Source organism: Oryx dammah, unplaced genomic scaffold, assembly GCF_014754425.2.
Source record: "Oryx dammah isolate SB20612 unplaced genomic scaffold, SCBI_Odam_1.1 HiC_scaffold_4, whole genome shotgun sequence".
Lineage (NCBI taxonomy): Eukaryota > Metazoa > Chordata > Mammalia > Artiodactyla > Bovidae > Oryx > Oryx dammah.
The window spans coordinates 60,339,796-60,411,884 of NW_024070188.1; the positions used below are offsets into that span (position 1 = coordinate 60,339,796).

General features: G+C 39.7%; 1 protein-coding gene and 1 non-coding gene across 6 annotated transcripts; one reads left to right on the plus strand and one right to left on the minus strand.

Moving 5' to 3' along the window:
* The first annotated feature begins 14,483 nt into the window (after nt 1-14,483).
* Nucleotides 14,484-48,857, plus strand: MYB (MYB proto-oncogene, transcription factor). 5 transcript variants are annotated; one of them, XM_040239278.1, is made up of 16 exons: nt 14,484-14,719; nt 19,086-19,203; nt 20,903-20,974; nt 22,372-22,464; nt 22,706-22,926; nt 24,712-24,946; nt 26,173-26,253; nt 26,694-26,798; nt 28,106-28,360; nt 29,275-29,637; nt 31,106-31,248; nt 32,272-32,386; nt 32,478-32,603; nt 33,285-33,395; nt 36,342-36,449; nt 47,517-48,857. In XM_040239278.1, exons 1-16 carry the CDS (start codon nt 14,697-14,699, stop codon nt 47,631-47,633), a joined length of 2,286 nt encoding a protein of 761 aa, XP_040095212.1. In that variant the 5' UTR covers nt 14,484-14,696; the 3' UTR covers nt 47,634-48,857. The 5 variants fall into 5 exon arrangements, with proteins under 5 accessions (XP_040095212.1, XP_040095214.1, XP_040095215.1 ...); XM_040239279.1 differs by lacking the exon at nt 14,484-14,719 and adding an exon at nt 16,320-16,480; XM_040239280.1 differs by lacking the exon at nt 36,342-36,449.
* A 6,955-nt stretch (nt 48,858-55,812) lies between these two features.
* TRNAE-CUC lies at nt 55,813-55,885 on the minus strand. The gene has a single exon. It is a non-coding gene; the product is annotated as a tRNA-Glu (tRNA).
* Between the last annotated feature and the right edge of the window lie 16,204 nt (nt 55,886-72,089).

Below are 72,089 nucleotides of genomic sequence, written 5' to 3' on the forward strand. Positions count from 1 at the left end.
TAGGTTGGTCATAGCTTTTCTTCTAAGGAGTAACCGTCTTTTAATTTCATGGTTCCAGTCACCATCTGCAGTGATTTTGGAGCCCCTCAGAATGAAGTCTGCCACTGTTACCACTGTTTCCCCATCTATTTGCCATAAAGAGATGGAACCAGATGCCATGATCTTAGTTTTCTGCATGTTAGTTTTAAGCCAACTTTTTCACTCTCTCTTTCACTTTCATCAAGAGGCTATTCAGTTCTTCTTCACTTTCTGCCATAAGGGTGTTATCATCTGAATATCTGAGGTTATTGATATTTCTCCCAGAAATCTTGATTCCAGCTTGTGCTTCCTCCGGTCCAGCATTTCTCATGATGTACTCTGCGTTAAGTTAAATAAGCAGGGTGACAATATACAGCCTTGACATACTCCTTTTCCTATTTGGAACCAGTCTGTTGTTCCATGTCCAGTTCTAACTGTTGCTTCCTGACCTGCATACAGGTTTCTGAAGAGGCAGGTCAGGTGGTCTGGTATTCCCATCTCTTTCAGAATTTTCCACAGTTTATTGTGATCCACACAGTCAAAGGCTTTGGCATAGTCAATAAAGCAGAAATATATGTTTTTCGAAAACTCTCTTGCTGTTTCGATGATCCAACGGATGTTGGCAACTTGATCTCTGTCTGGTTCCTCTGCCTTTTCTAAAACCAGCTTGAACGTCTGGAAGTTCATGGTTCACATATTGTTGAAGCCTGGCTTGGAGAATTTTGAGCATTCCTTTTCTAGCATGTGAGATGAGTGCAATTGTGCGGTAGTTTGAGCATTCTTTGGCATTGCCTTTCTTTGGGATTGGAATGAAAACTGACCTTTTCCAGTCCTGTGGCCACTGCTGCCACATTTTACATTTTAAAACATTTTACAACATGCTAAATAGAATGCGCCCATTGGGGTACTATATTAATTACAGGCAGAGGAAGAACTAGACCAAACTGAAAAAAAACAGGTTAATTCTAGGCTTCTTCTCAAGTCCACCAAATAGAGTACTCTCACTAGGCTTTTTCTCCTACTGAATAAGATTTTTTACTCCACTATCTATTCTGGGCCTGTTCTCAACCAAACCCCCACTCAAAAAGGAATGCACCTCAGAGGTAATAATTATAAATGGATCCATGTGGTCATTTAATTCGAAGCAATCCGTCTAGTCAAGACTATGGTTTTTCCAGTGGTCATGTATGGATGTGAGAGTTGGACTGTGAAGAAAGTTGAGTGCCGAAGAATTGAGGCTTTTGAACTTGGACTGCAAGGAGATCCAACCAGTCCATTCTAAAGGAGATCAGTCCTGGGTGTTCTTTGGAAGGAATGATGCTAAAGCTGAAACTCTAGTACTTTGGCCACCTCATGCAAAGAGTTGACTCATTGGAAAAGACTCTGATGCTGGGGGAGATTGGGGGCAGGAGGAGAAGGGGACGACAGAGGATGAGATGGCTGGATGGCATCACGGACTCGATGGACGTGAGTCTGAGTGAACTCCTGGAGTTGGTGATGGACAGGGAGGCCTGGCGTGCTGCAATTCATGGGGTCGCAAAGAGTCGGACACGACTGAGTGACTGAACTGAACTGAACTGAATCCTTTGAACAAGAATCTGATATTATCCCAGGGTGACTAAGTGTCAGGTAGATAAGTGACAGTATCTATGGACAGAACAGTCTATTGAGAGCACATTAGAATAGGTGACACAGGCCAAGGCCTCACCAACATCTTCTCTGGTGGAAGGATAATTATGGATAACCTCAGCTCTTTCCCACAGAACTTTATGCACCTGGAGCTTCCCCCGTGGCTCAGTGGTAAAGAATCTGCCTGCCAAAGCAGGAGATGAGAGTTCAATCTCTGGGTTGGGAAGATCCCTTGGAAAAGAGAATGGCAACCCACTCCAGTATTCTTGCCTAGAGAATTCCATGGCTAGGGGAATCTGGCGGGCTACACTCCATGGGGTCGCACAAGAGTCAGACACGACTTAGTGACTGAAAAGCAATGGTTAATTTACCAGTTGTAAATTATATTTGTGTTCTTATATTATTCACAGTTTGTAAAACACATTGACATATTATCCACTCAATCCTCACCTAGATTCTGTATAATAGGTACCATCTCTATCAGATAAATTGAGATCCAGGCTTAAGTGTTAAGCATTTTGCCCAGTTACACAGTCCATTTGGGAGTGCTAGGACAACTCAGGGTCTCTGATTCTAAATCAGATGTGTATTTCTGCTGTCATGCTACCCTACCTTCTGTCTTGACCCAGTCAGCCTGTGCATTCATTTAATAAAGTAAATGTTAATTATTTTGGTAAAATTCTAATATTAGATAATCTAAAAGGAACCTACTGGGAAATTTTTCCTTATTTTCAGCATTCAGAATTCTGCAAATCTGATCCTTTAAACAATGATGAGGGTGAGCATGAAAGGCTTGAAGACAGTTTATTAATAAGTATCTGATCTTGAAAAATTTCATGTTTTATAGCTATACTGTCTAATACAGTAGCTACTAGTTACATATGACCACTGATTAATTGAACTGTGGTTTGTGTGCCTGAAGAAATCAATTTTAAATTTTAGTTATTTTTTTAAATTTTATTTTTACTTTATTTTACTTTACAATACTATATTGGTTTTGCCATACATTGACATGAATCTGCCACAGGTGTATACGAGCTCCCAATCCTGAATCCCCTTCCCACCTCCCACCCAATATCATCCCTTTAAAAAATAAATAAATAAATAAATAAATTTTAGTTATTTTAAAATTAAACATTACATTTAAAACCTGCCACTTGCTTCAGTTATGGAAAACTTTTAAGTATGTTTGAAACAATTTGGTTATGTAAATTTACCTTTTCAATTGTTCATTTTGTGAATTCTCATAACGGATCAAATACTTCTGATAAAAATTCAACATGTGAATTGAGATGTTATACCAAAAACTAATGTAAATATCTTCATAATAATTGTTAATATTGATTTTACACTGAAATTATAATATTTAGCTATATTAGGTTAAGTAAAGATATTGTTGCAATTAGGTTGTCAGTTTCTTTTTACTTTTTAAAAATATGGCCATGAAAAATTTTGAGTAGACACATGTGGCTGGCATTAAATTTTGTCAGCACTTTCTGAAGGAAGTCAGCCCTAGGATTTCTTTGGAAGGAATGATGCTAAAGCTGAAACTCCAGTACTTTGGCCACCTCATGCGAAGAGTTGACTCATTGGAAAAGACTCTGATGCTGGGAGGGATTGGGGGCAGGAGGAGAAGGGGACAACAGAGAATGAGATGGCTGAATGGCATCACTGACTCGATGGACGTGAGTCTGAGTGAACTCCGGGAGTTGGTGATGGACAGAGAGGCCTGGCGTGCTGCAATTCATGGGGTCTCAAAGAGTCAGACACGACTGAGCAACTGAACTGAACTGAATCTATAGAAAATTCAATTATCTTTGTCTGGGAAAAGTTATAGATATACAGAAAATATTTCTCTTCATTTTACTGATAAATTTTAATTTTGACTGGACTGAATCTCAGATCATTCATTACTAAGATCTTTCAGGGATGCTGCTTTCTCTGAAAGATGCTACTCTCTGAGACAGCCAGACACAGGGCAAGAATGTGGTTTTTTATTTGTTTGCATTGTGTGTGTGTATGAGACAGAGAGAGAGAGAGAGAAAGAGAGGTGGGAATGGAAAGACAGGCCTAAAATCCTGAAATTGACATAACTCTTGAATTACAGGCTATGTTCAGTCTTATTCAGTGCTCAAATATTTATGAAATATCTACAAAGTGAAAGTGACTTGTTACATGCAGTTTCTTAGAAACCAAAATGCTGGTCTCTGAAATGCTTATCATAAACCATCGAATCAGCATCATCAGATTCTGCCTATTAAAAATGCAGATTCCTGGATTCCAGTGAGGCCTACTGAATTAGAATCTATTAAAACTCTGGATATGTACTTAGGAATATACATGTTGAATGGCAATCCTTAAGTCACTAAACATGAGACCCACTGTTCCAGAGGACCGGACAGAATGAAACAAAGGTTAAACATAAAGTAAACACTCTGATGGCTTTGCAGGTGGCTCAGTAGGTAAAGATTGATTCACCATGTGCCATGGAAGGTTTTCTTGAATAGAAGTCTTCTAATCTGAGGCTGGAATGACAAGCAGAAGTTAGTCACCAAAGAGGGATGAGAGGAGAGTCATAAGCAGAGGATCAGAATGAACAAGGTACCTAGGTATAGATCCTCCCTACACATGTGGTGACATATGAGCAGTGGACTGTTAGGAGGGCACAGGAAGATATGAGGCTATAAAGAGTCTTACATAAAATGCTAAGGATTTCTATCTCTACCCTGTAGGTAGGTTCCTTTTTAGGGTGTAGAGCACATTGGTGAATGTGGTAGGAGAGGCATGTGTAGGGGGAAAGTTTCCAGATGGCACTGATATTCTGGCCCAGAGACACTGCTATAAGCAGGATTTTAAGCAAATGTGAATGAATGAGACTGAAGCCATCCTAACTCTAACTCAGCACAGGAAGCTGACAAGTGTCTAAACTGAAGTGGTGGTAGAAGGGATAAAAAGATGGGAAACTATTGAACAAAGGTTAAAGATGTGCATTTATCAGGAATTTGTGTTTGATTGAATGCCAGGGCAGAGAGAGCCTAGGATGACTTCCAAGTGCCTGGTTTGTCTAACTGAAATGGAGATGATGCCTTTCACTGAGAGAGTATACCAACAATTTAGCCTATTCTGATTTCAAAACTTTGCTTGGCATGTTCTTTGGAATGAGTCATTCTATGTGAAACCTGTTGACAGTCTTCAAAAGAAACCAATAAATCCATAACATGGCACAAAATTGTATATCACTAGGCCAGAAATGCATCAGGTTTTGCATTAATAAATTGTTCCCACATTACGTTTTCAGAGGAACCTATCTACTGTGAAATGCTTTTAGGATATGAATCAACATTATCATCATGAAAATTCTGATATTTACATACTGAAAAGTATCTTTGAATACATAGCAGTGAGTTTTTTAAAAACTTTTTAAACATTAGTAACACCTACTTCGGAGAAGGCAATGGCAACCCACTCCAGTACTCTTGCCTGGAAAATCCCATGGACAGAGGACCCTGGTAGGCTGCAGTCCATGGGGTCACTAAGAGTCGGACACGACCGAAGCGACTTAGCAGCTGCAGCAACACCTACTTCATATATTGATATATAGAAAACTATGAATTTTAAAAAACAATAGTCTGAAGATATGAAGAAGATTCTTTCTAAAAGTATTTGCATGAATATTGTTCTTTAATTACCCTATGAGGATGCCATTTCTTTTACTTATTTAAAAGAAAGAAAAAGCATCAATAGGGCTTTCAGAAAAGAAACTACATGTAATCTAAACTAAAACATAAATTAGAATTTTTATACACTAACTTTTGTGTACCTAACATTTTTCAAACAGAATATTGCCTTTCAGTTGCAAAAGTGTTCTGCATCAGGCTCTAAACTAAAATAGAATCAGATGAGCCTTCCAAAGCTCCAAGCAAAAGCTAGCACTTTGGAACTTCCTCATAATTGTAGTACAAAAGATTATAGATTATTTGACATAGTTTCCTTAGAAGTTATTTTCTTTATAAAAAGTAAAATATTTGCTTGACACAACTATTTAAACCAAATTAAGATAATTCTGGGAACTGATATTTTTCAAAAGCCAACTGACTATCTTTACCTATTTCTTTAGAACCATTACTAACACCGAAAAGTAAATTAGAATAAATCATCTCTATAGATGTCATGACTTTTGTAATATTAGTTTTATACTTCCAAAAATTTTTATATTAATATTTATAGCAATAAATTTAAATGGAAAGTGTAGAGTGATGGTATACTTTATCCCAACAGGGTTCACATTTTAAATTATGTAGCCCACTTGATTTAAAGGACCAAAGAAAATAACAACTCCCTTAAAGCTATTACCTTGTCTTTGTTCTGGTGAAGGAAAGAACTTCATTTTCTCAGACTATGTGTTCAGATAGAAAGAAGGAAGGAAGGGAATGAGGGAGGGAAGAAGTAAGAGAGGAGAAAGGAAAGGAGAGGAAAGACATAATAGTGATTAGAAAAGATGCCAGTTCTTACCAAATGGTTTTCACAAAGACTAAGAAGGCTTTTCAAATTTGCAGGAATTAAGCATTTACTCACTCACTGAGTTCATGAATAATTTCAAAATGAACAACTCCTTGAGGTAAAAGAGTAGAATTCAATATTGCATAAAGATATATTAAAGTAGTACCTGATAAGAAACTCTGGGCTGGATGAAGCACAAGCTGGAATCAAGATTGCTGGGAGAAATATCAATAATCTCAGATATGCAGATGACACCACCCTTATGGCAGAAAGTGAAGAACTAAAGAGCCTCTTGATGAAAGTGAAAGAGGAGAGTGAAAAAGTTGGCTTAAAGCTCAACATTCAGAAAACTAAGATCATGGTATCTGGTCCCATCATTTCATGGCAAATAGATGGAGAAACAGTGGAAAACAGTGACAGACTTTATTTTTGGAGGCTCCAAAATCACTGCAGATGGTTACTGCAGCTATGAAATTAAAAGATGCTTGCTCCTTGGAAGAAAAGTTATGACCAATCTAGACAGTATATTAAAAAGCAGAGATATTACTTTGCCAACAAAGGTCCATCTAGTCAAGGCTATGGTTTTTCCAGTGGTCATGTATGGATGTGAGAGTTGGACTACCAAGAAAGCCAAGAGCCAAAGAACTGATGCTTTTGAACTGTGGATTTGGAGAAGATTCTTGAGAGTCCCTTGGGCTGTAAGAAGATCCAACCAGTCCATCTTAAAGGAAATCAGTCCTGAATGTTCATTGGAAGGACTGATGCTGAAGCTGAAACTCCAATACTTTGGCCACCTGATGGGAAGAACTGACTTATATGAAAAGACCCTGATGCTGGGAAAGACTGAAGGTGGGAGGAGAAGGGGATGACAGAGGATGAGATGTTTGGATGGCATCACCAACTTAATGGACATGAGTTTGAGTAAACTCCGGGAGTTGGGGATGGACAGGGGAGCCTGGGGTGCTGCAGTCCATGGGCTCGCAAAGAGTCAGACACATCTGAGTGACTGAACTGAACTGAACTGATATTAGAGTAAATAAATAAAGATAAATATAGAATGGTAGAGTAGAAATGGAAGAAATAAAATTTAGAGACACAATATGTGAACAAAAACAGCTTGAAAGAGCTCCAGAATCAAGTTACCCAAAGGACAACAAACTATACAAACACTAGAATAAAGCACCACTACTAAGATTAGAACGATGGTATCAATACAGTTTGTGAGGTTATCAGCCTTTACTTGAGCACAGAATTTAATCCATGTGATGGAATCCAATTTGAGAAGAATTGCAGGAATGTAAAGAGGAGGGGTGGGAATTAAAAGTTGGAGGCTATCATACAGTAGTAGAAAGAACTCAGAATTTGGAATAAAGAATCTGGGTTTAATTAATCCCAGCTCTTCAGTTCATTATCTGTGTGCCCTTGAAAAAATCACTTCACATCTCTCAACCTCAGTTGCCCCCCACCTGAAAATGGGGAAAATAATATTTAGGAGGGGGAAAACACAGGCAGAAAGATAAGAACTGCTATTCAAAGTGATAATATATGGCAAAGCCTTTTGTAAACTCTAAAACCCAAATACAAGGCATAAATATATATATATATATATATATTTTAAAGCAACACACACACACTCAACAGCTCCAGCTAATTCCTCATCAATTGTCAACATTTATGTGCCTCCTTATGCTCAAGATCCTGCTTCATTAATTGAGTATATAGAAAGGCAGAGGATACACGCCTCTCCTCTAGTTTATAATCAAAAGTCAAGATGAGATAAGGCACATTATAAAAAATAAAGACAGAGAAAAAAGATAAATAAATAAATAGCAGAGGGAAGACAATGCAGGCCATGTGTTCCATAAAAGGCATGAACACAAGTCACAGGTGGGCAGGATGACTGTGGATTAGGGAAGTCTAAGAGGACTTCAGAAGAAAGGCTGGGCTTCAGTGGGGCTTGAGGGATAGAGGCGGGCCCTTATGTAAGGAGAAAGGAGGAAGGAAAGCATTGCAGGCAGGAGGCATGGTGTAAGCAAAGGCCCTGAGATTGCCAATGGTTTTATGAGGAGGAAGTGGAGTGAACATAACACCAGGAGATAAGGTTGGAAAGATGGTGTGTTGTAAAGCATGACACTCAGCCAGTGCACCCCACTGGAGCTACATAGGTTGGGCTTAGCCAGGCCCGGTCTGATTGGTTGGTACACGAGCCATCCTCATTATTAAATACCATCACCCTGGGGGTAGGCTGTGTAGGCACAGAGGCCAGAGCAAGCTCAAGGCAGGGAATGCCAAGTGAAGGAGTTCAGATCTTATCTTCTCAACATTAGGGAGCCAGTGATGGGATCATAACATATGACTAGTTAGAGTGAGGCTGACCCAGCGGTGAGGTGAGAATGGATGGGGGAGAGAGATCATAGAGAGAGAAATTAGTCGGGGGCCAGTATGGTAGATCATGGTGAAGGCATGATGCTCTAGGAGAAGGTGGGGGCTGAAAATGAGCAATAATCATCTAGCAAAAGGGCCTGTCCTTTCTGCAAACTCATGGCCTTGCAGAGTGCGATAAAAACAAACGGTGGAAACATTGTCAGGCGTATAAAGGTAAAATGGGAGACCTAAGCATTTGGGGGAAAAACAATATTAAAGACTGGAAGCATCTTTCAAGCTCTCTCTTGCAATCTCTGCCTTTTGAAGCTTTAGAATTTGGGGCTCAGAAAAGTTGCCAACTGCTGTACATTTGATGAACCTGCCTTGCCCACTTTGTCATTTCATTACTCCAAGAAGCCCCTAAGTGTTATTGTTGTTGTTTTGGTTACAATTTCTGTTAATAAAAGCTTGCTATTTTGTTGAATGACTCTGAAAGCTGCTATTTTACATGTGTTACACATGTAGGGGAAGTATGGAAAACAAGCAAGAACTGGCCAAGAATAGACGTGAGAAGAGATGGGAGAAAAATTACTTCTGTAAACTGGTTTGGGGGACTTTTCCCCAAAAGCTTTGAAAACGTAGGACTGTCACTTGGGGAAAAGTTAGTGATTCCATAGAGCAGATTTTTCTGAAGCAGAAAGAGGTGAGGCCTTTGTCTTTTCAACAGTGATTTTCAATCATGTCATTCAGTACCTAGGAGCAAGGCAGAAAAACAACATAGCGTCCCTAACCAGGATGTGTTTAGAATAGAATGGAATAGAATAAATGGAATAATTCATTGATCCAAAATGTTTGAAAGTCACTTCCTAATAATTTTTTTTTCTCAAAGTAAAGGAAAACCTTTCAAAATCAGTTGACAAAACACAGAATTCTATCATAAAAGAAGAAAACACAAAACATATATATATATATATATAAATAAATATAAACTTTCTTTACTTCCCAACAGGTCTTTCCCCCTAGCCTCCTACACTGAGTCTCACCTCATCTTCCAACCTCTTAAATATTCTCTAAAGACTTTTCATTCCTCTCTATACAATCACCTATTAGTAAAGCCAGGCTATAGCACAGTTATTGTCTTCATGCAAATAGCTCTTAAATATGGCATTCATTCAGTGTTGCCCTGGTAAACATTTAACAACCAGTTTTCCAAGGTAGGGGGAAATCCCTTATTTGTATTTGCCACTTTTTGTGGGGCAAATACGCCAACCAGAGCCAATTTCAAGCTCTTTACATGACTTAACTGAACACAAAATTGGAAAGAGATGTACATTCACATACATTACATAGTATTTCCTTGATGCAGATATAATAAAGATAAATAACCTCAAGAGCATACCTAACAGTGAAAGGAGGTAAAACAATTAGGAAATGATGGGTTTTGACTATGTGATACCTTTAAAAATCTGTTTGATGGTAGGCTTATATAATCCAGAGTTTGGTAATGTCTCTGTCTAACAGCACGCTCCCAGTTTCCTCCCAGCACACCACTGTTCCAGCTCAACCTCTCTCCTTCAGGCACAGATACCACACACCTGCTCAACAGCCCTACCCGGATCTCTTCCATAAGAACCACAAACTTAACATACTGAAATCTAAACTCACTTTCCTCTTTGAATCTCCTTAGTGCACACTTCTCTTCCCCTCTTGACTTCCCTATTTCTATTAATGGTGCCTCCAATAGCCATCCAATCAGTTGCTAAGTCTCTAAGGTTCTGCCTCTCAATGTTCTTCAAATCCACCCCCTCCTTTCCATTCCAAATAGGTTACTGTCCTAATCCAGCCCAATTAACTGGCCTCTCCCTCTACTCTTTCTTCTCTCTCCAATCTGTCTGTGATACTGTTAGGTTAATCTTCCAAAATGTACCTCTCCAATAACGTAGATCTTCCATTGAGAACACATACATTCTGATCTGGCCTTCAGAGCTCTCCTTGCTCCAGGAAATCTGGCCAACTCCTTATTCCCTGTGTTTGGAATACATCTTGTGGTTCACAATCATGTGCTTTTGCTCACACCTTTACATTCCTCTGGAATATCCTTATTTAATCACACACAAAAACCCCTCACACCTTTTATTCAGTCCTCAGTTCAAATGACAACGAAAATATGCAGGTTGGTTGTCATGGGAATACATATATAAGTTTATGAGAATCTGGATGCTGAAAACAAACAGAAAATGCCAAACCCAGGAATCATTTAACAGCAAAAATTTTCTGGTGGCCATCCTATACGGAGGCTCTATGAAACATATTACATTAAGCACTTGCCCCATTGTTATTACTAAAAGGTTTGTTGTGAACCAACATGAGATTTATCTCAAACCTATGGATTTCAATTATACATGCTACAGCTGTCATTCATTAGCTGAAACGATCAAGAATTGTCTGTACTTTACCATTTGGTGTTTACTGTAATTATTTCCCTCTTAATGCTCTGAACCAAATTGGGTTGAGGGGGTGGGAGAAGGTGGGTGGTTAGAGACATTGGGCCCCTGGGGCCTGGTCTGTCACCACCCTTGATAATCCTCATTCATCTTTGGGACACTGTTCACAAGTACTAAAGGTCTACCATGTGCCCAGAGTTTCTCAGCAGTCAGAGGAAAAATGCTAGAACATACATCTTTCTTCTGTCAGCCCTTTCCCAATGTTTAGAGTAAAATAAAATGCTTTAAGGGTTGGCTTTCTGGAGGTAGAGAATCATAATGATGATCAGTAAGCAATCAAGAGATTCCTTTTCTTTCAAGTTGCAAATATGAGACTGAAGTTTTAATAGCAAAGAAAGAAAGAATAGGATGCCACAGCCCAGCAGTCACTGGCACCAACATTCCCATGAACCTAAGTCATCTTAGGTTTTCGAGAGTCTGATTTCTTAGCCCAGGAGAGGTGAAAGAGAATGAGATAGAGGAAGGCCATGAGAGGCAATGGGCTGGGGGGAAAGTGTTTCAAACCAGCCTGCCTTCACTCTAATACTGACATTGTCAATGACTGATGCAGAGACAGCTTCCATGAAAACAAAAAACAAACAAAAAAACCCTTTGGATGCTTGTTTAAAATGCAGCTTCCTGGGCCCTGTCTCAAACTCACTGAATCATGGGACAGTGTGTTTTTCATGGGTACACACAGTGATTCAGATGCTAAAGACAGGATCACTGGATTAGTATTGGCCAACTATAGTCTGTAGACTGGATATGGCCTTCAAGCTAAAAATGGTTTTTACATTTTTAAAGAGTTGTTTAAAAAAAAAAAAAGGAAAGTAGAAGAATAAGCAACACAACCAACAAAGTCTAAAACATTTATTATCTGGCCCTTTACAGAAAAGTTTGCTGACCCCTGTCTTCTTTTGTTTAGTCACTAAGTTCTATCTGACTCTGCAACCCCATGGACTGTAGCCCACCACTCTCCTCTGTCCATAGGATTCTCCAGGCAAGAATACTGGAGGGGGTGGCCATGCCCTCCTCCAGGGGATCTTCCCTACTCAGGGATTGAACACGCTCCTGCTACATGGGCAGGTGAATTCTTAAGCTGCCAAGGAAGCTCAACCCTTCTTTAGTACATTGCAAAAAAAGTCTGCATCTGAATTTTTAGCTCTAACCCAGGCCTGCCACACTAAAACCACTGATGCAGCACAACTTAAGAAAAATGAAGACTCTGATACTAATGAAATATATAATGCTCTCATCTAAAAATGCATTTGTAATAATTATAAGTGAAGGAAGGAAATGTACAAATATAATTATAGTAAAAATTCTGCAATGTCTTTGAAAATATATTTTTATCCATACAAGAACTTATAACTCCATTTGAGTCCATTCTTTTATGTACTTATCAGGTGGCAATATATCCCAAATTAGCCTAGTAAAATCATTGTGTGTATACTTTTTGTCAGACTATACTTGTCCCCATACATACTTTTTGTCACACATATGAGGGAAAAAATGTAAACTTCAAAATGTCTGAGAAATGAAAATGTTATAAATTCTCAAAACAACATTTAAGAAAATGATGCACAAAGGGAATAAAGGGAATAAAACTGAATTTGGTGTTTTCCTACTTAAGAGGAGTTAAAGAATCATAGAGCACTTCCATCTCCTAAGAATCTTGGAAAAGAGACTATGAACTGACTTCCAGAAGGGTTCAGACACTCTTACTGTGCCAAAGAGCATTTGGGAATCATGCCAGTTAAATTCATAAAGTAATCCCAAAGACAGATGCAATTACTTTAAGGGTGGTATCTAGATGTCTGTTCTAGATTTTTAAAAAATTGTTTATTTTTGATATGGAGAAAGAAATTTTATTATAGAATCTAGAAATGAATATTGTCTTCAAAAATAAATTAACTTGTCTTTCAAGATTGTGACCTGAAATATCTCACAATAATGTTTCAATGTTTGGTTTTTTTTTTCTTCATGGAGAAAGGAATGCTAAAATCTAACTAGAAACTAAGACTTTTTGATAAGGTTTTAAACTATATTACAATGTTAAGAAACAATGTGTAAATCACCAGATAAAGTCATGAAACCAAGCATGTTCACCATTTAATAAAATTATGACTCATATCAGTAAGAAAATGCTTTTTTAGTGAAAAAAATGCTTTCTGAGCTAAGTGTGAACTGCCAGGGCACATGGGACACCCACAGAACCCAGTCAGCAGAAGTCTCAAACTCCTATAAGATTAAAGGAAAAATAAATTAGTGTGTATAGAGAATGAGAAAAAAAAAAAAAAGTCCCCAATGGTACAAGTGTATAAACGGAAGTAAAACTAAAACTCCCCTAAAATCCCCCAATCATCGATCCTTATAAATTCAGCATTTATCTTCTCCCTTTAATTGTTTGGGAGCCTCTAGTTAAGTGAACACTAGTCTTTTCGTGATTTTTATCTGGTAAAACAAGAGTCCTAAACTACCCTAAACGTGGGTGCCAATCTCTGTATCACAAACTGTTGAACTTTAAAAACCATGCAAGCACACGTGGGGCTTCCTGAGTTCTGCTGGGGGCTGCTGGGCTGTTTGGAACCCTGTGGATTTTGCAGGTGTGTAGTCCAGGGCGCGCGCGGCATTCTGCATGGACAGAGGTGTGTGGTGGGCACCGCCTGGGCCGGGCAGGGTGGGTGGGGCCGGGCGCGTGCCCGGGTGAGACTGAAGGCATGTGACAATGCGAAGGTGGCGTGTCGGCTCCAGGATCTGGGTGGAGAGTGAAAACTCCGCTGGGGTGCCCCATATGTGAGCGATGATAGCTCCAACCCCACTCGTATTCAAGTGTCTCTTGTTATCAAGTTAAATTAGAGATGTTCTTTAAAAACAGAGCAGAACAACAACAAACTCAAAACAGCTAGCCAAATATTCTATGCAAACCTATGCTCCCATCCCCTACTACCGACCCCCCAACCCAACGCTCCCCCATCTCCAGGGAGCTGAGTTTTACACCCTGTCTAAATCCAATCTCGAATGCGGGAGTTTCCCTCCCCCCAAGCCCCGGTTCCTTGCCGCCCCCGCGACAATGAGGCAGAGCCTGGAGAGCTCAGTTCTGGGGCCCTGGGGCAAGCAGAGTGGGGCGACTATAGTGTGGCCACCAAGAAGGGGAGGCGGCATCAGCGGGACGCGGCGTGAGCCCGCGCAGCCGGTACCAGGGAGCGGGGTTTGCTCAGGAAAAGGCGCCGCCGCGGCCCCCGGTCGCCCCTCCCTGGCCTCGGGCTCTCCGCCTGCGCGCCGCACCGGCTTCGCAGCGCGCCAGGAGCCGCACCGCGGCGCGAGAGTCGGAGGGGAGCCGCGGCCCCGCGGGCCAGGCAGCCCGGAGGGCGGCAGCCAAGGCGACCGCGGAGGCGGCGGACAGGGCGCGTGCGCACTGCAGGGGCGCCAGATTTGGCGGGAGGGGGAGTGTCCAAAGCTCTTTGTTTGATGGCATCTCTGTTTACAGAGTTTACACTTTAATATCAACCTGTTTCCTCCTCCTCCTTCTCCTCCTCCTCCGCGACCTCCTCCTCCTCCTCCTCCTCTTTCTCCTGAGAAACTTCGCCCCGGCGGTGCGGAGCGCCACTGCGCAGCCGGGGAGGGACGCAGGCGGGCAGCGGGAGGCGCAGCCCCGTGCGGTTCCCGCGGCTCCCAGCGGAGCCCGGCGCCCGCCGCGCCATGGCCCGGAGACCCCGGCACAGGTAACGAGGATCCCCGGTGGGCGGCCGTGGGCAGGGGCGCGCTGGGCTCCAGGAGCTTGGGGAGCAGGTGGGAATTCGTTCCCGGATCTTCTGCGGGGCTGTCATACTGCGAGGACCCGGAGCCCCTGCCTCGGCAGCAGAAGCCACTCGAGGGACGGATGAATGGAAGAGTCGGTGCTGGAAATCCATTAGGACGTTGGAAAGCACGCCCTGCGGCTCATTTTGCAAGCTGCACAGGGTACCTTCTCTCTAGGGGGGAAAATAGCAGCACGCTCCAGTCGGGGGCAGAGCGGTGCCCACCAGCCCCGGGGAGCCCACTACGTTCCTAGCTTGATGCCGCGGGTGTCGGCGAGCGAGTTGCGGCGTAATTGCTGGATGCATTGCGATATGTTTGGACTTGGAAGTGCAGAGCGTATGGCTGATATAGGGGAAATGCCGAATTGTTTAGTAGCTGCAGGTAGTTCATTTAAATTTCATTCATTCTTTATGGAGGCGAAGAAGAGTGTCAGCTGACAGGCTGCTGGAAAGAAGCTTGTAGGGGAGGAAAGGATCTCTACCTTTGCAGATGGTTTTAAGCTCTGGTTTTGAAGGTTCGAATCCATATTCTCTGGGAGGCTTTTATTTCTAGAGCAAACATTGTACATCCACCCCCACGCGCCCGCGCCGCACATGTCAAGTGCACTTGGGGAGGCTCGCCCGGTGTCGGGAGTGAAGTGCTGCTACATTTTGGCGGATCGGAGGGAAACAGAGAGGAGAGGGGAGAGACTGGTCCGAACTGTCACTTGCTGGAGCTCCTGCTTCGACCAGTCTGTGGACTTCCCGGACTGGACGCGGCGGCGCTCCCTGCGAGTGGCCGGGTGCGGGGGCTCGCTCGGCCGCCGCCACGGTTGCAGCTCAACGGAAGGGGACGGAGGCGGGCAGCACCCAACGCCGCTGCCGCGCAACAGGGACGCAATCCCCGCGGGCGCTTCCCGTGTGCAGGAGGCCCCGGCGCGGCGCGCGCACGTGGACGCGGCCAAGGTCGCCGCTACTCCCGGCGCCCTGCTCGCGCAGCCTTCGGTCGCCCCGGGCGGAGAAGGGGACTCGGGGACAGACCTTGGCCGAGACGTGCTGGTGAAAAAAAGTCTCTGGAGGCAAAGCAAACCCACGCTTTTTGCCTCGGGTTGTTTGGTTTTCTTTTACTTATTCGTTTTTGCATCGGAGGTCGCCTATCCTCTCGCAGAGCTAGGAAGTTGCAAAGAGCGTGGGTGTGGGCCCTGCAGCAGCACCCTCGGCCGGGCCTGGCCGGGCCGGGGAGCGGCGCCCAGGCAAGGCCAGGTGGTGGAGAAAAAAAGGGAGACGACTTGGGGTGCCGCTGGTTCCCTCTGCCTCTCCCGGGTCCGGGCGCTCGGGGCGAGGGTGTTGCCTCTTGAGTGGTTTCACCTTCGCCTTTGGGACTTAACTGTAGAGCAGCCGGGGTTATCTTTTTTTTTTTTTTTTTTTTTTTTTCGGGAGCAGAAACTAGGAGGAAGAGGAGGAGAAGGAGGGAGCTGGGAAGCGGTGCTGGGAGGAGGCGCGGGGCAGGCTCCGCGCGCCGAGATCTTGACCGTCCCCGCGGGGCGGGGCCGCGCAGGTTCCCGGCGGCTCCCAGGTAGCGGCGAGGGGAGGTGGCCAGGACGGGCGGGAGCCTTGAACCTGCTTCAGGGGGAAGAGAAACCCGGCTGTGGGCTCGAAGCCGTTTCTTGCAAGGCGAGCATCGACTCGGCAGGGATTATTAACCAGGTCAGCGAAATGAGTCTGAACCCTTTTTCTAGAATCACAGTAGCGGCCACAAGGCACTTCCTCCCGCTCCCCTCCCTTTTCCCCAACCCCCAGCACTTCTTTTCTTTTTCGTTTCTTTGCACGGTTTGTTTCCTTGACAGAATGTAACATTCATAGTCGTACTCTTGTAACCACACCAGGTCTAGCAGGTGGGAGCCGGGTGCATCAAGCTTGAAATCAGCCTTTGAAAGTCTTCTGACTGTTGGGTCTGAGATCTTGTCAGAGCAGATAAAGGAAAAGTTATTTCAGGTCCTTAGTAGAAATTAATCATCCTACTTAGACGACCGGGACCGTTCAGAGCGAGGAAATCGCATGCAAAGCTCAAAGGCAAGACCCTTGCCTCGCGTGCTGATGGACCCTGGAGCTGAGAGTGTGACCAGCCCCGGGCTAGTAGCCCTGCTCCCCTCTTCAGTGGCCTCTTCAGGACCTGCGGAAGTCACACACCAAGCTTCCCCCAAGACTTTGCTTGTGCCTATCTCTGATTTTGCACGTTTCTGCTTAATTTTTAGACTCAACGAAAGATCTGGAATTATCCTTTATTCGCGTGGAAAGTACCGTAGAAGTAGAATCCAAGCCCTTCTGTATAGGCGAGGAACTGAGGTCGTGAGAGAGAGGAAGTGATTTGTCCAAGTCACGCAGCTAGGTTGAGGCAGAACTAGCACTGGCACCTTTACCTCCAGAAGCCTAGTCCTTAGTGTCTATGCTCTCACCTGATGTAGGCTGCCCCCTATGGGCGGCCGAATTTGTTGCTTATTCCTGAGTGTTCAGCTGTTGCCAAGACAGTGGTGTCGGATTACTGGTTTGGAACGTGTAGTTCTCAGTTCTGAAAACCTGATCTCCAGATCCTGCGAGACCCCCAAGGTTAAATTCAGCTGAATCTATGACTCCACTTGCAGATGACTCAGGCTTTCTTGGTATCCCGGATATTTCACAAGGGTGCCACTTCATCTGGGGGGCTTTCCAAGGAGTTCTCTATGAACCTTTCAAAATTCCTGGGATTATAATAACATTTTTTCCACCTTATGATGCTTGTGTTTTTTATTAAAGGAAAGCTACTGTAATTATTAATCAGAAATTGTTTAGAGCCCTTTGTTGATAGTGTGAAACGGGATCAGGCTCTTTAAAAGGATAGCCCTAAATGAAAGATGGTTATAGATTATATAGTTCAGTGGTCTTTTTTTGTGCATGTGATGGCATTTTCAATTTGGATCACATCCTGCTTGTCACCATGAATCCTGGACCTTCACGTTGTTTTCCAAAATAATAGTTTTAAATTATAAGAACCTCAAATTCAGGATTTGGGGGAAATAATTTTGCTGGTTTGTAAGGGATGGGTAATATATACTTGTAAGTTGCTTCTGGAAGACCAGATAAGAATATACATTATATTTTTTAGAATAATGATTTGCATTATGATATTGCTTTATATAATTATTTTTATTGTTCTTAATTTGATGGAATTCTCAATATTGCAATGATAAATTTTTAGTAACTCTTTAGAGATAGTATAATTTTTCCTTGTAACTTAAGTTTTATAAGTAAAATAATAACTAAAAGTAAACTGGCTGTAAAATGACTCATATCTATTATAGGGATACATTCATCATTATATGATTAATAAATATTAAGTATAGAGTTAGTTCAGAAGACATCAAAATTTATAGTTTTGGTCAAGTAGGTAAAAGAAAAAGTTCTTTTGAAAACAGTAATGAGTTCCTTTTAAACTCAGCTGGGGAAATCCCTCAGTTTTGAATTAGGTACATTTTAAGATCTTTCAAATACCATTCAGTCTGAGGTAGAAAAAAACATGAGTAAGTAAGATTCTGACTATCATGTGGCCTAAATTATTCACTTGGTTACTCTGGAAACAGGATTGTAAACATGGCCACAGGTTAGATCAACCTGGTCTGGAGTCTTTAACTGTTTGATATAAATGTTATTTGCAATGCAGTTTGATCACTTGATCACTTATCCTTTCTCAGGTTTTTAAGTCCTTTCCTCTTAGATTCTCTTAATCTTCTAATCTTTAAGAGATGACTATAATTGTATTGTTGGGTGTATTACTTCTTGAATTTTTTCCTCCTAATAAAACACCAGTCCCATTAAGATAACACAATTGAGTTGTTTATTGTATTTGGGAAATATTATTTAAACGATGTGACGTATGCCAAAGATTTTGAGTGTACTTATATAAAGGATGTGGGCTCTCGTTCTTTTTATTGTCTTTAACATTGTTTTAAACCTAAACCTTCATTGGTTGGAAGGTCGCCAGTTGTGTAATTTGTCACTGGTCTAACATTAACAGCAGGTTTAAACATGCAGCGCAATAGAAAGTGCCAGGTCCTTTGCCGTATCTGTGGATACCAATAACAGCAAAACTCGTTTACAATCCCAGAGCAACAAAGTGCCAAAAACACACTTGTCGTGCAACTTTTCAAAGCTTTATCTTTGTAGCCCTGGAAAAGATTGTTGAGGAGTTTTGGTGTGGGTTTTGGTGTAAGTTTTGCTTGGCGTAGTTTGGATCCTCTTGTTTCAGTAGACATCTGCCCACTTATTATTTCTGCAGCATCTACAGTAGTGATGAGGATGATGAAGACATTGAGATGTGTGACCACGATTATGATGGATTGCTTCCCAAGTCCGGAAAGCGTCACTTGGGGAAAACTAGGTGGACGAGGGAAGAGGTAACTAATTATGTAATCAAAACATGGGGGAAAAACATGGAGTGTTTCCATTTGTGAAAAACAAAATTTCAGCTAAACTACAGGTGTTCAAACTTATTAGCAGGCTCTCTGGTTTCTTACCCCAGCCTGCCTGTGCAGTGTGCTTACCCCTTACCACCCCGCTACATGGACACCGTACCATCCTTTTTCAAACTTTTTGCAGTTGTTCGAATGTTCTTGTCTTCTCACTTTATCTGTTTTTCCTCTGCCTATTCTGTTCTTGTCATTTTACTCCACAACTACTTCATCACTTGTGAGACGTTGCTTCTTCTGTGACGCTGTCCCTGGTTTCCTAGACACGTTGGATGTATCCTCCAACCACTGGGTGCACATTCATATTTATTGTTGCTGTAACATGTATGCCTCTCCCTGTAGACTGTGAGTCTGCTGAGGGCAGGGCTAAATATCTATTCATTTATGTGTTCCTGAACCCAGAATTGATTGCCACAAAGTGGAATATTAATAAATGTTCCCTGAACCAATGAATAAATTGCGATTTCCAAAAACAAAACAAAAGAATAAAGCAACACCCATAGAACTTGTTGTAACAGGTTCATTTAACATTCTTGGCATATAATGTTACACAGAGAAATATACCTGGGTGTCTGTTCTGAAAGTGTTAGTCACTCAGTCTGCTCTGAGAGCATTCAGAAATGGATGGAGATATGTCTGCTTTTCACCTCTTTTTTTGCGAGCTTATCAAAAGCTGGATCTTTGTAGGAATGGGAAAATGCTTAGGGGGCAAAATTATTAATGTAAGAGAAAAGTTGCTTTTTTCTTTAATGTCCTCAAAATTTGCAACTGATTGTAGAGGATTTCATGTTAGAATAAATTATATTGACTCTTCTTCAGTTTCATTCTGCCTTCCTTTACTTAAACCAGATCTCTCATTGACAGGCAGGCAGGATTTCCAATGAGGTCCATGGGAAATGTATTTTACCTGTGGAACTTGTGCACATGGATTATTCTTAGAGATTCAGAAGTTCTGATGGTAACCCTGGTTTCCTAATTCCTGTGTCTGTTATACCATGGGAGTCACATCATGTGTGCAAGTTACCTTGGCAGCAACATGGGGATTCTCTTTTGCTTGAATATGTTTAGAAAAACACTTGTGAACTGAAAGATTCCACCCTGATGTTTAGTGTCTTCTGTGTTCTAATAAATTTGGTCTCATTTAAATTGTGAATATATTGATACAAAAACTAAATGATTTTCTTATATCATACCTTCCAGTTTAATTAAGAAAAGTGATCCTCCACTTTTTTAAATGAAGATATTAAACTTAGTAAATATTAGACTAGAACTTGAACTGTTTCTTGTTGAGATCCTATCTAATGCCATAGTTCAATGTCTATTAAATCAAACAGTGGAGTTCATATTTTTCCCATGAAGTAGAAGTTTTAAAACTCACCAAGTGTTAAACATTAAATGTATCAGACATTATGCAAAATGTTTTGCATAATTAACTCATATAGTTCTCAAATAATCCTGTTGACAGACACTATTATTTCCATTGTACAGATGACAATATTAAGGCCCAGAAAAGCTAAATGATGTACCCAAGCTTGTATAACTTATCAGTAGTTGAGTCAAGATTCAAACTCTGGTCTGAGTTTACAGTAAATGACTAATATCCTAGGATTACCTTTAAATATCTTAGGATGAAAAACTAAAGAAGCTGGTGGAACAGAATGGAACAGATGACTGGAAAGTTATTGCTAATTATCTCCCGGTAAGTTAGTAATTTTTTCATATTTCTATTTTCATGTGTGTAATTAAATTTCTAAAGATATTATTAATGGATTTTTTTGTAGCATATCTTAAATGCTTTCTTCTTTATCTTTTCATTTTTAGGATAATATAAATTAGCAATTTGATAATTTGTTGTATGGTAGATGACTAAACTCATATTTCCCCCAACTCTGCTTTTCTTCAATTTCATATCTTTTCAATAGCCATAATTTTGGTATCCTGATTTAAAATTTTGGAGCTCCTTTAGACTTACCCGCCACCCCCACCCCCACCCTGTCCCCTACACAAAGCCAGGCTTGAGGAATCTGGGAAGCCTTTGTCCATTCTCCTCACTGTTTTACATGTTCAGCCCCTTTCCTTCTTCTCTGGACAACTGCATTGCCTTCATAACTGGTTTTCCAGCTTGTAGCTTTTCACTTTCTCACATGTTCCAGACACCATTGGTAGATGGAGCTTCATAAAATGCAGCTTTACCTTACTTTCCAAAACAAGCAACAGTGACTTCAAGTCTCACCCATTAAGTAAACTGCCTAGACCTGGCACATGGAGGCTCTTCCATATGCCTCAACTTAATAGCCACAGTTGTTTCCTACTTCCTCTCTGTAAGTAGGTTTGGTTGAATTCATTTCTGCTTTCCCTTCTGAGAACTTGTGTCCCTGGTGATGTCACCTCTTAAAATGTTCCATCCATCCTTCACAGTCTATGCCAAGACCTTTTCCAGGCTATTTCTAAGGAAACATAATTTCTCCTTCTCAGGAGGAGACACTCCTTTTTTCCACCCCAGTATCATTTTGCTGTGGTCTCTTCTTGCCTATGAATCAAATTTCACCTTCTTAGTTAACTATATGTTCGTCTTTTACTACTTACATGATTATAAGCTCTAATAAAATAGGGCCCATTTTTTTTTCATCTTTGTTTTTTCTGCAATATTAACACTTTGGTCCTAAATTGAAGCACATCTCTTAGCCTGAATGAGAATCAAACTTATGTCATTTAGAGTGGTCCAACATCAACATAAAGGTCCAACATCGATATAAAGTCTCTAGGAAGTCTTAATCCATGTAGGTACTTCCAAAGCAACACACTGAGATTAAGGTTAAGTTAAATTGACAGCCAAGTATGCTGTATGACGATCCTTTAGATCACATAGCAGGACTATTTCCCTCAGGATGGAGAACTTCTAATTTTAGATACAACTTTGATGTATTCTTTTGTATGTTCTTTAGCTATAAGTAATGGGCTTTCCAAACATGGCCTAAAATGTTCTTGAATGTTTTCATGGTATATTGCCCATGTGTGATTTATATGACAACAGTATTCATATGCTTATCACATCATGTCTTATGTGACAGTGCATGCCTCATCTTATTTGCCTAGAATCGAACAGATGTGCAGTGCCAGCACCGATGGCAGAAAGTACTAAACCCTGAGCTCATCAAGGGTCCTTGGACCAAAGAGGAAGATCAGAGAGTAAGTTCTTTATTCGTTGGTGTGTGAATCACAGTTACGAATAGCCCCCAACATTGTTGAATGTTTCCCAGCTTGAAGAAACAGGTAAAGTGTGCAAACAGGAAGTTGAGGTCTCCATTCCCATATTTCCCATGAATGAAAGAAGATTTTTAGAAATATTCTAAAGATAACATGAAGAATGATTACGCTGACTCATTACATAACATTAAAACATAGGTTATTTTTGTGTGTTTATCTGAAGGTGATAGAGCTTGTACAGAAATACGGTCCGAAACGTTGGTCTGTTATTGCCAAGCACTTAAAGGGGAGAATTGGAAAACAATGTAGGGAGAGGTGGCATAACCACTTGAATCCAGAAGTTAAGAAAACCTCCTGGACAGAAGAGGAAGACAGAATTATTTACCAGGCACACAAGAGACTGGGGAACAGATGGGCAGAAATCGCAAAGCTACTGCCTGGACGGTAATAATATGTCAAAAAATATATTGATTGGGAAGAATGAGGGAACGGGTATGGAACATTCTGTTTAAAAATGTATGGTGAGTGAATTACGTTTTATTGATGGTGTATGTTTCATTAGATAAACCAGATCCATAGCTTTTAAAACTCAAAGAGACTTTAGAGGTTATCTGGTTCAGGACTTCCAGAATCCACCCAACAGTGAGCTTGAGCCAACTTTCCTCAGCCTCAATTGCCCCATTTCCAAAACGGATTATAACCTACTTTTCAGGGCCAATGTTAGTACCAAATAAAATATATCAGATTCGAATCCGAGTCACGGCACCACAAAAAAAATAAATAAATAAAATAAAATATATCAAAGCACTCTGTAAACTTCAAAACTCTAAACACGTAGAAGGAAACCAAGGGTTAATAGTTTGGTCTGAGTTCATACAGCTAGTTGTGACCAGAAGGAGTTCAGGTACCATTTTCCTGATTCCATGTTCATTTCATTATACCACTTGGCTTAATTTTTTTCTTTCGAATAAAGAAAGGCTGTATCTCTAGAATTATCATACTGCTTCCAGGTTTTTAAATAATGTTGTTGTTATGCTTTCTTTTTCATGAACAAGGCATGAAAATGACCTCATTTTGAGGGATATCTTTGGAAGTTCATTTTTGTCCCACTTTCCCCTTTTAAACAGTTTATAACAGATGTTTAATTGGGGAGATACTATTTATTATAAATCTTCATAAAAATATCGTAAGATAGGAAATTTTTTAAATAATTTTTATTTACATTAAATTAGTATTTAAATTATTTAAATAAAAATTCTTTTATTCTTCAGCTTCATGACCCAAAGTGGAGAAAGGGTCGTTTCAAAGAAGGCCATGCCTCTGATGGTCTATTCAGTATTCTCTTGTGATGTTCTGAAGCATTTCCTCTCTCCTGGTCCAGTATAAGCTCAGAGAATTCAAGAGGTTGATAAAGGGAGGCCTTTTCTCCCATATGGTCTGAGAGGATATGTTGTTGATTCTTTTAAAGTTTTAAGGGGCGATTGAACTTCCTCTTTCTTTAGCATGCCTTCCCCCACCCCCACAGAAATAGTAAAAGAGAGGCTTAAAACGGTTTTGTTCTTTTTTTTTTTTTGAATTGAGAAACTGTTTTCCTGAGAATTGAAAAACTTTAGTAAAAATGCTTTGCAGTTTAAAAATATATTGGGAGTTAGCCTCTTTCCTTTCTGGATGCCATTTTACATTTTCATCTCTGCCCGCTTTGGAACAATTTTAGGTGGCTTCTGAAATATGGGAGGATTTTTTACTCAAAATCTCTAGCTAGTACTGTTCTAGATAAAGAGTAGACATTGAGGCAGCAGCAACATCATTACTGCTCACCAAACTTTAGTGAGTGCCTATTGTGATGTGTATGTGGATCCACAACTCAAAGGAGTAATTTTCTAGAACAACCAGGACTTTAAGTTATATTAGAGTCTTATACCACAGTCAGAATAAACATGAAGGGTATTGTATTGAAAATACACTTAACAAGGAAACAAATGTCTAAAAGATTTCAAAATTTGTATAAAACTGTATAATTTCCATATTATATAATTTAGAGACATCTATGGATTTTTAATTAGTTAATTGGGGTAGCATGCTTTTAAGGAGGTAGAGAAGACAGAAGCAAAAAACACTAGTACTGGACCAAAAGAAAGGTCTCTGTTAGAAACAGTTTTCTGTCAATTAACTGTAATCTGAGTTGAAATTGTTGTTTGTAAAATGAATATGTGATATATTTCTGTGCAGAACTGATAATGCTATCAAGAACCACTGGAATTCTACAATGCGTCGTAAGGTCGAGCAGGAAGGTTATCTGCAGGAGTCCTCTAAAGCCAGCCAGCCACCAGTGACCACAAGCTTTCAGAAGAACAGCCATTTGATGGGCTTTACGCATGCTCCACCTTCAGCTCAACTCCCTCCAACTGGCCAACCCTCAGTTAACAGTGACTATCCCTATTACCACATTTCTGAAGCACAAAACGTAAGCCGTTCCTGAGCATTCAGTTTAATGAGAGAGATGGTTATTTTATTACTAGTTCCAGGTAATAATGATAATTTCTAGTGAATACTTAGTTTTCACAAACATGATCATGATCAACTGAAAAGGGTAGGTGTTGTTATCCCTAATATGAATCCAGAAATGAGGATGTTAAGTGATTTGTCCAGGGTTACACAGCTCATAGAGATTGTCCAGACTAGAATCCAGGTTGTTTGGTTTTAACTTGCTGCTTCAAATCTAATTTGAAGTTCGCTTTTGAATGTAAATTTACTTAACAAGGTATTGCTGAAGAAGAATGAGGGCATGGAGGTGCAGTTGTACCTGGTACTTTTCTCTGCCAAAAGAAAAAGTGAGTGTAATATTACATTTACAGGAGAAATAGTTTGACACTGAAATTTAACAGATGATTGTAAGTTTAGCTCTGGTAGTGATCTAGCTGAAAAGTCTTAATGTATTCATTCATTCAGTAAGTGTTTACCTTCTTACTGAGAATCAAGAGCAGTTTCATGACTGACATCTGATGTTTTTATCCTCCTTTGAATCAGTGTGATTCTTTCTTCATTTCTTGATATTTATATTTATGGAAAAAAATTTTCACAATGGGTAAAAAAATAATAAAGAGAAAAAAGTCAAGATTGTAAGACTTGAATCTTAACATTAACAATAATAAATGGTGAAATTTATCCAAGAATTCAGAGCTCATAAGCAAATTCTATGCAAAACATATACCCTAGTAGTTTTTACTTTCTCTGTCTATTCTGTAAATTTGACTGCAGACTTTCCTAAAAAGTCTCAGATGAATGAACTATCCTAAGAGCTGCTGTACTCTTTACTAAAAAACTCATAATAATTCACAGAAAAATATTTTTGTTTATAAACAGCTAGTGCCAGCTGTTTTTGGCTTCAAAACTTCTTTCATACACTCATGAATGTATTTCAGATTATATTTTTGTTTCTGGTTTTCTCTAAGGAATACTTCCTGTCATAATTGATGAGCATTAAAAATTTTTTTCACTGTTGCTTTAATATTATTAAATGTTTGGCTAAAATTTTAGATTAGAATTGGATTTCATTTTGCTTTGTGAATTTTATCAGAAAAGTGCTTTTTTTCCCCTTAGTCTTAGAGTGAAACTTGAGGAAGCCCAGAAGTCCCCTGAAGCATGTGTAACCATGAATGACTCGGCCTTTGTTTTGCATTTTTGATGTAGGTCTCCAGTCACGTCCCATATCCTGTAGCATTACATGTAAATATAGTCAATGTCCCTCAGCCAGCTGCTGCAGCTATTCAGGTAAGCCCACTGTAAGATCATTTCATAAAGAAGCTCATTAGTTGCTCAAGGCACAGCTCTGGTTCTTTCATCCAAACACTTATTTCCACCTGATCCACTGAAGTTAAAAAAATGGGGGACAGTGAAAAAATGGGCGGAGTTCTGGCCAGCAGTCTACACTTCCGGATTGAATTAGCACGGGAATCTCTGGTTCTCTGATGTTGAAAGTTGAAACAACCCCTCTGTCAGCATCTCCTTGAGCCTCATGTTTCACATCCCTCCCTTATGTCTGGGATAACATGCACAGAGATTTCTATAGTGGCCAGATTCGGTTGGCATTGGTTCCATGCCAGGGTTCTTTGGGTTCTGTGTGGTCCCTTGTGAACCACAGGCCATGACCATTGTATTTACAGCTACCAACCACTCCTTTGTGTTTTTTCTTGCTTAACTTTTCATTTTAGAGACACTATAATGATGAAGACCCTGAGAAAGAAAAGCGAATAAAGGAGTTAGAGTTGCTTCTAATGTCAACTGAGAATGAACTCAAAGGACAGCAGACACTTCCAGTAAGCTGTCACTGTGTGCTCGATCCGAGCGGTGGATAATGGCTTGACCCCAGTGTTCTTCTATATCTTTTCCTTTATCTTCTAACTATCACACTAATCAAGACTCCATATATCCACTAACAATGTTTAAACACTAGAGGTTGCTTGTAATAAAATGCAGTCAGTATCACAATGTGTGTTGACTAACTTGGAAGTCGTCCTTTTGTGTTGCCGTAGAACCTCAATATACATTTGTGAGTCTCTTCCTCAATTTTTTTTTTCCTTCAGAAGGACTATAATCAATTTAGTGAGTAGCAGAGAAAAAACTGAAAATTTGCAATTTTTTTTTTACAAAGCTGTGTGTCTGGTGCCTAGTCATTGAATTTTTTTCTATTACTTTTCTTAAGCTAGATTTTCATATTTATCATTTCAAACATAATTTGATGTATGCCCAGTATATCCATGTAAAAAATATATATATCTATATCAAATCTCTCCATAAATAAGTGACCCTCTTTTGTTTGCATGCACAAAAGCCGTGTGGACCATTATTGAATTTTGACATCTTTTCTAGTGACTGGACGACAAACTGGGAAAGCAGCTTGTACTTTGTAACATATGTAGTTAACCAACAAAGAGAATAAAAGATACAATACCCAGTAGGTATCCTCAGGAGTAGATTTCTTTTTGGTTAAATAATAAAATGATTATGTGCCTTTGATAGTTCGACCACTTTTTAACTTTAGTTAATGTTTTGCAATTTCTCCTGTTGCGTGGTCATGCTGAAAGGAGACTTCTGTTAATTTGCTCTTCTGCTTTTGTAACCACGTTGATTTGGCAGCTCTTTACTGCATCAGTGCAATCTATAGCATTAAAAAGGAATAAAAGACACAAGAATATACACAGATAAAAGAAACTCTAACTTTTGAATCTTCCAGCCCTTGTGTAGGTTAGGGTGAGAATAATAGCCCACTTAATTCACAACAAACATTTATGGTCCTTTTGGAAATTATGTTCAAGTAGATCTTTAAGACATTCCATGTGAGAGTTGTTCCTTGTAACAGAGTTCCTCTGTTTGCACTTTTAACAAAATGATGACAATGAAGGTCATCCATAGGTGACAGGCTATATACCACTACTAAAAAGTAGGGTCTTGCATTGATAAAAGGAAACATCTTGACAACTGTTTCATAGGCGCAAGTTCTGGATGATGCAATGGCTTTTATCTTTCCTCTAACAGCATCTGATACCTTATGCAACTTCATTGCTAAGTTCCTTCTCCCTTTCTTCTCCCTGCTTTTTCTTTATTCCCCCAACCCCCTCCTTAGACACAGAACCACACATGCAGCTACCCCGGGTGGCACAGCACCGCCATTGCCGACCACACCAGACCTCATGGAGACAGTGCACCTGTTTCCTGTTTGGAAGAGCACCACTCCACTCCATCTCTGCCCGCGGACCCCGGCTCCCTACCTGAAGAAAGCGCCTCTCCTGCTAGGTGCATGATCGTCCACCAAGGCACCATCCTGGACAATGTTAAGAACATCTTAGAAATTGCAGAAACACTTCAATTTATAGATTCTGTAAGTAGAATTTTTAAGGCGAGTTAATGTTTTGGGAAGAGGAATTAGGAAACCCACTTCTCAAATCGTGGCCATTTTCTGTAGTGAATATTGTGTTATTAGCATATAGTAATGTAAACGTATAAGTGTGACTTTACTTTTCGTGTGTTTCTTCAATATCTGATTTCTTAGGCTACCCACATAAAAGGTAGCTTTTCACACATTTCCTTCAAAATGCATATTTATAAAAACAGTAAAGTCAATGACCTTTAAGTAGAGCTTGGGCTATAAGAATATTTGGATTATTTTAAACTTTTTTTTTTTAACTTTGTTTATTCCTTTGTGTTTTCCCAGAACTGTGCTTTGCTTTTGGATAGCTCATTAAAAATTATATTAAGAAATACTTAGAACTTAAAGCAATCTTCCAATGTATTTGAAGTGGTAATAAGTTCATTGGTGGTACATGGCTTTCTCTACAAACATTGATTATTGATTACTGGTCCCAACTAGTTCACTGACACAAACCATCTCCGGTGAAACAAACTTGAATTCAGCATCAGAAAAGCTGCCAATTCATTTTCTTTGTTTCCCAGTTGATTAAAAAGCATTTATTGCATCCCCATCAGACAGAGGATGAACATTGCCAAGATGTGCCACCCAAGAGGTGTTCTTTTGGCTTTGAACTGCATGCAAATGATAGAGTACTGGGAGCTTCCTGCAACGCCCGGGAGGGCCACCCTCGAGGCAGCATGGGAGACACCCCATGCCCTGTGCCAGAACAACTGTTTCAATCTCCAGGCTGTTTCACAGGAAGTCTAGCAAGGGGGCCAGGTGTTCTCTTTGCATTCAGCATCTTTCTCAGTGCTGTGTTACAGGTGATGGCACACACCATGCACACACTGTCTCAAAGTTCTGTGCCTCCCACATTGTTTCAGGATGCTTCATCGTGGGGTGATCTCAGCAGTTTTGAATTCTTTGAAGAAGCAGATTTTTCACCTAGCCAACACGATGCAGGCAAAGCCCTCCAGCTTCAGCAGAGAGAGGGCAGTGTGAATAGACCTGCAGGAGAGCCTAGCATGAGGGCGAACAGACGCAAGTTGAGTGAGGGTTCACTTGACCTGCCCAAGCCCTTCCCTCCTGCGAGGCCCAGCACAATTCCACGGGTCATCCTTCGAAAAAAGCGGGGCCAGGCCAGCCCCGTAGCCACTGGACATTCTAGTTCCTTGATACTTGCTGACGTCAGCAGTTCAACTCCCAAGCGTTCCCCTGTCAAAAGCCTACCGTTCTCCCCCTCGCAGGTAGAGCACAATTTCTGCACAGCTGTTACTAATTTTCAACAGACACCTGAGCCTTAATAATCTAGAAACTAATCCTTTGGAACAAATGACTAATTACTGTTGTCTTCACTGATTTCGTTCCATTTGTTGCCTCTAGCTATTGCTAAGTCATACTGCCTCCAAGAGTTTAGGCTGTCTGTAGACTGACTGATGATTTTGTCATAATTCTCTCTCTGACTTTGATCTGAAGGATGGTTAGTTGCATGGGATGTGCATTTATTTCCTTCCACACTGGAGTTTAACATTTCTATTTCTTCCTTGTCTCCCATCCCTTCCCTCCCTTTAAAAACTTTAATCGATTTTCTGTCTCTTTGTTCACTTATTATTACATGATTCACTGACCCAGGGGAGGAGGGGACCAAATGTTTAGATAACTTTGAAGTGCAACTAGGCAATTTAAAGTTTCCAATCCATCTTTAAGTGAAAAAATTTTGGAAGAAAATGAGGAACAAATGCTTAAGAAAAATAACGTACATTTTAATTTCACTTTCTCAACATTGGCTCTTCTGAGTCATGCCATAATATTTTATTAGCACTTTTTTTTTTGCCAATGAATGTTCTTATTTCATATAGATTTTTAAGGCATAGAAATTATAATTCTTATCAAAGATTGTGTTCCTTAATTATATAAACATTTGAAGTTAATTTGGCACTTTAAAACATTTTTCCAGTTATGTCTGTTGAGTCTGTTTTAAGAACAACTCTAAGTGTGAGCAAATGATATGCCCACTAAAAACCAATCTTATTTTTCACTTGTATTTTCCAAATTCTGTTCTGGAGTATATTAGTTCTGTAAGACTTTAATGATACTCCAGAAAAATACCTAAATATACAGGTATATAAGTTTGGGAAACACTGAATTGAACAAAATTAAGGCAGTTTCTTTACTGCAAGATCTCTCAAAGTTTTAAATACACTAATATGCATTGTGAATTTCCAAGAGATTGCAGTATGTTTTCCTAATTTGTTTTACCTTGAAACCATTTGAGGAACACCTATTACTTTCCCAGACCATCAGTGTTTTGAGAGATACAGGTTATTACTCAAGAATTTTTCACATAATGTCAGTTTTATACAATGATGTTTCCTAGATGACTAAAGAGAAAAAAAAGTATGAAAAACAATTATTACTTTCCAAAAGAAGACACTTCAACACTTTTAACATTAATAAAAAGTGCATCTCATTCTCTTTAGTGACAGGTGTCATTTATTGAGAATGTTTTCTTAGGATTTTGCAAGTTTTTTTTTTGAAATCATATTCCAAATCTTGGGTGCTAAATTGAAATAAAACACTATGTGCTTGTTAACATCATTGTTTCATATAGTGGGTCAGTAAAACATACCTATTTGTTAACATCGATTTTTAAATTGGGCTGAGTAAAGAATCACTGTTTAACTTAAGTATTTTTTTCTTTCTTCTCGTATTTAGTTCTTAAATACTTCCAATAACCATGAAAACTTAGACTTGGAAATGCCTTCTTTAACTTCCACCCCACTAAATGGTCACAAATTGACTGTTACAACTCCATTTCATAGAGACCAGACTGTGAAAATTCAAAAGGAAAATACTATGTAAGTCCTTGTTTCAAGAAAAAAATTATTTATTTTATTTACTTATAGTTAATTAATAGAAAATAGTCCCCAAGTGTCTGATCTACTTATATGTGTATAATTTTACTGATCCACTTCTATGTACATAATCATGTGTATTTCCACATTGAATATGTCTGTCCTGGGCATGTTAGAGCTACCTAGAGGTGGAAGCGGGGGAGAATAAACTATCTTTTGTAGTTCACAATTTCCTATATATCTAGAGGAAGGTTTAATATAACTTTTCCATTCAGTTTTTCTGTTTGTTCAGTAAGTCTTTTTCATTGACAACAAGATTTTCAACATCCTTTCCGCTCTAATTATAAACTTTGGAATAAGAATAAGTATGGTTCTTTACTTAGTTTATATTTTTAAATCTTATTTTTTCTTTCTGAAATTTATCTATCGAATGGACCTGTTTTGCCATCCCCAGGAAAAGTATATGATTAAAAGCCAAGGAATGATTAAGCCATTGTTTATATTCAATAAAGGCTTAACCAATTCAAAAAAAAATGCCAGAGAACATCAATATGAATTGTAATAAACCTTTTAAAAATGCAATTCTATTATTTCTGATACCATAAATACATTTTAAAAACAGTTTTAAAAACCTTTTAGTTTTCAGAGGTTAGCACGTTTTCTGTTGTGGATAGATAAAAGATAATGAATAGATAAAGTTGATTTGTAAGTGACATCAGATCTTCATAATGCTTATGTTCGTTTTAAAGGCTTAGAGTCACTACATGTATTTTCAGAATGATTAAAGAAAGATGAGAAATATTTTAACGCTCTTAGTTTTGGGGTATGATAGTTTGAAATATTTGGAAATACATGATAGACATATTATCTTTTCCTTAATAATACATACATGATCCATCAGCATACTCTATTCTATATCAATAAGAATTTATTGTATTTAGTAGAAGAAATTACATTTAATAGGTAGAGAAACATAAAGGACATATGGTCTTTCATATTGAACCAATTCTTGTTTTATTTTTAAAGCTTCAGAACTCCAGCTATCAAAAGGTCAATTCTAGAAAGCTCTCCAAGAACTCCTACACCATTCAAACATGCACTCACAGCTCAAGAAATTAAATACGGTCCCCTGAAGATGCTAGTAAGTTCTAGTAAATTTCTTGGGTTTAGTTGGTTTATTAATACAGATAGAAAATTTCCTCTGATGCAAATGTACCAAATCTTTCCTTCAGCCTCAGACACCATCTCATCTAGTAGAAGACCTACAGGATGTGATCAAACAGGAATCTGATGAATCTGGGATTGTTGCTGAGTTTCAAGAAAACGGACAACCTTTACTGAAGAAGATTAAACAAGAGGTAAACATGGGATCCTTTGAAAAGAACAATGCTGCTGCCTTTGTTCCTTGTGGGCAGCTTGATGTGTCTGGCATGGGCACTGTGTAACACCATGTTTCATACAATATTTTCATATAAGATGCTGTTAAGAAGTACTGCCAGGCTTGGCAGCATATGCATGCCGCCTTGTAATTGGGAAGCCAAGCCGCTTCTATTTCCTTTCTGTTTGAACAGAAAAGATGCTAGAAAGTATAGAGGAAAGAGAAGGAAGCAGCTTTGTATTGTACTTTTTAAAATCACTGATATAAAGATGGATAGATGACTGACTGATACATAGATGTTTAATTGTTGGATATCATGGAGAATTGAAACTAATAAAATAATGGTTTCTTTAATTCATAGTGTAAAAGAAAGGGAATCTAACTTGCCAAGATCAAAGTTTTAGCTTGGTGTCAAGAAGCATTTCCAGCAGGTTAGATACCGGGCCTTTTTAATTTATTTTCATATAAGGATAAGAAGTTGAGAGATTGGCTAGAGATTGACTTTTTCTTCAGCTTTACTGAGATATAATTGACAAATAAAATTATAAGACATTTAAAGTGTACAATGTAATTTTTTTTTCAATGTGATGTTTTGATATACAACTGTTTCTTGGGAAGTTCTAGCTCTAGAAACAACAAAGCACTTCCTGTTTGCTTTTAGGTGGAATCTCCAACTGATAAAGCAGGAAACTTCTTCTGCTCAAACCACTGGGAAGGGGATAGTCTGAACACTCAGCTGTTCACACAGGCATCGCCTGTGGCAGACATGCCAGTAAGTACACCCCCATGTTATAAGATGTAGGTGGCTCACAGAATTCAGTGTGTGCCATGTGGGGCCATTGTGGTTTGGCCACTCTTTCGTGCATCATACTTCTCAATATTCTCTCACATGATTATTTTCTTATGATCATTAATGTTGAATATACGATGAGATTTTGTTCACGTTTTGGAAATAGATTCTGTTCTACTGCAGACTTGTTTGTTGTTTATTCAAGTTGAGAGTCCTGGCCGCTTAAAAAAATCTATGGCATGGAAATACATATTTCCATGAAAACAATGCTAATTTTTACATCATCTTTTAATTTACTTATTTTTCTTCTAAAAGTAGTACAAGTTTCTCCCACTATTTGAAAGTAGAGCATTCCTGTGAAACCTTTGGTGGTGGTTTAGTCACAAAGTCATGTCTGACTCTGGTGACCATATGGACTTTAGTTCTGCCAGGTTCCTCTATCCATGGGATTTCCCAGCCAAGAATACTGGAGTACGTGGCCATTTCTTTCTCCAAGGGATCTTCCCAACCCAGGGACTGAACCCAGGTCTCCTGCCTAGCATGCAGATTCTTTACCACTGAGCCACCATAAAGCAAAGAAGTAGTTTACCTTAGGACTTATCTTACTAACAGGTGCAAAAAATAAATCAAATTTTAGAAAACAAAACAAAGAAACAAATAGAAACAGACTCACAGATACAGAGTACAAGCTAGTGGTTGCCAGAGGGAAAAGGGATGGGGGGAAGGATGAAATAGGTGAAGAGGTTTAAGAGGTACAGACTCCCAGTTATAAATATTACATGGATATAATGTATAGCACCTGGAGAATCCCACAGACAAAGGAGCCTGGTGGGCTACAGTCCATGGGGTCACTAAGAGTCGGACATGACTGAGTGACTAACACTTTCATTTTTTGCTTTTACTATGTAGCACAAGAAAGATAGTATTTTATAACTGTGTATGATGTATAATGTATAAAAATATCTAGTGTTATATATATTGTATATCAGAAACTAATATAATATTTTAAAGCAACTATGATTCAGTAAAAAAATGAATAAAAATAAATAAATTGAGATGAAGATGCTCATACCAGTTCTAAACTGTGGCACTTGGTACTGAGAGGCTGAGTGTACTGCCTGGGGAAGGAACTTGGTGGTGCCAGTCTAACTACTCAGGGTATGTGCTGCCTCTATAATAGTTGGCTGCAAAACAAAAGCAAAAATTCTCTTTGGATTTCTATTGGTTAGCCGTTCATGAAAATAACTACTAATGTAAGACTTTCATCAAAGTGAAGTGGTGTGAAGTGAACTTTTGAATAGCAGGGGATACCTGTATTTCCTCCTTGGTAAGTTGTCTCCTGTTTGGTTTTATGTAGCATCTGAGTGTGTGCATGCATGCTCAGTCCTGTCCAACTCTTTATATGTAGTAAATGCCCTTTATCATACACAATGTTGCATTGCTTTGGTTACAACCATTTTTTAAAATAGACTATTTTTCAGAGCAGTCTTAAATTAGTAGCAAAGTTGAACAAAAGATACAGAGATTTTCCATGTATCCTCACCCTCACATATGCACAGCCTCCCCCTTAGCAACATCACCCACCAGGGGGTTACATTTGTTACAACTGATGAGCCCACATTGACACATCGTCACCCTAAACCCATAGTTTACCTTAGAGTTCACTCTTGGTGTTATACATTCTATGTATTTGGAGAAATTTATACTGACGTTTATCCACCATTATAGTATAATAGAACGTAGTTTCACAGCCCTGAAGGTCCTCCATGTTCTGTCTAGTTATCCTTCCCTCCCCCTCAGCTTCTGGCACCCACTGATCTTTTTAGTCTATAGTTTTGCATCTTGTATAATATTATATAATTGGAATCATGCAGTATGAAGCTTCCTGACTAGCTTCTTAACATGCTCTTAAATGTTTTGTGTGTCTTTTCATAGCTTGGTAGTTGTTGCTTTCCTCTGTTTTCCTCTTACTGCTAAGTCACTTCAGTCATGTCTGACTCTGCAACCCCATAGACAGCAGCCCAACAGGCTCCCCTGTCCCTGGGACTCTCCAGGCAAGAACACTGGAGTGGGTTGCCATTTCCTTCTCCAATGCATGAAAGTGAAAAGTGAAAGTGAAGTCGCTCAGTCCTGTCCGACTCTTAGCGACCCCATGGACTGCAGCCTAGCAGACTCCTCCACCCATGGGATTTTCCAGGCAAGAGTACTGGAGTGGGGTGCCATTTTAAAAGTTTGTAATTTGTGAATGATTACCCTTTTCTCTTACAAAGAATCAGAGGTAATAGCAATTGCTAATATTTATTCAGTGTGTACAAAGTGGTGGTTAATAGTCTCAGAGCTTTAGATGCATTAACTCAGATATCTAACCCTCACAAGTACCCTACAAGGTTGGTAACATTGTCATTTCCATTATGCTAGTAGGGAAACTGAGGCATGAGGAGGCTTAGTCACTTGTTCAAGATTGTATAGCTTATAAGTGGTGGTTCTGGGTTAGAACTTTGGTTCTAAATTCCATTCTTTTCACCTTTAAACTATACTACCATTAATCTGTAACTCGAAAAGGTTTCTTACCATTATATGAAATGAACAGTTCTCTCACCAGAGCTTAGTAAATCTTTCATTTTAAAGATGTGTCTTTATTAACTGATTTAGCAGATGTTTTTGAGTGCCCTGCCTCATTCCTGGAACTGTGTGGGACCTCGAAGCTTTTCGTTTTAGTGATGTTTGCCAGTGGGATTAGGGTTAGTGCAGAGTTGAGTTCTCCATTTAGCTCATTGGGAAGAGAATTTCTGGCAGATACCTGCATTTTTTTTTTTCCTGCTAATGTGTGTCAACTCGTAGTAATCTACTCTTTCAAGTGTTAGAATTCTGTCAGTCCCCTTATTATCCTACCTCATTTCAATTTCAAATTATTCTCTTTTCCTTTAGAATATTCTTACAAGTTCCGTTTTAATGACGCCAGTATCAGAAGATGAAGACAATGTTCTCAAAGCATTTACAGTACCTAAAAACAGATCCCTGGCAAGTCCCTTGCAGGTAATTACTGTTCCAGCATTGGTATCTAAAAAGTCATTCACTATAAAACTTAAAAAACACACACACACATTTTAGATGTAGTGGAGTGATGCTTTTAAATAATTCCCAATGTCTAAAAGACTCCTCAAAGATTCCTTGTTGCCATTCATATGAGACTCACTGACAATTTTATTAGAGCAAGCTTCCAAAGAATGATGAAGTGAAGCATTTCTTACTGTGACTAAGATTGTTAATCACATGTGACAGTATCTCTTTCTCCTCCTTTTAAAGGTTTTATTAAATAATTGATATAGTTTACTTTTAGTTTCAAAATTTTTACTTTTTCTATTCCCTCACTAAGCCATCAAAGCTCAGACCTTGTTTAGATTTTCAAAGAAGTTTGAAGTTAGATAGCTAGAAAAGAATTACAACGTATTTGACTATCAGAATGAGAAAGTCAACTGTCACTGTTATGTGACTAATCTCTAGTTGAACATCTGCTCTTGGGTTTTAATATCAAAAGAGATTTCCCTTTTTCTAAAGTAGGTGTATGTTGATGAAATACAACAAAGTCCAAATTAATCCTGAACCAAATGTAAATAAGAATGCAAATTTGCTCCCTTAAATTATTTACAGCGGTTCCCAACATTAAATAACAGAATACCCAGTCACCTGCAGAGCCCTCCCTTTCATCCCCACCTTGCCACACTGAGGGAAAACCATAAACCCTGGAGCATACAGAGAACTTGGATTCGGAAGTGAAAAGGCGTATTTGTCCTGTGAGGGAAGGCACCGTATGAGACGGTATGATCTGAACGAGTGTCCAGTTCCTGGATGGGCTTTCTTGTCACTGCAGTAGGTCTGCACTCTCCAAATTATGAGAATCTTAAAACTCCCCCCTTTAAAGCATTTGTGATACTTAGCTTTATTTTTAAGAAATGCAAATACAGCTGGAAGGGCTGTAGGCACACTTTGTGTCTTAATTCCAGCAGATTGCTCTCCTTGTGGCTTCTGTCTGATCCAACTGCTTTGATGAAAGGTGACCACTGACTGGAGTGTGGGCTAGGGAAAGACAGTCTTTGAGGGAATCCAGAGTCTTTCCTGAGTTGATCAAGCCTGGGTAGAAGTGTGAAGAAGACTCAGAATATGGCACAGAATTGGGAGATGAGGAGAACAACAAACTCTGCATAAGGCGGAACCCAGAAAGGAGAGTAGAAGAATGCAAAGGTCACCCATTACAAAATTTTACCTAGATCTGCTCCTAGATTCAGAATGAAAACGCTTTTTTTGTTTGTTTTTCTTGCCTTCTTCCTCCCTGAATTTTTTGGTCCTGGGTTTCCAGAAGATAGGATTTGGCTAGTGCTATTAGTGCATTAATTAAGCTGTTTTGTGTAATTTTGTAACCTAGGCTAGGATCTGACTTATAGTAGTATGAAAAAGTGCCTTCTAAGTGCTAAATTGCAACATGTAAATATATTTGGGGACAGTTATCATTATGAAGTTGAAAACCCCTGGTTCTTTCCCTAAAACTAAATCCTAAAGCTTTTGGCCTAACCAGAGTGTTCAGCAAAACCTAAATCTAAACTTTTATGCAAATATAAAATATATTGAGCCAAACACAGTACAGATATCAAATATGTATTATATAAAATTTGGCAACAATATCGGTGTTTATAAAAATAGGTTGGCTAATTCTTACCTTAAATGTTTTAATGCTATTGAATTAAAAAAATAATATGGAACATTATTATCATTATATTTTATTTAATGAAAATATTGGGTTGGCCAAAAGGTTTATTCAGGTTTTTCCATAACATCTTATAAGCAAACTTCTTGGCCAACCCAACATTCCTCATCCTTGAAGCTCAGTATTAAGTAGTAGCTCTGTTTTTATTAACCTGTATTTTCTAGCATATCAATGAGTCATATTTGGTACTCTTCAGATTCTATCATTGTATACTGAGATTAAGCCACCTATATACATCAAATGGTGAAGGTAACAGTTGTCAATTCCACCCACCTAAATAATTGACACCACAAGCTGATTTTGGAGTCAGTGCTTTCATATACACTATATGGTTTTACTGATGTACACCACTCAAATATATTTTAATAACTTGCTATAATAGATAATTAATTCATTTTAAGAGTGAACGGCACCTACAGTACTTTATGTAATCTAGAAATTTTATAATTTGTACTTTTAATAAATATATCAAATGTTAAATGGGATTTTATCCAAACAACCTAGACATTTTGTTAGAGTGCATTTAATTAAAACAACTAAATTTGACTCCTAAAATATTTTAAAATTCTGATACTTCTAAAATATGAAATGTTTGTCAGTTGAATACTGCAAATGATTGTCCATCTAACTGACTAAATACATTTGCTTAGGTACAAGAAAAGTTTATTGAAGACTAAACTAACAGTGCGATTCTGTGTTCTGTCATTTCAGTGTTAATGATCCCTGGCTTAATTATACCCACAACACTTTACAGAGAAGTTATTTTTTTGAGGCCCCCAATATTGGGATTTTATAGTTAAGAGTCTAATGCATGTGTAAATGGATATGCTTTTACATATGTGCATGCGTGCGTGCTAACTCACTTCAGCCGTGTCTGACTCTTTGTGACCTCATGGACTGTAGCCTGCCAGGCTCCTCTCTCTGCGGGATTCTCCAGGCAAGAATACTGAAGTGGGTTTCGAGGCTGTCTTCCTGGGGATCTTCCTTACCCAGGGATTGAACCTGTGTCTTTTATGTCTCTTGCATTGGCAGGAGGGTCTTTTACCACTAGCGCCACCTGGGAAGCCCTGCTTATACATGAATACGTGTAATAGCTACATTTCCTTCCTCTCTGCTTGGAACCAGCCATTTCCCCAAGGTGCTATGATCTTTTAGTGGGAAATGGTATGTAGGACCAAACTCAGGCTGCTAGATATGCCCATGTGTTATGTGGGTTGTCATTGAGAAGCAAATAATTTTAATAGCTTGAGCTTTCCATGTATCCCCTAGTCCATAAGCTATAATGTTTAGAGGCAAGTATAAGCCATTATGCACAAACAATGTTATATTTGTTTTTTAAATTATTTATGCTTGATTTTTTTTAAAAGGAATTTGCAGCAGCTGCAAAATAGTATAGTTGGATTTCTTCTTTTTTTTAGTTGCCTTAACTTTAAAAACAAACAGGGACAGGACTCAATAAAAATGTTCTGAGACTTTTTTGATATTTGTCTTTCAGGTAGCTCAGAATATGTGAGATTTTCAGATCATTGTGCCATTTTCTCCATGTTTCTCTATGGTGGTAGAGAATGGAGTCTAGAAGCTTATAAAATGATCACAAATGAGGAAATAGATATTCAGCTTAGAATACTTGCAGTTTGGGATGGAAAAGACAGGTTCACTGTGGAACCCTTCTGGATCCTGATGTTTGAAAGTTACTCTGAAAGAGCCCAAGACTGGCAGGCAGGCAGACAGACAGACAGACAGACACACACACACACACACACACACACACACACACACACGTGCCATGCACAGAACTCCCTCAGTAAGGAGAAAAGAACTGCCTGTGCTTTCGATTTGCTTTACATTTTGAAATAAATACATTTTGCCAATAAACATTTCCTAAGGTAAACATTTTCATTGGTACATCTGAAACTACACTTAAGTTAAAAGCCTCTGAACTTGTGTATTTTTCTCTTAAATTATAATTTTCTTTTATTCCTGTTAAAACCCAAATATAAAAGATGTGCTCATATGCTTTTTACTCACTCTCTTTCCTCTTTTTTGTAACCACAGAGTGACAGCCTTAAATTTTAATTTCCTGACTTGGCTTGTCTTCGCCTTACTTTTTTTAAAAGTGAGTTTAAGTAAATTTCTCAAGCTATTAATACTTGAACACATTTGCACTGTATCAAAGAATCTTACAGTATTATTGCAAGCAGCTAAAACTCATTTTTCCAGTTGCATGTGCTTTGGATTGCTCCTAACTTCATATGGATTGTTTATGAATTTTTCAAACAATGAGGCAAACCCTTTTTGCTTGATCGGCATGGCTAAGAAGTGTAATACACTAGCACGCACACAACAGGCACCTGGGTTCTAATCCAGACTTCCGCAATTTCTAATCGCATGTTTTTAATTAGTTCAAACGAAAATGCTCATCTGTACATTGGGGACTATAGTTTGTCCTCCATGTATCACATAGGGTTGCTGTGAAGATCAAATGGATATAATATTACTCTCAAAATGACAGCACACTTGCCAGTGTACATGGGTGGTACCTATTTTGGATAATCCCTGTCCTTAGAAACGTACGCAAGGAGGCTTCACCAACAGCCAGGTCCACTTGCACTGAGGTGTATTATTTCCTCTCACACGTTCTTTCTCATTCCTTCTTCCACTCTGGCAGAACTGTGTCAGTGGGTCACCAAAAGAGATTGCTGATTCAACTGATTCCTGAAAAAAAGTTAGTCAGATCTCTTCGGTATTATGGAGATCGAACAACTGATTTACTGGTCTTCTCTATTTTTCTGCTGCTCTTGTTGGCATGTCAACAGACAGAGAAACAGTCCGTCTCTGTGTGACATAGATCTTTCCAGGCATTTCTTAGTGTTGGTATGCTGTTGTTGACCTGCTTCCCTGGATACCTCTGTGTTCACTTAGTTCTCCCTTGGGTCACTTTTTTTCCACTTGCCCTGGCAAGGTTTCATATAGCTGTTAGTAATATTTCAGCAGACTGCTTTTAATATATCTTATAAAAAATAACTTTGCCATGTATAGTTTTGAGATGAACTAGAAAGGCTATAAATGAGTGAGGAAGGAAAGTTGAGCTCAAATTCAGAGTGCCCTACCCCGGAGAGTATAAGAGCTGGATTTTTTTTGTATGGTTGGGTTTGGTAAACACTGTGATCTTGGATTTTCCTTGGGCCAACAAAGGTATAATCACTTTAATTGGCACTTGCTTTAATCTTAATAGTTAAAACTAATACATTACTAAGGAAAGGGGTTTTCTTCCAAAAAAAATTGTGACACCTGAGGTTATGTGATTAAAACTGTTGGGAAATCTGTCAACAAGTAAGATGGAAAGATCCCTAGAGACAATGGGGACAAACTCCAAATTTGGAGAAAGGCCGTTCTTCATAGTAATTGTTAACTTAGGTCTGGGTGGCATGTGGAAGCACTGGTGGATGGGGTACCCACCAGCACCATCTGCACCTTTGATCCCTTAACTTTTAGGGTTCTTTTCTATGAAAATGTATCAATCCTGAAGTTAGGCTTATTTGATTGTTTTGTGCAGCATTTATGCATAGGAAAAGTTTGATAACGACTAACTACCTCAGTGACCCTTCGTCTCAGGTTTATTCTTGACTTTCAAGATACAACTAAAGATTTCTATGTTATCCCTTATAATGAATCCATTTTAAAAGATGCCTCTTTGAGAATGAGTTCTGATTTTTAGAATTTTAATTCTGTGGCTTCCATGATAGCTCAGTTGGTAAAGAATCCTCCTGCAAGGCAAGAGACCTGGGTTTGATCCTGGGTTGGAAAGATCCCCTGGAGAAGGGAAAGGCTGCCCACTCCAGTATTCTGGCCTAGAGAATTCAATGGACTTTATAGTTCATGGAGTCGCAAAGAGTCAGACATGACTGAGCGACTTTCACTTCACTTTCACTTTAAAAGTCTTTTCTATGGATAGATTAAATGGAATAATCAAATAATTCTTAAGTTTTTTGGACACCATCTATGTCTGCTATTATTTTAAAAAATGAAACAGAAAAATGTAAAACCATCTTATAAGTTGCTTTGGTTTTACAAAATCATTCTTTTATGACTTACACAAGTTTCTTAAGAGCTTTGTAAAATGTACTGCACACTCTGCCAAGGCTGTTGATATCAGCAGTTATTGTGTGAAGTTGCTCTATGAATGTCACAACAATAGTGGTTCTTGTTTAGCGTGATGAAAAAAACCATTCATATTCTTAGTGAAAAATATGAAGATAATCTAATTCTGACAGAGAATCACCTGTGGACATGGCTTTATCTCATTTGATTTCTTCAGTTTTCTGCCGAGGATCAGAGTATTTATTTAAAGTGCTTCAGCAGGATATCCCAGTTAGAGCTCTGACAGTCTGTTTACAGTTCATCTCTGCCCAGGGGCGATCAAAGGTACATCGTGGATAAGTAAGATGACTCATGGGCAAGAGGAGGAGGATGTGTGGCAGGATTATTAACTTTGAAATGAATTAGGGTAGAGTGACATGTCTGCAACAGCACCATGGGTTAGTCATTTAACAAGGATTCAATGTGCAGAAATTCTTACCAATTCTTTAGTGTAAGTGAAACTAACATTTAAGGAGAGGGAATAAGGAGGATGCACAAGGATCTATTTGACAGTATTTAAAAAAAAAATCTTTCTAGCATGAAGACATTTAATCTTCCTTTGTCAAAACTATTCTGTCTGCTTGAAAAGTTGGCCTAGGACCCCAAGGCTTCTAGGTAAGGAGGGAGAAAGAAATCGCAAGAAGAGATAGCTGCCCTTTTGGCTGGTGGACTTCAACATTTCTTTTCTTACCCACTACTTGACCTTCTGCTCTTACTTTGCTTTCGTGAAGTAGGTATGTGATTGCTCTGACCAGTTTTTCTGTTCATGGTTGTAAAAAGTATTAGCTTTATACTTTCATGATGCAGAAAAGGAACTGTCCACTCAATGCTCGCCTTTTTGTTCCAGTCTGTTTTTCTTGCACAGAGTGGGTACTGTGTCCTGGTGTCTGTCTACACTGGGAGATTTAGGTGTTCCAAGTCATCTTGTCTGCTCTCGGCTGTGAGCCTCAGGACTTAGGTGCCCCTGAAATGCTCTGCTTTCTGAAATTTGGATATTTCAGTTAACTTGATTTATTTCTTCATAAATTTCATTTCTACTTGGGAGAGGCTGATTGAATTTTTTTCAAAAAATTAATTTAAAATATAGGGTACATTCTTTGTATTGATCTTGTTTTAAATATCTGGTCCTGGAGGAAGAGCCAAACATGAATAAAATGATGAGCCATCTGGGAGAGCCAACAAAACATGACATTCAAGTTGAAAATATACTAGGGGGTGATAATTGTATTAGCTTTTCCTAAACAGACATTGGAAATTCTGAATTAAGTATCATTGTCAAGGGTCAGAATCTGACTTTTACTAAGAGGCATTGTAAAAGCAAGCATGTTGTTATTTAGTTGCTAATCGTATCCAACTCTTTGCCACCCCATGGACTGTAGCCTGCCAGGCTTCTCTGTCCACTGGATTTCCCAGGCAAGAATACTGGAGTGGGTTGCCATTTCCGTCTCCAGGGGATCTTCCCGACCCAAGGATGGAACCCATGTCTCCTGCATTGGCAGGCAGATTCTTTACCACACAGCCAACCTGGAAAGTCCAAAAGCAAGCATAAGATTCTTTTAATATGGTACTTTAAGATACTTAATTTCATTTAATATAGAAACTTATTCTGTATTAATTGAAGCATAGCTAAGTAGAAAAATTTTTAGCTAGAGAAAAACATAAACAACCCTTTCTTCCTTGCTCCTCACTTTTACCTCCATTTTCACTTTTATTCTCCTTTCCCTCTCATTTGTTTGTCTGTATTCTTTCAAAACATACATTTTTGAGTTTTGTGTGTATCTTTATTTTATGTTTACATATAAGATTAGTATATTAAAATATTCTACATCATTTTTAGTCATCTGATTTTATTATCAATGTACTTTGTTCTATGTACATCATTGATTCTAAGCCCTGCATAGTACTCATGGTGGACAGCCATCATCTTTAATTATTCACTCTCAAATGGTAGTTATTATATGTCATATTGTTATTTTATGTCACATTGTCATATGTTATGATGTCACGTTGTTGTTATATGTCACATTATCATATATGTTCTATGTGTGTCACTACAAACACAAGCTCAATAATTACCATGATTCCATTAAATTTTATTTTGTTAATTGGGTTTCTTGTGTCATTTTGGTGTTCCAGTGCTGCACTGAAAAATGTTAGCAACAACTTGTGAGCAATCAACTAAACTAAAATATGGGATTTGAATGGACAGATTTACACCAGAGATATATATATATTTAATCCACTTCCTTCAAACTAGAGTTCGTTGTTTAGTCGCTAAGTCATGTCCGACTCTTTGCAACCCCACTGACTGCAGCACACCAGGCTCCTCTGTCCTTCACTGTCTCCTGGAGTTTCCACAAGTTCATGTCCATTGAGTCAGTGATGCTATCTAACCATCTCATCCTCTGTTGCCCCTTCTTTTGCCTTCAGTCTTTCCTAGCATCAGGGTCTTTTCCAATGAGTCAAACTACAGAAACACCATTTATTCAGAACTGTATCAGAGAATGCTTAAACTACCCTGGTGATTTTAATTAGAAAACATTAAATGTGACTCAGTATCAGAAGTCAGCCCAGAACGGATGTCATCTTTGTCCTGTCGTTTTGTGATTCACAGTTACAGGAAAATATTATGATAATCAGTCTTGCTTATGTAGTATTTCAAGTTATGTATTCAGCCTCTGAGCCTGTGTAAACTTGGATGGTGCCTTTATGTTGGCAGTGAGATGGCACAACAGATTGGGCAGAAACTGGGAAATCTAGTTTGTGGCCTGTGAAAGTTTACAAGTTAGAAACATGGCACTGTAAATCTTATGTCGCTGAAACTTTGTTCCAGACCCTAGGCAAAGAAGTCCCATCACCATACAAACACCATATTCATTCAGAATTATCCTACTTCTCTGTTAAAATAGTCTGATGACTTTAACACCTCATCTCAGTGTTTCTTCCTGCATTCTAAGGCCCTGCTGACCAGACCACACAATTCCCACTCATAAGAACTCTAAATGAAGCAGCAACTTATACTCATTAGAGCCTGGATTCACATTCCTACTTCATCACTTCTTAGCTGGAAGACTTTAAGGATGTTGCCTAAGTTCTCTCTTCCTGTAAAATTGCCTGCTCTGTAAAACAGATGTAATGAGCCTTACCTAATCCACAGGTGTTTGTGAGAATTAAATGAGATGATACATGCAAAATACTTAGAAACATGAGTGGTACTCAAGTTTAATCCACTTATTCCTTCCTCTCTGTCTCCCAGTCCCTCCCACAAGCAATGTACAAATTGCAGCTTCCTGACTCTTTCATGTTATTTTGCCACGTGGGTTACCCTCTTTACCACCTGTCGACCTCAATCCTGCCTATTCATGCCCTTTGCCTAGAGCATGGCCCTGGCTGTTCCTTGGCGTCTTATCTCCTCTTCATCTGGCTGTGGCACCACAGACCTTTCATCTGCCTGTCATCACTTTACCAGTGTCAGATGTTGGTTTTGTCTCTTAAACAGGGGTCTCTACCTCCGGGATCTCATGCTGGATGATCTGAGGTGGAGCTGTTGTAATAATAATAGAAGTAAAGTGCACAGTAAATGTAGAGTGCTTGAATTATCCCTAACCCATCCCCCTGTCCATGGTCCATGGCAAAACTGTCTTCCATGAAACCAATCCCTGGTGCTAGGGACCACTGTCCTGAGGGACACTTGAGGCTCTAAAGAGCAGAGGGCTTTTTTTTTCTTATTCTTCTTCTGTCCATGAGACACATCCCACTTGAATATAAATACTAGGAATAGCTGTGCTTTTTCTAAACCACTGGCTTACTTTTGAGCTTATGGACAGCAAATGTTACAACTGCTTGTGTTTCTGTTTCCCTCTTTGCGTTGACTGCTAGAGAGCTCAGAGTTAGTTTTGAGATTTACATCTTGTTGGTGCATTTTGGCTTATGGCAAGTATTTTGAATCGAAATCTCACCTCATCTTTGTATTGTTTATTTTTTCCACATTTCTTGGTGACCCACCCTTATCTATGTTTTAAATCCTGTTCATTTATATTCATTTTGTAAGCATCTTCAATACTCTTGGGAGCTAAGTAGGGCAAACTTAAGGCTCTAAGGAGCAGAGGCCTTGTACAAATATTGCATATTTTGGTTTGAAGCCGCATGGAGGGCAGATGGCTTCCCTGGTGGCTCAGCAGTAAAGAATCTGCCTAGGATGCAGGAGACGCAGGAGACCGGGGTTAGATCCCTAGGTCGGAGAGATCCTCTGGAGGAGGAAATGGCAATCCACTACAGTATTCTTGCTGGAAAAGTCCCATGGATAGAAGACCCCTGTGGGCTCCATACAGTCCATGGGGTCAAAAAGAGTTGGACATGACTAAACACGCACACATGGAGGGCAGGTAGGAGCTGGGGCTAGGCAGGAGACAGACACAGGTTCAAAACCATTCCACAGCTTCCCCATAGATTGGCTTTGGGCAAGTTTTCTGCACTTTCTGAGTCTCCATTTCCTGCTCAATTAAAGAGAGAATGAACCCCCACCCAGGGTGGCTGTGCTGTGTAAATGAGATCATGTGTGTGAAGAATCTGGATCCGGATGCTGCCTGTGAGATATTAGTTCCATCCTGTATCTTTCAATGCGTCTTTAAAAAGTAAGCTATTCTAATAAATAGATACTACTTAATTAATTGCTATTTAATTGATCAATATCCATTTTAGTTGGTACATTTAAATATTCATAACTAAATTTAAATGTAATTAACTTGATTAAAAATATGTACTGTGTTTAGAAAATGTTGATCAATTCTAGCACCTATGGGAGCTTCTTCACCAGTTCGCTCAAAGAGTAAATGCCCACAGCTCACCTTAGGTATGTGGGGGACCGGACTCATTCCTGTCTCCAAGTCTGTAAAATCTGCTAATAGACAAAAAGCACTCAAACATGAAGATACAGCTGGATCCTATCATACTGCTTGGAGTGGGTTTTCTCTCTTCACGACAAACAATTTCTGATAATTAATATCACTTAAGAATGCTGAATTCCTGGTTGTCAGAGTGAAGATTTTATCTGACAAAGGCTCCCCCGTGTCTCCTACTTGCTTTCTGGAGGTCAGCATTTTTTCCTGCTGGGCCAGGTGGGGTTGGGAGTCCATCCCTGGGCTAAAGCATGTGCTTCCCAGTCTGACCTTGCCCCTACCCTCTCTCTCCCCTACCGTTAGCCTTGTAACGGTGCCTGGGAATCTGCATCCTGTGGGAAGACAGACGATCAGATGACAGCTTCCGGTCAGCCTCGGAAATACGTGAACGCCTTCTCAACCCGGACTCTGGTCATGTGAGACGGTGGCAGACAAGCATTATGGTTTTCAGAACACTTCAAGTTGACTTGGGATATAGCATTCCTCTACATGAAACTTTTCATGAATGGGAGAAGAGCCTATTTTTGTTGTGGTACAACAGTTGAGAGCAGCACCAAGTGCATTTAGGTGGGTGAAATCGTATGAGATTTCACCCAACTAAATGGATTTTTTTTTTAATTAATAAGTTTAACAGTTTTACCTAAATTATTAGGTCATGGATTGTAGTCAGTGGTTAAGTATCTTAATGCAGATTTTTTTTAAAAAAAAACATAAAATGATTTATCTGTATTTTAAGAGGATCCAACAGACCAGTATTTTTTCTGTGATGAGGTTTTTGAAATTTAACGCACAAAAAGGTACTCCAATATTTCACTTTTCTCAATCACTAAACACAATGCATTACTATAAATGTTGGCTTCACACCGTGGAATAAGTAATCAATATTGTAAATGCTCATTTATGGTCAATAACATTGGAGGTACGTTTATTGTACCAAACCATTTTATGAGGGTTTTTTTTGTTGTTGTTAGCTTGCTTTAAAAATTATTACTGTATGAAATAGTTTTATAAAAAAATTATATTTTTATTCAGTAATTTAATTTTGTACATGCCAAATGAAAAAAAAATGTGTTTTGCTGCTATGGACTTAGCCTGTAGACATGCTGCTAGTATCAGAAGGGCAGTAGTGCTTGGGAGGGAGAGAAAAGAAACTTGGTGTTAGGTAATTGACTATGCACTAGTATTGTCAAACTTTTTTATTTTATATATATATATATATATATACACACACATATATATATATACTTTTTTCCTTTTGTAATACATTGGAAAACTTATTTGGGAGATTTTGCATTTGTGGTTGTTTCTTGTTTTTTTTTTTTTTTTTTTTGTTCTTGTTGGTTTATAAGAGGATGCATTGCACTTCTTTATTGGGAGATCTGTGTTGTTGCTGTCCTGTGTTTTGTTTTGAGTTCAGCCTGACTGTTCTTTAATTCAGCGCTTATGTGTTTAATCAGCATTCCCCAGAGTCCTTAAGTGTATGGTCTCAGAACTGCCACACACAACCTATGTGTTTGCAGCTGGGGTCAATAGCCAGTTGCTGCCTTAAGAACCTTTGGTGCAAGATGGCTGGTACTGAACTTTTGATATGACAGTGTATTTACTGCCTTGTAGTGAAATAAAGCTGTGCCCTTATTTTACTTACTTTTGACTTCTGTCTTACTTTTGATTGTGGACAGTAGTTATACTTTTAGGAAAATGAAGTGAACACAGAGCACTTTCCTCTGTTAATAACTGGCACACCATCTGAACTTAAAGAATTCAAGAATTGTAACTTTGGAGAAAGAACAGGCAACCCAAGTTCACAGATGATCATGTGCTGAGTGACAGCTGGCAGGAATCTTCCAGAATCTAGTTCAGAATCTTCTAGAATCAGTCAAGGTTCCAGAAGCATTTAAATTGGGATAAGGCAAAGAGAGTTCATTTACAAGGGTACCAATACCATGGATGTGGGCAGTGGGTAGGAGGACAGCAATCATAGGGCCTGCACACGAATGCAGGCCTAAAGGCGGGGGAGAGTCATGGAAAACAGGAGCCCTTTTAAAAAAATTTATTACTTATTTATCTGGCCATATCACACGGCATGTGGTATCTTAGTTCCCTAACCAGGGATCAAACCCAGGCCCTTGGCAGTGAAAAAACAAAGTCCTAACCATTGGACCACCAGGGAATTTCTGTAAGCAGGAGCCTTTAAGAGGAGCAATGTCCTTTGGAATCCTCACAGGAGGAGAGCCAAGGGTAAGCCTTAATGTTAAATCCCCATATCCCTCCCATCAGACTTCCCTGGTAGCTCAGTGGATAAAGAATCCACCTACAGTGCAGGAGACCCCGGTTCAGTTCCTGGGTCAGGAAGTTCCCATGGCGAACGGATAGGCAACCCACTCCAGTGTTCTTGGGCTTTCCTGGTGGCTCAGATGGTAAAGAATCTGCCTGCAGTGTGGGAGATCTGGGTTCGATCCCTGGGTTGGGAAGATCCCCTGGAGGAGGACATGGCAACCCATTCTAGTATTCTTGCCTGGAGAATCCCCATGGATAGAGGAGCCTGGCAGACTATAGTCCATGGAGGCAGACACAACTGAGTGACTAAGCACAGCACAGTGCATCCCTCCCATCTCTACCAAGCCCCATTGGTAGAACCAGCCAGAAGCCAGAAGGCATGGGAGCACCTGGATGTAACAGCTGGTCAGTCACCTAGGGCAGAACCAGAGGACATTTTTCTGTTGGGGTAAGGACAAGGCAACCCAACTGAGTCATCCATTCTGGGCAACTTCCTGTTTTATGGATGAATTTCCACTGGCTTCCATCTCTCAGCTCAGTGTTCTCACTGTGGTACAATATCCCTTTCACATAGGTTCCTTAACAATTTCCTTTAGTCACTCCTTTTCAGCTCAGATTTTGAGTTCTCATAGGAAGTGATGCAGTTGGTATTCCTAGAGCCAAGGATTTGTTGCCCCTAATTACTAGTCTTTAAGACTACTTAGTATTCTTTGGTTCTCTTTCTAATCATCCCAGTATTAGGAAGATTATTATAGTCATGCACTCTCAGAGTATTTCCAGGTGCTAACTCTGTCACTTACTAGGAGCTTGAACCTAGACAAGTCACTAACCTCTCTGAGCCTTTTTTCTCCATCTGTAAAATGAGTTCATTCCTACATGCGCTATATAAAAGTGTGTTATTACATAAGCTTTCCATACTTAAGTGATACACACTGTGTGATGTGTCAAATGTTCATCTGGTCCATAATGTGCATTGGCAGTTGTAGACTTCAACTTAGGGGTCATTGGATATCTGTTGAAATAAATTAGTGGCAAGATTGAACTCAGCATTCTATAGAACTAAAATAAATATTTACTTTTGCAATAAGTACATAACCTAATAACTAGAGACTAAAAATCTAAATTAATGAAAAGAAGTGTAAATTCAGGTTTTATGATCAAATAATACCCATTTTGCAAGTATCTCTAAAACCTTTATCTATCCTGGACATTTTTGAAGTCCTCTTGTTCTCTATAGCAGAGATTCCAGTAGTTAAAATAAATGGAAGCAGTATTACTTACTCTCCAAAAAAATCGTTGTCCCTTTGAGCCACTACTTGTAAAGCTTGGATCCACATCTGGAGAGTAGAAAAAACATTGAGAATATTTTAAACTATCTCCCAGCCACTAATGGGGCTGCTAATTCAAAGTAAGTAAGATGTACAAGAGAAACTTCTTTTTCTCTTTAGAAGTTAGGCAAAATTAGAACTGCAAGCAACCTTCAACATCATAAGGGGCATCCAATAAGGGATTCTCCACATTCCAATTTTGAACAAAAAATCATTTTTGGAGCCAGCCAATCTTGGCTTAAGTTCAGACTCTGCCCTTTAACAGCTTTGTGACTTGGTAAGAGTTTTACTGTAGCTCTCTAAACTTCATTTTACATATACTGAAAATAAAAATACATCTCAAGGTTGAGGAGTATTGTGAAGATTTTGTGAGATAGTAAATGCATTCTTGCATCTTTGTAAAATATTGCCATTCTTATTGATGAGGTATCAATGAGGCCCACATCCTTGACTGTGTTGAATCTGTCCTTTGCATTAAGTGAAAGTGAAAGTCGTTCAGTCATGTCCGACTCTTTGCGACCCCATGGACTATATAGTTCATGGAATTCTCTAGGCCAAAATACTGTAGTGGATAGCCTTTCCCTTCTCCAGGGGATCTTCCCAACCCAGGAATCAAACCCAGGTCTCCCACACTGCAGGTGGTTTCTTTACCAGCTGAGCCACAAGGGAAATATAAGTTATATTTAAAGGGAAACTTTAAATATATATTATACTCTTTTCAAAATATTCCTAATCATTCAAAATATTCCTAAATATATTTAAAGATATGTTTATCCTTCTTGTACAAATTATGTGGGAAATATAAGGTGTATTTTCCTTAAACAGGTAGGTTTCTAATTTGAAAAAGAAAACTGTCTAGCAGATAAAATGTGATGGGCAGATTCGTTACACTACGCTGAAAATATAAGTTTGGTGCTTAGTTTTCACCTTTCATCTTGCTATTATAAAGTCTTCCTTATACACCATTTTAGAAGGCAAAGGAAAGCAATCAGCTAAAAGGCAAAACTTCTTCTGGGAAATAAACATGTATACAATTATATATAATAATTTTGGAAACTGAAGCAAGAAGCTGGACTGTAAATCTTAGAAAACTTGTCACTATTTTAGCAATAAATAGGTTAAAATTCTTTTTAATTAACATTCAACACAAATGTTCTTGGTGTTAATGTGGAAACTGCAGAGACTGATATCTGTTTTATGGACCATATTTCTCTTATTCAACTAGTATATGTTTGGCACCTATTGTGTGCTAAGTGCTGTGTTTGAAGTTGAGGTTAGAACAACATAGGTTAAGAAATATCTGCCTTCTGTGAGCTTATGTTCAGATGGGAGGTACAGATGCATAAATATGTTCATAATAGAGGTAAATAACAGAGACCATTAGAGAGCACCTGATCTAGAACTTGGAGGAGCCACATGGATTTCCACAGAAGAATCTAGCAGGACTGAAAGCCAAGCTAAGGAGGGGCAGCACGGTGAGGGTAGCATCTGAAGATTACATCTGAAGACTGGGTATTTTGGGGAGAAAAACACCCAACTACATGACTTGTCTTACTTTAAATTCATGATGACAAATTGCAGATGGGCACTTAGGCAGTGGTACTGCCTGAAGATATTCTCTAGTATATATTTTTCCTTCCTCTGGACAACCATTTCATACCACTTTCTTGCAGACCTCTCCATCCATCACATCTCCATCTAGTTCCCAGCTGATACCTTGACTCATACATCAGTGACAAAATAGAAGTGTTCTTCCCACACCAAAGCCATCCACAGACCTGCTCATATCCTTCCTTCCTTGTTAGCATGGATGAACACTCCTAGCTGCAAACATGGCCTGATCCTTCTATTTGATCTCTGTAACCCTTGTATCCTCTAGATCTCATCCTGCAGATATTGTCTTTCACCTATATGTGAGTGTCTTCCTTGCTCCTGAATCATTCTTACCATGTTAACGTGGTGTATATAGCAGTAAAATAATAACACTCCTTTTATACTGTATCATCATCACACAGCCCCATTTATCTGCTCCTCTTCTCAGCAAAACTTTCAGTTCAGTTCAGTCACTCAGTCATGTCCTATTCTTTGTGACCCCATGGACTGCAGCACGCCAGCCTCCCTGTCCATCACCAACTTCCAGAGCCTACTCAAACTCATTTCCATTCAGTCGGTGATGCCATCCAACCATCTCATCCTCTGTCGTCCCCTTCTCCTCCCGCCTTCAATCTTTCCCAGCCTCAGGGTCTTTTCCAATGAGTCACCTCTTCGCATCAGGTGGCCAAAGTATTGGAGTTTCAGCTTCAGCATCGGTCCTTCCAATGAATATTCAGTATTGATTTCCTTTAGGATGGCCTGGTTGGATCTCCTTGCAGTCCAAGGACTCTCAAGAGTCTTCTCCAACACCACAGTTCAAAAGCATCAATTCTTTGGTGCTCAGCTTTCTTTATAGTCTACCTCTGGACCACTGGAAAAACCATAGCTCTGACTAGACAGAGCTTTGTTGGCAAAGTAATGTCTCTGCTTTTCAATATGCTGTCTAGGTTGGTCTAGACAAAATCTAGGTAAGTTTTCTTCCAAGGAGCAAGCAAAACTGCGAAAGGGATCTTATACCGTTTTGGTCACCACTTCCTCTTGTTGCCTTTTCCCATAGCCCAGGCAGCATGAATTTCGGTCACCCCTACTCCCCTACTCCTTTTCAATGTCACCAGTGGCCTGCATGTAGCTGAATCCAGAGGTCACTTCTTAAGCCTCATTTTACTTTTCTTACTGGCAGTTTTCAACAGAATTGACACCCCCCTCTCTTGAACCACTTGCCTCTCCTCACTCTAGGGTACCACTCTTCCAGCTTTCTTCCTTCCCCACTGGCTTCCTCTGCTGCTATTCCTCCTCCCCTTGGGCCTGAAGTTGCCCTTTCCACCTCTCTCTACATCATTCTCTCCAAGGGTTTTCTTTATTGCTGTTGCTTTTTTTTTTTCTTTTGGGTGCTCTGTGTGGCATGCAGGGTGCAGGATCTTAGTTCCCTTACCAGGGATCAAACATGTGCCCTCTACATGGGGAGCATGGAGTCCTAACCACTGGCCTGCTAGGAAAGTCCCATTACTGCTGTTGCTTTAAATACCTTTAAATATAATCTTTAAATACGTCCCATTACTGCTGTTGCTTTAAATACCTTTAAATATAATACATCCCATTATTGCTATTGCTTTAAATACCTTTAAATATATCTTTAAATACATCCCATTACTGCTATTGCTTTAAATACCTTTAAATATATCTTTAAATACACCCCATTACTGCTGTTGCTTTAACTATATCTCTATCTTCAACTCTTACCTGGAAGTCCAGACTCCTGATTTCTATTCCATGTTAACATCTCTCCCCCTCAACCCCTGAGCAACTTAAATTTAGCATGAATAAAACAAAATGGGTAATCACTTAGGGCTCCTTTGTTTTCTCATATGCAGTAATTAGCCCTAACTTTTAAATTAATTTCTTCATTTCTCAAGGTAAAAATTTAAGCATCATCCTAGATGTCTCTCTATACCTTCTCACCTCTCTTAAACCCATGGGCTCAGAAAGACCAGTTTACCTTGAAAATATATCTTTACATGTACACTTTTCTTCATTGTCAGTAATGATAATATTAATAAAATATGTGCTCACTACGTTCTAGAGAAGAAGGGAGAAAAAGGGAATGTTGCTGGCAGCAAGAAGAATGGTGATCTGAGAAGGAGAAGATCTGAGAGGTCAGAATGAGCAGAAACTAAAAGGGAAACCTGGGAGGAAGACGTAAGACTGGAGAAGGAAGTCCTGTGAATATTCTTCAAGGCTTTGAACCTTGTCCTTAGAGATATGGGGGGTCATCGAATGATGTTAGTCAGGGAAATAAGATGATTAATTTACACCTGGTTTACAGAAATCATTCTGTTCAAATCCCTTTTTCATACATGGTATGAACTTAAACCTCAGGTTTGCAGGGGCCAAATGATAGCAGAGTCTCAATTTTATACCCAGTTAATTGGATTTTACATAGTACATTTCCTACTGCTTCTTAATTTCAAAGGAATGTGCTTTAATCCCAGAAAATCTTATTGAAAAATATCCTTTGATGTGTATAAAAGGGGTTTTCATATCTTATCATATAAAAAGTAGTTCAAAAGAACTGTTTGCATAAAACACTTTCTCCTTTAAGAGCAGAATATTTTCAGCCAACAATTTATCTAAATGTTTCCCTGCTGTTTTCAAACATCAAAACTTCAATTGACTTTTTAAAAAAATACTTATTTTATTTATTTATCCACTTGGCTGTGCCGAGTCTTAGTTGTGGCACGTGGGGTCTTCCATCCTCGTTTCAGCATGTCAGGTCTTGTGGTTGCAGCATGAGAGATCTTTAGCTGTGGCATATGAACCCCCAGTTGCGGCATGTGGGATCTAGTTCCCTGCCGCTGCTGCTAAGTTGCTTCAGTCGTGTCTGACTCGTTACAACCCCATAGACGGCAGCCCACCAGGCTCCACCGTCCCTGGGATTCTCCAGGCAAGAACACTGGAGTGGGTTGCCATTTCCTTCTCCAATGCATGAAAGTGAAAAGTGAAAGTGAAGTCGCTCAGTCGTGTCTGACTCCCAGTGACCCCATGGACTGCAGCCCACCAGGCCCCTCCAGCCGTGGGATTTTCCAGGCAAGAGTCCTGGAGTGGGGTGCCATTGCTTTCTAGTTCCCTGACCAGGGATCAAACTGGGCCCCCCTGAATTGGGAGTGTGGAATCCCAGCCACTGGACCACCAGGAAAGTCCCCAAGTGACTTTTAAAAATAAGGCATAATCCTTGATTTGCCTGAGATTTTTGCCCATTAAGGAATCCTGCCAATATTCTCTTAAGGGCGTCTTCAGTTCACTTTTACAATTCTTTTATTACACTCTTAATCTAGAACATATTCTTTTTTTTTTTTTTAAGTTTGTTTATTTATGTCCCACCACATACTTTACAGGATCCTTAGTTCCCCAACCAGGGATTGAACCCGGGTCCTTAGCAGTGAGAGTGCTGAGTCCTAACTACTGGACCACCAGGGAATTCCCTATTCTTACAGTCCAATGGTTTTCAAACTTTGGGGGTTTCAGAAACACACTGAGAACTTATTTAAAATAAAAATTCTTGACTTTACCCAAAGGGATTGATTCATGAGTCAGGTGTAGGCCTTGAAATATTTCAACAAGCTTCCACGTGATTCTAAGGCAGGTAGTCTGAGGTGTTCGCACTAAAAACTCCACCTTAGGAAAAGCCTTGAAGTGAAGTGAAGTGAAGTCGCTCAGTCGTGTCTGACTCTTTGCGACCCCGTGGACTGTAGCCCACCAGGCTTCCCCATCCATGGGATTCCCCAAGCAAGAATACTGGAGTGGGTTGCCATTTCCTTCTCCAGGGGATCTTCCCCACCCAGGGATCAAACCCAAGTCTCCCGCATTGCAGGCTTATGCTTTAACCTCTGCCACCAGGGAAGCCCCTTGATGGCTTTACTTACAAAAAAAAAAGTTTCCCCCTTTGAGATAAAAGTCAGTATTTCTAGCCGAAGGTAAGGAAAACAAAGGTCACAGCAGCCTGTGCTGTGGATGCACATCCTGGAATGGGCTCAGCACAGCAACTCTTTGCGATTCCATGGGCTGTAGCTTACCAGGCTTCTCCATCCATGGAATTTTTCAGGCAAGAGTACTGGAGTGGGTTCCTTCTACTCCCCCAAACCTGTGCTTTCCTTCTAACCCTCCCCATAGCTTTCAATTCCAGTGGGGTCCATAATTCTTCATTAAGATGCCCACTGGTCTATAGAATATTAGAAAAATATTAAGCCCATAACTATAAGAGTTTCTTAAATCCAGAGAATTACTATGTGATAGATACTGTTAATTAAGGCTAACTTTGGCCTTCAAGAGCCATCTTTTGTTTGATTTTTACAACATGTAGGAAAGCATACTTTTATACACAGTGTATCTGAATCTCTTTAATAATATGATTCTATTGCACATAATCTATCAAAAAGGATTTTATAACTCAAGAAGTTTAGCATATTAATAAAACAAAATAACAACACTATTTTAATCCAGAAGCCCCTGGTTCTAAACCAGTCTCCAATCAACTTACCGAAAATTCTTGTTCAAATCATTTTACACCTCTGTGCTTTGGGATTTCTATATAAATGGAGGAAGTATTTAATCCTGTATATAGTTACAAAGCACACAGAGGTCCTCAGATCAAAGACAAATACAATTCAAAGAAAGCTTTAGTAACCCAAAGACTCTGGAGCACTTAGGATAGAATTGTTGGGCTTTCCTGCTAGAAAACATCCTCTGAATTGAATCTGAAAGTTAATAAATCACCTTTAACCTGTTTCTGGGAGCGGATGTTAAGGACAGAGCTAAGATTTTTTTCACTCACCTAAAGAATGTAAATTCATTCACCTATTTCTTAATGGTCCCAAGGACCTAACAAAAGGAAGACTCTCTCGCCTTCCCTTCATTGGTCAGTTTCTGAATTAGTGCAAGCAGTGACTGATGAACAGCCTGAAGCACACCGTAAAAATAGTTATTATGTAAGGTAGTAGCCACTTGGCTTTACTTAGATCATCCCAAACCCATTTCCCTCCCCTGTTTCAAATCTTCCAGAATAAAAAGACACTAGAAACATGTGTTCTGGTTAAATATAGTGCACTGAAGACATGAATTAATGACTCTCCACCAGGAAACTCCAAATGACAATGAGTGTGGAAACAGGGGCATAAATAAACAAGTCAGAGAGGATAAAAAACAACAGGTATGAGACATTCACCAATAATCTAAGTCACTTATTCAACAAATATTTATGGAACTTCTCAGGTAAGACAGAGTTCAAAACTACACATAATTTGATATATATAATTTTCAAATTACTGGCAGAACAATATTATCTTGGATATCCCCAAAGTACTAAGAAAATGGCCTGTTTTAGACTCCTCTCTAAATCTTCATAACCATAATCTTATTTCTCTAAATCTAAAATGTCCTTTTTTCATGTTTTAACACTTTACATCAGGATATATCTTTCACATTGTCTGATTGTTTGCTTTCTTTGAAAATTGCTATTAAATCCATACAGCCATATATCTGATGATATCATAAAATAAAGGAAGAAAGCAAAAGTTTCAGAAAGAGCTCCCTAGCTTTAGAGTTGAAATTAGAGATGAACAACAGGTATTCAACATCCCCACAAACTTTGTCCACTTTTCCCAGGCACATCAGCACCACATACTTAACTATGGCTCACGGATGGGTATATGTCTAAACCACTCCATGGTGGGAACTCCCTTTATCTCTAGCATCTAACCCAATGCCCAGCATGTGGTAGGTGCTCAAGAAATTCATCTTGGCAAATTCATGTAAGAACATGAATCAGCATCCTGACACGATCTTACCTCTGGCCTATTGGTATGACTATGGTAACCCACGGCATCTTTCTGGGTCTGTTTGCTTAGCTACAAAATGAGTTTGGATAAGCTCAGCTGCAGGCTCCTTCCAGCTGTAACTATCTTTGAGTAGGACAAGTCATTAGGATGTGGCAAATGGGAAACTACAGTGATTTTTTTAAACTTTTCATTTTGTATTGATATATAGCCAATTAACAATGTTGTGATAGTTTCAGGTGAACAGAGAAGGGACTCAGCCATACATATACATGTAACCATTCTCCCACAAACCTCCCTTCCCATCCAGGCTGCCATATAACATTGAGCAGAGTTCCATGTACTATACAATAAGTTGTTTATCCATTTAAAATATAGCAGTGTATATATGACCATCCCCCACTCCCTAACTATCCCCTCCCCCTGGCAACCATAAGTTCATTTTCTAAGCCTGTGAGTCTCTTTCTGTTTTGTAAGTAAGTTCATTTGTATAATTTCTTTTTAGATTCCACATATAAGAGATGGCATATGATGTTCCTCCTTATCTGACTTACTTCTCTCAGTATGACACTGTCTAGAGACTACAGTGATTTTAGAGAACTTACTTGACATGTGTGTTGGTCATGAAGGTAATGCATTTGATAAATGTTATGGGCTGAACATATGCCTCCACTCCCATTTATGTGCTGAAGTCCTAACTCTGAGTACCTCAGGATGTGTCTATATTTGTAGACAGAAACTTTAAAGGGATAATTAAGGTTAAAGGAGGTCATACTAGTAGATCCTAATCCAATCAGACCTGCGTCTCTATAAGAAGAAGAGATGAGAACACACACACACACAGAGATCATGTGAAGACCCAGGCAGAAGATGGCCAGTGACAAGCCAAGGTCTTAGAAGGAACCAACCTTGCCAACACCTGGTTCTCAGACTTCCAGCCTCCAGAATTGTGAGAAAATGAATTTTTGCTGTTTAACACAATCTGCGGTTCTTTGTTACGATGACCCTAGCAAACTAATACAGTAATATTTGCTAAACATTAATTGTATAGGAAGGGAAAAGTATTTCCCACACTTTGGGACCGCTCCCATCTCTGTCCCCACACCTCACAACTGCTGTTTAAATGGGAGTCCTTCTATTCCAAGGAACTCAGCAACACTACATTGTAGCACTTGCAAACTACTTGACATATGGAAGCTCTCTTTGTGTCTTATAGCTAATTTGTATAACTTTACTTAAGTCAATAGGCAGCTGTTTCATCATGCAAAAGTCTTAAACAATTTTTATCTAACACTGTTATAGAAAATTCGTAACATAGAACTGGAGGTGGCAAATTATGGCCCCTGGTCAAATCTGCCTGTTTTAGTAAATATAGTTTTCTTGGAACACAGCTGTGCCCTTTTGTTTACATGTTGTCTCTGGCTGATTTCCTACAACAATGGTAGAGTTTAGGAGAGGGAGGAGACACCATGTGGCCTGCAAATCCTAAAATATTTATTAGTAGGTCGTTTGCAGAAAAGTTTGTGACCCCAGCTCTTGAGAAAAGTAATCAAAAATCACAGTAGCAGTTCCTTTTTTTTTTTTTTTGCTGTGCCACATGGCTTGTAGAATTTAGTTCCTCTGACCAGGGATTGAACCCACCAGCAGTGAAAATGCAGAGCCCTAACCACTGAACCAGCAGGGAATTCTCAGCAATTCTGTTATTAATGGTGAAGATAATGGATTTTGCTTCAGTTGAACAAATTGAGTTTATAATTTCTTTATTTCTGAGCCCTTTGGTTGGGTGTGCCAAGACTGCTTTTGTTTGGGAGTTGACAACATTCAACATGTTAAACTACATATAATTACCAATATTTGACAGAGTTTGACCTATAACTATGGCAGCTTCATGTGACTCAATCTAAAACTTCAACCTTCTTCAGCGTGCTCAGTTTCAATTCCTCTTCTTCCTAGTCTTCCAACTATCTCAGTGGTTCTCAAGCTTGACTACATATCACAATCACCTGGAGAACTTTTAAAACATTGTTGCCCAGGTCACAGGCAGAACTAATTAAAGCAGAGCTTCTAAAAGAGGAGCCCGGTGTTCAGTACGTTTGGGAAACACCCCAGCGTGACTCCAGTGTGACTGAGCACATTGAGTTAGGCTTTAGCAGCTCAGAGTTACTAAGAGCTGTTGGCAATACCCAGGTGCTGGGCATTAAGGACTTCTTCCACCGAGATAGAAGAATGGGGGCAATAGAATGAATGACTGACATAATCACTACTACAAACCTGAACCTGAGTTAAATCACTTGGAGGGCTTGTGAAAAAACAGATGCTATGCCCAACACCCAGAGTTTCTGATTTCTCGGCCTGGGGTCAGGCCCAAGAATTTGTATTTCTAACAAGGTCCCAGGTGATACTGACGCTTTTGGTTCAGGATTCACACTTTGAGAAACACTATACCATTACAGGCGGGGTCCTTGGTGGCTCAGCGGTCAAGAACTCGCCTGCCGACTCAGGAGATGCAGGTTTGATCCCTGAGTTGGGAAAATCCCCTGCAGAAGGAAATGGCAACCCACTGCAGTATTCTTGTCTGGAAAATCACACAGACAGAGGAGCCTGGAGGGCTACAGTCCACAGGGTCACAAAGAGTCAGACATGACTGAGGCGACTGAGCACATCCTATTACTGTCTACCACGGCACAAAGCCTAGGTTCTAGTAAGTCCTTGGTGAATGCTTGCTAAACCAGAAATATGGGAGAATTGTGACAGAAGGTACAGTTGATGATTTTTCTCTGTGCTAGAGGCTAAAGATATAGCAATGAATAAGTTAAAAAGCCTCTGTCCTCATGGAGCTTCTGCTGTAGGGAAAATACAGATCTTCAAGAGCAAATACGAGTACTACAAAGGAAAACATGGACTATTGTAGCAGCACACAGAAATTCTCTACATAATGGTTCCTAGACCTCTGAAAAGCCCCTTTTAAATTCCACGTTGCCATGTTCTGTCATCCTGAGGTCAGCTGGAAGAGATACAAGAACACGACACTCACTTGGGAAAACAGATGGAGAGAGGGAGAAAGTCAGAGAAAGAGAACAAAAATGAAAGAGAACCGGTGGATAAATTTTTAAAAAGAGCAAAAAAGTGTATTTGACCAGGAGTCAGATCTAGGTTCCTACTTTGGTCTTGTTCCCATTGTATTAGTCAGCTCAGTCTGCCATAACAAAATGCCACAGACTAGATGGCTTAACAGAAATTTATTTTGTTTGAAGTCTGGAGGCTCCTCACAGTCTGGAGGCTGAAAGTCTGAGATCAGGGTTCCAGCATGGTCAGGATTTGGAGGTCCTCTTCCCATCTTGTCAATGGCCACCTTCTCATGGATCCTTCCAAGTGTGTGTACAGGGAGAGAACAAAAGGTCTCTATCTTCCTCTTCTGAAAAGGCCACCAATCCTGTCAGATTAGGACCCTATTCTGAAGACTTCATTTAACCTTAATTAACTCCCAAGAACCCTGTCTGCAAATACAGTCACAAGGGGGCTTAGGGCTTCAACAGATACATTTTATATAAACTTTGGGTGGACAATGATTCAGTCTATAGCAACCACTGACTACAAATACAGGTTTATAATAAACCATAAAATTATATTGTCTCTAATATATCTGAAATTCTAATACTTCCTAGGAGGAAAAACACAGAGGTATGAGTGATATGGCTCATTTCTCTGCTCCTCTCACACACATAGAGCTTCTGGGATGCTTGGAATGAGAGATGGTCAACATTTTTCAGTTGTCTGAGCTGCTTAAGACTATAAAGACCAGAGACTTACTTCCCTGGTGGTCCAGTAGCTAAGACTCTGCACTTCCAATGCAGGGGGCCTAGGTCTGATCCCTGGTCAGGGAACTAGATCCCCGAGCTACAGCTAAGACCTGGTGTAGCCAAATAAATAAATAAATATTTTTTAAAAGACACATTCAGACTCAGATGCTTCAGAGAGCTAGATGGTTATGGGACGTCAAGGCAGTTGTGATGGCCCAATTGCCCTAAGTAGCCTTCCATTCCCAAGGTTCAGTGGCTGTTCTCTCCCAGCCACTCTGGTTCTATAGCTCTTCCTACCAGGAATGCCCAAGCCCTGGTCCACTTTTCTCACAATAGATAGAGCCTCATATTATCTCTCTAACAATAAAATGACATGATACTTTTGTCCTAGGCTTCATTTTTGAATTATTTTCTGCTGTTATCGGAAACACTCATTTTACAAGCTAGGGTCCAAGTAATCTTGTGCTTTGTGAAATCCGTAAATAACAATCACATCTATAATAACCTTAGGTCAAGAAGGATTTTTCCTTACTATTCATGCTGTAAGACAGTTGCTCAAGTTCCTCCAGAATTCCCTCTTTCTAGTCCTCTAAACACTCCCCTCTGAGTGCTCTCTTGGTAAGCAGTGACATTTGTTTATCTGTTTATCCCCTGAAAGGATGGTTGTGGTTTTAGTCATGGCGGGAGTCAGTGGGCTTCACTTACTGGAGAAGTTCCCAGCAGCCAGGGTCATGCAGCCACAAAACTTCCCACAAGATTTATAAAAACTCTCTGCATACAGTGGAATTTCTGGGCCTCCCAAAGCCATAGATTTCAAATCCATTTGTAAGACTGGTTCCTTTTGGTTCAATACTTGTATTTAGTGAATAGAACAAAGTATAAAGTAGCATGTTCCGGTGGAGAAGGCAATGGCACCCCACTCCAGTACTCTTGCCTGGAAAATCCCATGGACGGAGGAGCCTGATGGGCTGCAGTCCATGGAGTCTCGAAGAGTTGGACACAACTGAGCGACTTCACTTTCACTTTTCACTTTCATGCATTGGAGGAGGAAATGGCAACCCACTCCAGTTTCTTACCTGGAGAATCCCAGGGACGGTGGAGCCTGGTGGACTGCCGTCCATAGGGTCGAACAGAGTTGGACACGACTGAAGCAACTTAGCAGCAGCAGCAGCAGCAGCATGTTCCAGGGACAAAAAAAAAAAATCAGTTACCAGCCTATGTGGGCATTATGGTTTTAAAACAATAGTATTTAGAGAAAGTTTGGACTTTCTTCTCAAGAGTGATAGAAAGAAACTATCACAAAGGCCCTTTGTAGGGCCCTTCTTCCAGACTCTTGGCAGCACCTTGACCACTTTTCTTTAACCTCCAGCTGGGTCACTCTTCTGGAGTTGCCTCTCCTCTTTTCTCCAACACTGTGCATGTTTTTTTTCAGCTTTCTGTGCTCGGTGATCTTTACCCTTAATCTCAGGGACCTGGCCCATCTGGCAAAGTTGGGTGTTCTCCTGTCCTATATCCTGTGATTCCATGAATCCTTACATGGTTTTTTATTTTTGTTTCTATCACTCTTGAGAAGAAAGTCCAAACTTTCTCTAAGCAAGTCCCTTCTTTGAGAAAAGTCTTTCTCTAAGAAGAAAGAAAGACAAAAAAGAAGGAAAGAAGGAAATAAAGGGAAAGAGCCAACACATGACTCAGGATTAGAGCTGCAGTGAAAAAACATCCTCTAGGCCAGTGGGTAGGAGTTGCATTCTTGCCAACCCTTCCTATTAGCAGGCAGGCAATGCCTCCATTCAGACCACGTAAGTCATTTTGAAACTGATTGCAGTTGGCTCTTTTATTGGCATCCTTCCTTCGAAGCTGACTTTCAGATCATCAGTGGTTTTGTCTGTGGACCTTGGTGCCAAGGTGAGATGACAAACCTTTGCTCACAAAGCAATGTTCTTAACAGTGTTTTGTCTTGGGCTACAGAACCATCCTTTTAAAGGGGAATACACAAAAATTGGTTGGAGGATGGATAAGAAAGGATAACTGAGTAGATGATATGGTAAAGCAAGTATTATAAAATGTAAATTATAGAATCAAAATGGGTGATTGCTTTAAAATTTTTTCAACTTTTCTGAATGTCTAAAATATTCACAAACCAAAAGTTGGGGGTGGGGAGATGAACACAATTTTAGCAGTGAGGTTAGCCTGAAAGATTATTGTAGAGGTGGTTTTTAAATTAAATGTTATATTGTTATAATAATTATTTCTCTATTCAATATTTTCCAAATTAAAAAATGGATGTTATGGAAGAAGAAAAGTTATTAACATTTTAAAGATCTTAAATGAAACATACTGTCAAATTTCAAACCACTAATTATTTATTGGGCTTCCTAAGTGGCTCAGTGGTAAAGAATCCAGTGAGATCCAGGTTCTATCCCTGGGTCAGGAAGATCCCCTGGAGAAGGAAATGGAGATCCCCACTCCAGTATTCTTGCCTAGAAATCCCATGGACAGAGGAGCCTGGTGAGCTACAGTACATGGGTTGCAAAAGAGTTAGACATGACTGAAGCAACTAAAAAACAACAGTGATCATTTATTAACATGTGGGAAAAGCCTGAGTTTGGGTGTCAGATGGTAATGGGAAAATAACATACCAGTATCATTAAGCCAAGTGACTTAATCTCTCAGAGCCTTGTATCCTTATGCATAAAATGAGCTGGGAGGGCAGGAGTGAAGAATAATGCCCACATCTTACAATTTAAAAGTTATAAATATTACTTAGAAAAAGAAATCCACTATTAGCATCACAAAAACTAAAGTGACATTTATGTTTTTCAGATGTTTTAGACACCATCCCTCCGCTCCACCTGCCCCCCCACCTCCCCAGTTTGGCCAATGCTATGTAATGTAATAGCATTGCTGGAGCCTTTGGGAAGCTTAGACATTCAGGAGACTTTTAATTAAACACTTCATTTTTCTTCTTGAGCTTACTACACATTTAATGTGTTTTTTTTTTTCACTTTTAGAGAAGAAAAGAGGGAAATAAAATATTGTGATGTTTAGCTGTAGTTCTTAAGTAAATTACCCAGAATCTATGTGTATCTATCACAGAAAGAAAATTTGCACATTACTGAAACAAATGAAATATTTTTGCAAAGCTCCTGAAAGAAATCTTTGTCCCAGATCCCTATGTAACATTGCTACTAAAGAACAGGGAGTGACTTGCCCTTTTAACCTGCCTCAGAAGAGAAATGGAATTATGATAGTATAACAAAGCAACTCCAAACTTAGTGTCTTTAAATAACAGCCGCTTTTTTTTTTCTTGGGAACCTACACTTCTGCTGATCTCAGCTGTGCTTCCTCAAGCACCTAAAATCCAGCTCTGTTTCTGGACGTGGCTGCATGGGGTACAGGACTTGTTCACTTGTGGTTCCAGAAAGTTCCAAAAGAGCAGGCCAGCAGGCACATTCTCTGGAGACCAAGCACGATGTCACCTCTTTCACATTCTATTGATCAAAGCAAGTCACAAGTTCAGCTGAGAGTCAGGGAGAGGGAAAATAGGCCCCCCATCTTGATGGGAAGAGCTACAAATTCACATTGCAAAGGGAGCCAAGTAATTGTAGCCACCTTTGCAATCTATCAAAGCGACCAACACATCCATCACTTTTACCTTGAAAGATGCTGCTGAAAGGGTCAGCATATCTTCGTCTTTAAAGAGGATGTGCAGTCATGAACCAAATCCTCTGCTTTAGGACTGACGATCAAAAGATGAGAGCCCTGAGCTATGAAAAATCAATGTGCTCCCATCTGCCAGAATGGCTACTGTCAGAAAGACAAGGAATAAGTGTTGGCAAGAATGTGGAGAATAGAGAACTCAAGTGCACTGTTGGTAGGAATGTAAATTGGTGAAACAACTGTAAAAAAAAAAAAAAACCAGCATGGAAGTTCCTCAAAAAATTAAAAATAGAGCTATTGTATGATCCAGCAATTCTACTCTTGGATATAAATCCTAAGAAAATGAAAACACTGATTTGAAGATACATGAAACTCCAATATTCACAGCAGCATTACTTGGAGTTGTCAAGATATGACAGAAAGCTAACTGTCCATGAACCAATGAATGGATAGAGAAGATGTGGGGTGTGTGTGTGTATATAATGGAATTTTACTCAACCGTAAAAGAGAATGAAATTTTACCATTTGTGACAACATGGACAGACCTGGAGAGTATTATGTTTAGTGAAACAAGTCAGACAGAAAAAGATAAATACTGTGTGTTTTTCTCTTATATGTAGAATCTGAAAAATAAAACAAATGAACAAATATAGCAAAACAGAAGCAGACACAAAGAACAAACTAGCTGTTACCAGAGGGGAGAGGACTAGGGGGACAGGCAAAACTGGTGAAGGGGATTAAGAGATACAAACTACTTTGTATAAAATAAGTAAGATACAAGGACATAATGTATACCCCAGGGACTATAGACAATATTTTATAATTACATTATATGGAATATAATCTATAGAAATATCAAATCACTATGTTGTACACCTAAAACTATGATACTGTTGAAAGTCAACTATACTTCAATTAAAAAATAATGTGATGATATCTGGATATTTTATATTACTTTAGACAGAGATTAATAAGCAATAGATAGCTATATGGCTAGTCTCTGAGTCTCCTGATGTCATGAAATTGATGTCTTGATGTCATGGTTTATCTTTTAATAATCAAAATTAGATCTAATGCAGAAAATAGGATTATACCTGCATTAGACACAAAAGTTATCTTTAATAGTTTGCCAGCACATTAACATACATGTTACAAGGGGTACTCCATCAGGGTCTTGAAAAATGGTTTTTCCCTGGGTGAGATTGTGGAAGGCCTGGGATGCCTGTTTTGCACAGGTCTCATCTCATGAGCAGTATTCTCATGGAATCTTCTGGATTGCTTTAGCTAGAAACAATCTATCTCCCCTCCCATGCAAAATATTTTATTTTTATCTCTTTTAACACAAGTTTTTCTATTATCTTTTACATACATAGCTTTTCTTCCTCACAAGACTTGTCACATCTTTTTGTATTCATCTTTGAGTCTCTCACAGTACTTTATAACATACCTCCTTGATATTAGAGCATACGCGTGTACTCACTTGCTTCAGTCATGTCTGACTCTGTGACCCTATGTAGCATGCCAGGTTCCTCTGTCCATGGGATTCTCCAGACAAGAACACTGGAGTGGATTGCCCTGCCCTTCTCCAGGGGGTCTTCCTGACCCAGGGATTGAACCCAGGTCTTCTATGTTTCCTGCATTGAAGGTGGGTTCTTTACCTACTAAGCCACCATGCTGCTGCTGCTGCTGCTAAGTCACTTCAGTTGTATCCGACTCCGTGTCACCCCATAGACGGCAGCCCACCGGGCTCCTCTGTCCCTGGGATTCTCCAGGCAAGAACACTGGAGTAGGTTGCCATTTCCTTCTCCAATGCATGAAAGTGAAAAGTGAAAGTGAATTTGCTTAGTCGTGTCTGACTCTTAGCGACCCCATGGACCACACCATAGCAAGGCCGTTATTTAGTTGTACTGAGCATTCATGGCTGGAATCCACTCTGAATGCTCAGTAGCCATGCTGTATCATTGATAAGCACACACATACACATTTAATTAAAGAATCTGTGGGCAGTGAATGCATCATTATAAGGGATTATCTACTCCAAAATGCCTTTCTACCAAAACATAACTAAATCCTATATAAATTTATACAAACATAATTTTTAAAGAACTTTTTAGCCTCACAAGAAAGTAAATGAAATCTCGAAACCTTCCACAAAACTCAAAGGAGACATAAGATGAAGAAGCGTAGCAAAAATCCAAACAGCAAATATCTCCAAAAGCTGAGGTTGCCCTAGGAGAAACTACACATCCCAGCTGTGAAAGTTTCCACATTAATCTAAGACCCTCAAAGAGGCTGAAGTGCTTCTAAGATGGTAGCCATGGTGGACAGAATTCCAAAGATGACATCTCCCTCAGGATGTCTGTGCCCTAGTTGTTCAATCGCACTTTCACCTAGATGTTGCTCTGAAAGGATTTTGCAGCTGCCGTTAAAGCCCCAAGTCAGAGATTCTATTGGTGGGCTGGACCCAGACACGTAAGCCCTTTAAAAGCAGAGAATTTTCTCCAGAAAGTAGCAAAAGAGGAAGTCAGAAAATGTGATGGGGATTTACACTCCTTGTTGGCTTTGCAGATAGAGCAGGGCCTTATGCCAAGGCCAGAGAGAAGTCGCTAAAAGCTGAGAAAGGCCTCTACCTGACAGCCAGCAAGGAAATGAGAATCCCCAAGCAACTGAATTCTGCCAACAGCCTGGATCTGCTTGGAAGCAGATTCTTCCCCAGAACCCCTCGATAAAGCTGACTTGGGCCAACACCTTGACTTCAGCCTGTGAGGCCCTAAGCAGAGAACTCAGTCAGAACCTCCTAAACTGCTGACCGCATAACTGTGAGCTAATAATTAGGCATTGCTTGAGGTTGCTAAGCTTGTGGTAATCTGTTGTGCAGCAACATATGACTCTGTAGTTTAAAGGTGTGAAGTTTAAAGAGGAGAGGGAATATGAGTACTCTCTTCTTGAGAACTGGTTATAAGGAACACTGTCATCAGGCAAAACCAAGTTTCAGTTAAGGCGCAGAGGTGGAGGCAGCCTTAACGTTTGCCATATGCGTGTCAAAATGAGAAGATGATGTGTTCAACAGAAAGATGCTGACAGGCGCCATTATCAAGTGTAGGGTCTGACTTGCTCTCCTTTCTTCTTTTTTTCTCTTTCTTTTGTAAAATCAAGGGATAGGCAAATAGAAGTTTACTTATTATAAAGATAGTTTTGCTGTTGATTCCTTTCAGTTTTATTGAGATATAATTGAGACACAGCACTTCAGCACAGCAATTTGACTTCCATACATAATGAAATGATACCTCAGTAAGTTCAGTGAACATCCATTTTCTCATACAGATATATAAAGGAAAACTAAAAAAATATTTTTTTTCTTATGGTAAGAATGCCTAGGATTTACTCTCAACAATTTTCCCACATAAAATACAGCATATTATAATATTTAATATATTGTACATGACATCCTTAGTACCTATTTATCTCCTAACTGGAAGTCTGTATGTTTTGGCCGCCTTCATCCAATTCTCCCTCTCTACCACTCCAAAGATGGATTTTCATAAAGCAGAAGATAACACAGTCAGAGGGAAATAAAGCTTCCCAGATCCCCAAAAGTTTCCCAACTTTTGTTGGGAAACAATTTAGGGACATTTACCTACAACTGTAGAAGATGACTGCCATCTTAGAGTGACGATTCTGCCAGGCATGAAGATCTCCTTTGTCCCCTCTGCCTGGCCCTGCTTACCAAGGTCAAGGAACTAGTGCAAAATGATCCCAGAACATTCTTGAGTGTTTCCCATAAGATGATGGTGTTTCAAGGTAAATGTCCCAAGGGAACCCATCTTAGACTCAGCTTCTGGCTGATCTGACATCTACACCCCGAGGGGCTTCTGTGACAGAGGGGCCCCTTAAAGGGCTCAGAGAATAGAGTATGAGGTACATCTGAGCACAGGTCCAGGACTAAAACAAACCTGTAAGTATTTACTGGATGCTGCCACTATGGGCCTGAGAATGTTAGGCTACTTAATCTTCCTAACAGGGCTGCTGAAGGGTGCAGAGTAGGGAGAAGACAGGAGCTTGCCCACCTGTCCTGAGAATTTTTTTTTCATTTGGACACATGGCAGAACTGATAAAATATGCAAAATCAGGTAAGTGAATTATGGAGCATAAATTGTAATTTCGCTGCTCTTGCAGCAGCATAAAATTCTATCAGAGAAGTACTATTCCTTAGGTAATGCTCAGGGTCAGATGATAGTTCAAGGATACCATCTTTCTCTGTTCTGCCCACTTGTTTTCATGACCTCTCTGTTCATGGGGACATTTGCACAGCTACAAGTAGGTGCTCCACTTGGCATGTACTATTTTTTTTTTTTGCTTCCTTATTTATTGACTTTATAAGCTGTGATTTCTATATTTGTATATGTGTTTACTTGGGAAAAAATCCAAACAGAAGAGTCCTGGTTATTGTTTTTCTCACACATGTCTAAAGGATTATCCATCAAGGCAAGCACTATTGCCAGGATGTGTAATAAACAACCTGTGAGCATTTAACTTTCATAAACAGAAGTGCTCGGATGACGTTAATAGAAGGTGGGGTTGAGCCATAAAGAATTCATGACTGTGGCTGTGAACCCCTGAAATTATGTACGATGTTTGGAGTAACTGTTGCTTCCCATGGAGAGGGCCTTTAGCATTTGAGGGTTCTTCTGTCTGGATGATATTAGTTGAGATTTTCTTTGTGCAAATGGCAAGGTTGGAATAAACTATCTGAACCACAGCTTCTATCTCAAGCACACCTTGGAAGTTTCTGAGATGCCTCCAGATCACATGGAGGTGGAGACTGTAGCCTTTCAGGGTTGTCTTCCCAGCTTCCTGTGCGTCAGCTTCAGGCTCATCCTGACAAGCTTCCTACCTCCCAACCCCATGTGTGAAAATCTCAGAGAGAAACTCATGGACCCCAGGGGAGTCCATGCTGGCTTGGGCCAGGTTCACTAGCAGCAGAGCCTGTGAAGGGGCTCTATGTTCAAGTCATTTAGAATGAAAGTGCCCTCAGGAGAAAAGGAAGGAGGGAGCAGGACAGGGAAGAGGAAGGAAGCCAAACAACGATATAATTTCAGACAAAATTCCAGCTTTAGCTGGATCCTACGGGGAACCTCTGGAGTGCAAATAGCATTCAAGATTTGTCCAGACATAGGGCAAGTTTGTCACACTTTTAAACTCGCACAACAGCTGGTCATTGGCTAAAGGCCACCCCATTCCAGATGCTTCTGACTCTCTGCACTTGCTTGCAGATGTATGAAAGCAAAGTATCTCCAGTAGCCCCATACAGGCCTCAGAAGAGAATCACAGATGCAAGCTCTTAGAGGCAAACTACACCAAAGCCAGGGCATGGGCACACAAAAATAGATACCAGAGAGGATTGGTGCAAAGTTCCAAGAATTTCTGTTACATGTGGCTTTCCCAGGATGAAGTGCTGCACTCAGTGTCTTGGGAGTCAATGCATCTTCATTTGATTCAGGGACTTTCTCTTAAGCAGTCACTGTGGTCAAGTGTATGAGGTTACATAAATGCTCTCTGCTGCTATTTAGAGCTCGCGAGCAGAGATGGGGGAAAGAAAGTGCATGCATGCTAAGTTGCTTCAGTCATGTCCAACTCTTTCCGACCCCATGGACTGTAGCCCACCAGGCTCCTCTGTCCATGGGGATTCTCCAGGCAAGAATACTGGAGTGGGTTGCCATGCCCTCCTCCAGGGGATATTTCCAACCCAGGGATGGAACCCAGGGCTCCCGCATTGCAGGCAGATTCTTTATATGTGAGCCACCAGGGAAGCCTGAGAAGATGGTATTATAAAGGATACAGTAATCTCTTCTTTATAATACTTGTTCCTCTAAATAATAACTGCTTGTAGAGATGTCATTTAGAATGAAGAGTTTCTAATGGAAAGAAAAAGCTCTGGAAATTATCAAAAACACTCATAAATAAAATGTATTTAAACTCATAGTGATGTTTGAATAAAGACAGATTTCTGTAGAACTGATCTGGCATATTATTTTCATTATCTTGATCTACATTTCAGGAAATAAAACATGCTTGAAATTTGTTGCTGAGGGTATTTTATTTCTTAGAAAATGATGTTTGTAGCTAAGAGGGTATCACACTCCTTTCTGATTTTAAAAAAGGCAATTTTGAAGTTGGAAAATAAAGGCCACTATTATGAATTACTATTGATTTCAAGAGTATACATTTCAAAACAAAATACTGCAGAATATCACAAAGTAAATGTTACTTCAGCTTATTTAAAAATCTGTACTAAGACAGTTCAGTCAGTTCAGTTGCTCAGTCGTGTCTGACTCTTTGCGACCCGATGAACCGCAACACGCCAGGCCTCCCTGTCCATCACCAACTCCCAGA

Bases quoted from the DNA above. Each gene is read 5' to 3' on its own strand.
- MYB (XM_040239278.1), top strand. From the start codon at position 14,697: ATGGCCCGGAGACCCCGGCACAG. The intron at 24,947-26,172 runs GTAAGCCGTTCC...TTTTTGATGTAG, and splicing joins ACATTTCTGAAGCACAAAAC to GTCTCCAGTCACGTCCCATA. The intron at 32,604-33,284 runs GTAAACATGGGA...GTTTGCTTTTAG, and splicing joins TGAAGAAGATTAAACAAGAG to GTGGAATCTCCAACTGATAA.